General features: G+C 40.2%; 1 protein-coding gene across 2 annotated transcripts; it reads right to left on the reverse strand.

The window, feature by feature from the left end:
* Window positions 1-30,665: 30,665 nt before the first annotated feature.
* On the reverse strand, window positions 30,666-60,502 carry SNAP25 (synaptosome associated protein 25). 2 transcript variants are annotated; one of them, XM_027118189.1, is made up of 7 exons: window positions 60,363-60,502; window positions 58,384-58,425; window positions 50,745-50,793; window positions 43,734-43,851; window positions 39,629-39,754; window positions 36,955-37,099; window positions 30,666-31,933 (listed from the first exon to the last, which is right to left on the reverse strand). In XM_027118189.1, exons 1-7 carry the CDS (start codon window positions 60,432-60,434, stop codon window positions 31,865-31,867), a joined length of 621 nt encoding a protein of 206 aa, XP_026973990.1. In that variant the 5' UTR covers window positions 60,435-60,502; the 3' UTR covers window positions 30,666-31,864. The 2 variants fall into 2 exon arrangements, with proteins under 2 accessions (XP_026973990.1, XP_026973989.1); XM_027118188.1 differs by lacking the exon at window positions 43,734-43,851 and adding an exon at window positions 43,448-43,565 and having other exon boundaries at window positions 60,363-60,496.
* Between the last annotated feature and the right edge of the window lie 6,224 nt (window positions 60,503-66,726).

Below are 66,726 nucleotides of genomic sequence, written 5' to 3' on the forward strand. Positions count from 1 at the left end.
TAGGCTATCAGGAATGATGCAATGAATTTAGATTTGCTTAACTTGTGCCAAAATAGCTTCTTCCACAGAGAGGAGGAAAATTAATTGAACCTCCTCCAAATTCATTTGCATATATGTGGACAAGAATCATTTGTATCTCTTTCAGTTCTCTAAAACTTACAGATTTGTAGAAAACATTACTACAATGAAGGGTGTAAAGACCCCATAGAATCAGATAACTTGGAGGGGTATGCTAGACAATGCATAGTTTTCCATTGAAAACATCAGGAATTTTTTAGCTGTATTTCAGTCCTTCATAATTTTTCCCTACAAAAGAAAACCTGACTAACATTATGTTTGTATCTCTAAGGTTATATAAAACAAAAAAGGCGATAGTGTCCTTCTCCTGCATCTGTTTGCCAAAAACAATCAAAATAGGGCAACAAATGAACTTGAGTAGCAGATACTTGAAAGCTGGAGAAAACAAATGGAAGGAAAGTAAACTTTAAAATACCCTTTGCTCAATCATTGTCTTTATAGCACATTACTTTGTGTTTCACGTTGTGGAAAATTTTAAGAGAAACACTACATGGATGAGCTGTCCTTTAAGCTACACTGTTTTGATTTCACAACTTTTCAGCATTTTGGAATGTTAGGAAAAGCACCATGAATCTTTTAACCCTGAATCAAAAGCTTTGGAAAATAATATGAAAGTCTTATGACAATTTTTCATGGAAGAATTAGGAGACACCACACTGCATTCAATCCAGCAAGCCTTCCTAACAACTCTTCTTACATATCTCTCCCCCCACCCCAAAATTCCACTCCTAATGGCTGTTCCTCAGTCTCTTCTCTCTCACCTATGTTCCAAAGGCCTTTAGTTGTGCTAGCTTATCTCCCTATCATTTCTTGTTTTGCTTTTATAAAAGGTAATTTCATCTTCTCATCTTCTTCAAGTTTTCTCTCCTTCTACTATGCCTCTCAGCACAATGTCCTGGTAAACGAACCAAGCAAATACTATATCCTTTGAAGTGAATGAAGAGGGATACCACAAAAACTTGTAATTTGATATGTTCCTTCGTGCCACACTTTATTTTCAACTTAAAGATTAAATATCTTTGCTATATACCTTGAAATATAATAGCTGCTACATCATAATTTTAAGTAGGTATACCACACAAGATAATGATTTTTATAAAAATGATAACATTTATAAAAAAAGGATTCCTAAGCTTTTTCTGAATGTTAACTGGGTTCCTCCTGACACTCCCAAAATTCGGGCAGGCAAAAGGACTGTATTAGTTTTCTAGTGCTGCCATAACAGAGTACCCAAGAATGGATGGCATAAACAACAAAGATTTATTCTCTCACAATTCTGGAGGCTGGAAGTCCAAGATCAAGGTGTTGCCAGGGTTGGTTTCTTTTGAGGCCTCTCTCCTTGGCTTGCTACCTTCTCCCTGTGTCTTTACATGGTCTTCCCTCCATGTGTATCTGTATTCCAATCTCCTCTTCATTTAAGGACACCAGTCACATTGGATTAGGGCCTACAGTAATGACCTCATTTTAACTTAATTCCCTCTTTAAAGACCCCATTTTAAAACACAGTCACATTTTGAGGTACAGAAGGTTAAGATTTCAACATATGAATTTTGGAGGGCCATAATTCATCCCTCAACAAGGACTGTTCTTTCAATTTCAGTAGAAGAAGGATGTCAGGTGTTCAGGGACTAAGTGACCACTGAACAGTCTAAGGAACACAGCCAGCACATCCAATTGATAATCTGTACTATGGATTTCTTTAAGTCATTCTTAGAAGAAAGAGATGTTAGAATTACAGACCTTCTTAGAGTTTCAGAGTTGGCATTATAGAACAAGAAAGCAATGCTTTTTTTGTCTTTAATTTAAAGATATAAATGATGGACATATGCCAACCTTATAAATATCCTTCAAGGTATCTAGGTTAGCTATTTCCATAGCTGGTCTAAATATTCATGCAAAAGTATTATAGGTATTTTTTTGTGTGTTTTTTAACAACTGTATTGAGATATAATTTACACAGTGTAAAGTTCAGTAGTCTAAAGTGTACAATTATCATGAATATTTATGTGTGTAATTATGTGGGAAATTATTCTGCACTCTATGTAGATTAATGTTAATCTCTATGATAACTCTACAAGGTTGACATCACTGGCATTTATAGATGAGGACATGAAGCTTAGAAATGAAAATAACTTTCTCAGATTCTCCCAGGTAATAAGTAGGAAAGTTGGTCATTCAAACCCAGGTCTGTGGGGTCTAAAACCTAGGCCCTATACACCACACCACTCAGCTAGTCCTTCCCCATTTTACCATATGTAACACATTCTCATTGTATGGAAATCAAAGAGCACAGCTAAATAAAAAGAAAATAAAAATCATTTGTAATCCTTACCCAGAGTTTACCATCATAACCATTTTGACATGTACCCTTACAGTTGTTTTCCCATTCATATGTGTCAAGTACATATAACTTCATACACATAAACTCATTTGTATCTTTATTTTCTTCAGATAAAATTAAGTGTATCTCTGACCTTCATCCTACAAGGTTGTCAGGAGATCCTGGTAAGTATTGAGGCTCCTGATCTTTCTTGAGGTCAAAGAGAAAATTGGGAGATTTGTGTACTACTGGGAGAGTAGAGGGAGGCCTCTGATCTTCAGTCTAGCATGGCAGCCTTCATTATTGTCTATGGTTCAGCAGTTCAGGAGAACAGGAACTGTACTGATTCAGGGCCCAGAGGAGCACAGATAGCCTTGCTCCAATGGGAGGCTCAGTGCTAGTTTTAGCTTCCTTCTGAGATCTTGCTACCTAAGGGTACTGAGAAGCGTGGGGTCTGGGTCCTCCAGCTCACTGTGCACCCCGCTCTACTTTAAGGATTTTCCTTTATCTGCCTCTGCCTGTCACTCTGTCTCCTGCAATTCCTTCTCCCATTGTATAGTCCCTTTTTTTTTAACATCTTTATTGGAGTATAATTGCTTTGCAATGGTGTGTTAGTTTCTGCTGTATAACAAAGTGAAACAACTTTACGTATACATATATCCCCATATCCCCTCCCTCTTGCATCTCCCTCCCACCCTCCCTATCCCACCCCTCTAGGTGGTTAGAAAGCACCAAGCTGATCTCCCTGTGCTATGTGGCTGCTTCCCACTCACTATGTATTCTACATTTGGTAGTGTATATATGTCCACGCCTCTCTCACTTCATCCCAGCTTACCCTTCCCCCTCCCCATGTCCTCAAGTCCATTCTCTACGTCTGTGTCTTTATTCCTGTCCTGCCCCTAGGTTCTTCAGAAACTTTTTTTTTTTTTTTTTTTTTTAGATTCCATATATATGTGTTAGCATACGGTATTTGTTTTTCTCTTTCTGACTTACTTCACTCTGTATGACAGACTCAAGGTCCATCCACCTCAGTACAAATAACTCAATTTCATTTCTTTTTATGGCTGAGTAATATTCCATTGTATATATGTGCCACATCTTCTTTATCCATTCATCTGTCGATGGACACTTAGGTTGTTTCCATGTCCTGGCTTTTGTAAATAATGAACATTGTGGTACATGAATCTTTTTGAGTTATGGTTTTCTCAGGGTATATGCCCAGTAGTGGGATTGCTGGGTCATATGGTAGTTCTATTTTTAGTTTTTTAAGGAACCTCCATACTGTTCTCCATAGTGGCTGTATCAATTTACATTCCCACCAACAGTGCAAGAGGGTTCCCTTTTCTCCACACCCTCTCCACCTAAATAGACATTTCTCCAAAGAAGATACATAGATTGCCAACAAACACATGAAAGGATGCTCAACATCACTAATCATTAGAGAAATGCAAATCAAAACTACAATGAGGTATCACCTCACACCAGTCAGAATGGCCATCATCAAAAAATCTGTATAATCCCTTTTACTCAAGTTTAAAAAAACAAGAGCTAGGAAGGGAAATGTTTACAGTTCACAACTCCCTTTTGAAAAAAGAGAGAGTTAAAGGACTTGTCTATTGCAAAAAAAATTTTTAATGTATTTATTATGATTATGATTGACAAAATCATATTCTACCTGCTGTTTTTATCTAATTTGACAATCTTTATTGTTTTTAATTTGATTTTTTCTTATTATTGAGCTTAAAGATTTTTTGTGTATTTTGGATATAAGTTCCTTATCAGATATGTATTTTGCAATTATTTTCTTCCATTCTGTCTTTCGTTTTCTTAAATGTCTTTTATAGAACAGAAATTTTAAATTTTAATAAGATGCAACATATCAGTTTTTCCTTTCATATATTGTGCTTTTGGTATTGCGTCTAAACACGCAGTTTCTCAACCTATAGGGATTTTCCCCATTTTCTTCTAGACGTTTTATAGTTTTTCACCTTACCTTTAGGTCTATGATTCACTTTGAGTTAATTCTTGTAAAGTGTTAAGTCTATACCTAGTTTCCAATATCACTTATTGAAAATACTGTTCTTTCTCCATTGAATTGCCTTTGAGCCTTTGTCAAAGATCAGTTTGACTTTGTGTGCTAGATATTTGGCTATATTTTGTTGGTCTATTTCTGGGCTCTTAATTCTATTTCATTGATCTATGTGTCTATTTTTTTTACTGATACCATGCTGTTTTGATTATGGTAGCTATATAGTAAGGCTTGAAATTGGGCAGTTTAAGTCCTCCAACTCTGTTCTTCTTTTTCAATATTGTGTTAGTTATTCTAGGTCTTTTCCTTTTTGATATACATGTTAGAATCAGTTTGTTGATATCTACAAAATAGTTGCTGGGATTTTGATTGGGATTACAGTACATCTATAGATGAAGTTGGAAAGAATTAACATTTCTGGCCAGGATTGTCCACCAATGACCCATGGGAGATGGTTGATGAATGCCCAAGCTTTCCCATTGCTCAGGTGTGACACCTCTGTGCATGTTTCACAGAGCATCCCAGAGGTCCCCAGGAGGATCAAGCACCAGTTACCCACAGTGGCAACTTCTCATTAAGATAGCCTTTATTGAATATCTTCTCTTCCCTGTTCACTTTCCCATTCCCCTACCAGTTTTTCTTGTAATCACCTCCCAAGTAAACTACTTTTCCTCAAAACCTCTTCTTAGGGTTTGTTTCTGGGGGATACAAACTACAACAAACCTGTGATAACACCCATATACTAAAAGGCAGGCTCAAATAAGACAACTCCATTTCCTACATGCACCCAGTTTCCAAAGCAGTATCAGACCTAATCAATTTAGATAGAAATTGCACAGTCAGATAACTTAATGCCTACCCTGAGCATTCAAATTTATTCTGTAAGAGATAGAAAACAAGTGCCCCTCTCAAGTCTGCTCTCTCTCCAGAAGGAATAAAGGATAAAAACACATTTAATTTCAACAAGCATGCATGTGTGAGAAAATCTACCTCAAAATAGCTAAAATGGTAAAATATATGTAGCTATTTTAAAGCCAGAAGATTTGGATTCTCCTCAGGCAGCTTTTAGCTTCTAGGGTTTTATGGCTCACTAGCTTTAGGTTAGAAAATTAGAATTGCAAAGTGTGTTGTGGTTTTAGTCTCTGCCATTCTTTCATAGTTTTGTAATAGAAGGGTTTGGGGGAGGCGGGATATGGGGGGAGGGGGATAAAGTTAGGGAGGAAGGAATGAAATGTACCAGGAGAACTTGTCCAACTATCTGTCTTAATTTTTAACAGCCTTCAAAGCAAGTCATGCACGCTGAGCATTGCAGAAACACTAGACATTTGTTGGGGGAAAAAAAGTCTTCTGGGAATGCACTCCTTGCGGGGAGAAAATGGCTTCATAAAGGAATGATGCAAACACTATACATTGCCCTGCCAGCAACTTCTCTCTTTATTTGCAATTGCAGAATGAAATATCCCCTATACCGAAGCCTCAGTCAGCTGCAAAAACAATGTGTTGTAATATGATATTTATTTTTGCTGAAATGGAGCCACAGCATTGCCATTCCAGATTCTGCAGCCTTGCAAAAGCACCCAGAGAGGCTTCGCTGACCTTGGGGGAGTGCAGAAGGCTAATGAAACATCCTTACTTTTGCAATTTAATTTTTCTTCAAGAACCCAAGCCAGAGCTAGACGAGTTTCCATCTAGCTTTTGGAGGGAAAAACAAAAATGAATTAATTAAGATTATCAGACAGCCTTTACAAAATGTAATATCAGCCCTTTATTATGATATAATATCAGCCAACACTTGCTTCACTTTCCTTGCGAAGAATCGGATTGGAGCTGCTGATCATGGAAGAAGTACTCTGTTGTCTCAACCCACACATTCAAGCAATTTAAATCTAGTCTCCCAGAGACCTGACATCATAAAGGGAAATTACGTTCAGGTCTTCTAATCTATGAAAACATTGCCTCAACACTGTTCAACTCAGTCACTATCATGATTTTGCTCTTTCCCTGAATCACCAAACTTCACAGAAGAGAAATTATTGCTCCACTATTTCACCACCTAATATTTCCTTAATTCTAAGATCGGCTGCCATAGAACACTTGAACGATGCTGTTCTTTGGAAGGCCATCAAGGACTTCACCTTCACCTGATGGACTGCACCATTGGATACTGCTTACCTACCTCTCCTTTCATAGTGAAGCCTTGTGTCTTCTTGCCTTTGTTGACATGGTGCTTCTCTCTTCTTGCGCATCCTCCCAGCCCTCCCTTGTGGTCATTCTCCAAAGGCTCTTGCTTCCAAACTCCTACTCTTTATATTCGATAAGCATCCATTCTCATATTTTTAGTCATCACCTCCCTGATGGCTGGAGCTTAAGCAGCAATCTTGAATGATGAAATGCCCTTGAGGATGGAATTCCCTAGTAGAGGATGCTGAAGAGCACATTAGAAGAAGCTTGGCCCCCTGATGACTTTGTTGGATGCACCATATTTGTTTGGCCTTGCATACCTCCTGATTCTTCTACATGCTAGAATAAACTCTATGTGTTTAAGTCATTGTTAATTCGGATTTTCTGTTATATGCCACAGAATCTAATTCAGGTAGTAAAAATGGGTATAATAATGCCTTCTTGTAAAGTCAGTGTAAGGTTGACACGATATAATATAGGTCATATGCCTGGTTCTTGTGCTTAGTGAGGCAGAGCCCTACGCAGTCAAAACATTGTAGATATTATTATTATAAGCTCTATGCCTACACTCGCAACTTCATAATGACCATACCACAGAACGTCAAGTACATTCAAAACAAATCCCTTCCAAATCCAACTCCTCCTCCTGATTACTTTGTTCTTTGGTTTATGACATTACTAATCCTTAGTTGTAAATCAAAGTTTTGATTCTCTTCATTCTTTTCCTCCTAATGTAGAATTAATTGCTAATCTTATTTATCTAGTCCTTCAAATTTTCTCCAATTAATTTCCTCATTTTTCTATTTCCCCTACAAACACAGTAAAAAGTTGAAGCTTTTTTTATCACCTACCCAAACTATTGCAATCATCAACTCAGTTGTTTCCCCACTTCTTGCATTATCTTCCTTCTCCAAGTTATCCTGTGGAAACCCTGAGATGAATCTTCCAAAAGCACTGCTCTAATCTTGTTACTCCTCCAATAAAAAACCTGAGTGGCTTGTCATTGCTCACTGTGTTAGACAACACACTCCTCAGACTGGTGTTTGAGACCTCAACCTATCTTCTGCTCCTCTTCTCCATCTCCTTCCATGCTCATCAATCTAGACTCTTTGATTTTCCTTCTGCTTTCTTAATTCTGTCCTTTGGTTCACACTTCACTCATGCAGAATGTCCTCTTCCTATTACACTCTCTACATTTCAATATCTTAGCTAACTTTCAAAGCTTTATGGAAATGCAGTCAATCCTGGAAGTCCTCCTTCCAAAATAAATGTGATTTTCCCTTTACTCAAAGCACTTTGTATCTCTCTTTGGTGCTTGTGCTCTATTGCTTTATAGCAGTGATTCTCCAAATTTAGAGCATCATAATCACCTGGAAGAACTGTGAAAATAGATTTCTGGGCCTGACTCCCAGAGATCCTGATTCAGAGGGTCTGGGGTGGAGTCTGAGAATCTGCATTTCTAACAAAGTCTCAGGTGATACTACTGCTGCTGGTCTAGGGATCACACATTGAGAACTGCTTTCTCCTTATCTGTATCTCATTCTCTCTCTACATTGTAAACTTTTTGAAATCAGACAATATGGTTTATTCTAATCTAATATTTCCTGAGACTCCCAGAACATGGTAGATAGTAACTTTATTTAAATGGAATCGAATAGAACAAGAAGCGAAGTTTCTGCTTTCGAAGTTGGCATTGTTTGGAGTTACATTCAATTGTTGGTGTCCATCATCTAGAAAGAACACATCTAAGTGCTTTTGCTGAGAGCATAGCCAAATTCTTCCTGGTCTTTACTTTTTTCTTGGTCTGGGCAAGACCAAGCGTATGCTTGGAGGATTGTTAGGTATTAAAGGCAATGACATGACATGGGTTCAGGGGAAGCAGTAGTTGAAGGGCTCCCTGAAAGGAGTAGGATGACAGAAGTTCAATATTTGGGAAATTAAGTGTGAAGGTTGCCATGGTAAAGTAACAACAGATTTCAAATCTATAATTGTACTTGGAGAGAGGCATGTTAGAGACCCCCTCCATATACTTTTGTTCCCTCTTATACTTTTAATGTTTCAGGAGTCAGTCACTGTGAATTCAAGTTGTGCTTCTAATTGCCCTTATTATTATTCTCAGAATGTTCTTTAGAACCAACATGATTTTTAGGAAAGGAAATTAATTGCAGCTTTTCTTGGTTTGGAAATGTAGGTAACTGGGTATTTTGGCAAATTCATGTCCTGTTTTCCTCCTGTGTGTAGATAACAGACTGATAGTCTCCTTCTGCTGGTCTATCCAGTTATCCAGTTAAGGGCATTTTTTGCTGGCGGGTGAGAGAAAATTTTGCATATGGAAAGTGTTTTTGAAATGACAAGAAAATAAAGGACAAGTCAGCCAAAGAAACAAAAATTCCACAGCCATCCCCCAAAGGCTTTCGTCCTTAACTTTTAATATTTCATGTCATACTTCTCATGAAATAAGTCCTACAGAAAAAATGAAGGATGGATGGAGACCATTACAAGAAAGGATATATATCAAATAAGGATATTTTTTATTTTAAAGAGGCAATTCAGTTATACCCAGATGGAACATTAAAAAAGTCACAGCTATGCATCATCATTTTTCAGCAACTGAACAGATGGTACCTTTTCATTTGCACTGCGTGCCAACATAGTCAGTGCGTTCGGCTGTCTGCCCCACCCCCATCATGATTCCAAGTTTGCATGTAAGAGGACTTGTTGGTTAACTCAGAGACCGCTTGGGAGACTGCATTGCCTGGGGCTTTGACATTACTATTTTATAATATTTCCTTCTTCAAGGAAGCAGATGGGATAGTCAGACCATGACTTTTTTCTACTGTTCTTGAGCAAGGCACCCCAAGGCTTTCTGCCCTTTCCCAGAGACAGGCCACAGATCTACAGTGATGGAGAGAAGCAGTCAACATCGGCAGACCTTCTGTTAAAAGCTCTTGTTTACTTAAATGTCCTATTTCCTTGCTATTTTTGTTTCTAGAAATTAGGGAGATACTTATCCTTTCTTGTCCCAATAAGGTTAAAAATTACAACTGATGTCATTAAGGGTCCACAATTTATGTCCTAAGTAAAAAAAAAAAAATCCCCCCCAAAAAAACAGTGACAATACACCACCACCACCACCATCGTCCCACCTGACTGTTGGAATGGTTTGCCTGGGGATAGTGGTAGAAATTCTGCTTCCTCTAGAGAAATTACTACAGTCTTTTGGGGGGATGGGGGGCCCAAGAAAATCCCACATAGCGAAGGCACCAGGTAAATAATAACTGAGAAGGAACAAGGAGAATGAAATTATTTGCCAGGCTATCTCATGCTGTCCCTCAATTTCTGCTTCACTGTGATAAAATAAAACTGGCCAGAAAGCAGAGAATCCCGAATTTTAGCATACCCTTGGGTCCTAAGGCATTTCACAGTCTAGCATTTACTTATTCACTTTAATTCTTTGCTTCCTATGTGATAAGCACTTATCATTTTCAACATTTCAGGACTATGTTAACCACTGTTGTCTCCTGTTCGCAGCTGTTAATGTAGAGCTGCCAGTCCTTTGAAAAGCTCTGTCTTCCTATTCTTCAGCCCTTCCTGTGTCCCTGCCCTTGGCCCTGTGGCTTTACATACAGCTCCTTCCCTCCAGAGGCTGAGCTTGCTTCCCTGCCCTTTGATTCTGATTTATCCATGTGACCTGCCTTAGCCAATGGAATATTAGCAGTTGTGACTCAAGCAGAGGCTTGAGAAAGAGCTTCTTCCTTTCCATTGTGGTCTGTGTCTCTGCTGTCTCCATGAATGCGTGCCCAGGCTATCTTGCTGGAGAATGAGAGATGTATGGAGTAAAGTTAAGTTGTCCCATTTGTCCCAGATAAAGACAGTCTAGATCAACCAAGGGCCAGTGGACTCTAGTACCAATCCTTTATCTTTCAATCCATTGTCCAAGTCTGGTTTTACCTCCAGTGTAATTCTCGAGTTTGCCCACTTTTCTCCACCTCCACAGTCACTGCCTTAGTTTAAAGCATCTGCACCATATTTTACCTGAATTTTGTAATGGCCTCTTAGATAGGGCCTTGCTTTCCCTCACCCTTCCCCATGAGGCTGTTCCCACTCAGCAGCCAAGGGATCTTTTAAAAACACAAATCAGAGGGTGTTAGTCCCCTGGGTAAACCCTTTGATGGATTCTCCTTGCTCTTAGAACAAAATCCAATATGTTAACACAACTTTCAAGGTGTGCATACTGTGCTTCCTCATCTAAACTTATAAAACCCTCTTCCATCCTCTTACTAGACTCCTATTCTACTGATCTCCTCTTTTTTACCCTCAAATGAGCCAAGCCCCTTCCCGTTTTAGAGTCTTTGCCCATAATGCTCCCTCTGGAATGCCCTTTCCCCAACAATTCGAATCACCATGCCCTCCATCAGTTTCTGCTTAAACATACCTTCTCCTGCAGATCCTCACTGTCCTTTATCAAACAAGCCCCTCCTAAGTCACAATCAGACCATTGAGATGGTTTCTTTCATAACATTAATCACAATCTATAATTATTCTATTTATGTATTTGGTTCTTTGTTGGCTGTCTTCTTCTTAGAATGTATGTTTCTTGTAGACAAGAATTTGATTTTCTTATTTTCACTGATATTTCCAGCATCTCACCTATAATCAGTGCTCTGTGTATGTGTGTATGAGAGGTTAAAACTGGAGGACTCTCTCTCTCACACACACACATACAATATACATGTAATAATTATTTGTGTGTATATGTTAATGAGTATTTTATCTTTAACTTCACACAAATATGTAATGCATATGTGGAACACACATATGCAATGTATACATTTGGGTATAATGTACGTATCTATGTAATGAGTCCTTTGTTTTTAACCTCACACACACACACACACACACACACACAATTTACTCTTCAGAATCTTGAATTATATAAAAATATAAGTTGGACATCTTTTTATAGCAGCAGATATAAGCCCACCTCATTCCTCAGGTTGCATAGTATTCCTTTGTACCACGGATGTACCACAGTTTATTTAGCCAGTGTGAGCTAGTACTAAAATTGTTCCCATTTCAGTGATGAAGAAACAGAGGATGAGGGAAATCATTGGCTGAAGCAGCCCGTGTTAGACGTGGGGTCTGAATCCCAGTAGTGGAATGGGAAGTGCGGACCTTGGCCTAGCACTCCCAGGGCATGAACACAGTTGGAGGCAAGTTTGTTGGGGGTCAGTTCCTGTTGCTGTTGCACTTCTTTGTGGCTTTCTGTTGACAGTCCTCTCTCCAATCAATCCATCCCAAGTTGAATGAGAGATATATGCCAGTGGTTTCCAAATGTTAGTGCCCATAAAATCACAAGGAGGTCATGTTAAAACACAGATTGCTGGGCCCCACCCCAGAGATTCTCACTCAGCAGATCAGGGCTGTGGGCTGAAATTCTGCATTTCTAACAAGTTTTCAGGTGATGCTTATGCTACCAGTCCATGGACCACACTTTGGGTATGTGAAGTGCTCTGTAAACTCTAAAAGCCCACACAAACTCAGGTGAATGTGAACTTTGAGTCTTTATTAAGCCCCTACTGAGTGCCAACTATGGTGACAGGCATTATGGGGAAGAAAACCCTACCATGTGGGGCCTCACCACAAAGACTTAAGAATTTAGTTGGTGAAAACAAAACGTGTTGCAAAAACATAAAATTTCAGTGCAAGGAAGAGTGAGATAAGTGTCAAAGGAATAGTCTTAAATTAGAAACCAGTTCTGGGAAAAAGAAAAGACACTCTGTGCAGACCATCAAATTTTTGGCATCTACTTATTGAATATCAATTTCAAAACTTTCTTCCTTCATTTTAGTGAGTGCAGAATTAGCATTCTCCTGGAAGTCATTGACAGCTGTTTTGAACTTCTGCTTGCTGACCTGTCTCTTAGCTAAGACTGTCCTAAGATCCACATCGCCACAAAGGGAAGCTGTCTTAGGTAGAGCCTGAGATGAGGATTCTTGTGCAAGTGATTTATTTAGGGAGGGCATTTAGGAGGAAACTGTGACAGGGTGAGGAGAGTAGGACAAAGCCAGGCAGGAGTGGAATAAGGGTGTGGTCTCATCTGTAGCCTCAGCTTGACACCCTGAGGAGCTCTGGAGCATGAAGGGCACCAAGAGCTGTCCCACTTTGAGTCAGGGGGCCACCCTTAATACCCCAATGTCAGTCAGGCATTGGCAGTGGATTGCCCTGGGGTGGTGTGGTATCATCTCCTGGGTTGGGCACCTCCCATCAACACTTTCAGTAGGACCCTGCAGGCCCATGTGGCCCTCCACTGAGGTTCACTGGCCTCCTGACTTTTCCCAATTTCCACAGTCTTTGTAAATACATGCTTTTCTTGTCTTATTTCACAAGCATGTATTGCCCACATATTCCAGGCACTGGGTATTTGTGAGATCCTTTCAGGGCCTTAACTCCTCTGTTTCAAAGCTCACAGTGATGTTAACTGATAATGAAACCTGACCTGGTGGCTACAGGGAGAACCCTGGGCCTCTCTCTCTCCAGGGCCGAACATCTGTAATTTAGCCAGTGTGGGATTTAATGGCCTGCCTTTAGTCTAGCCCTCCCCTACCCTACTCCACACAGTTGTCTGGAGAATCCCCAGTAAAGAAAGTCTGACCACTCTCATGTAAAATCTTTAAGGGTACCCTGTCGCCCTCAGAGTCAAGTCTAACTTCCCTGTTCTGGTCTGTAAGACCCTTCATGCTGAGATGTCTGCCTTCCTCATCTCTCACTCATTCTTAAGCTCAAGGAATGCAGAAATATCCACTCACCAGGGTCTTTGCATGTCCCGGTATTAGGTTGTTGTAGTACAGGGAATAATGGTTACTCAAAGATGTTAAGTACTAATCCTTGGAAATTGTTAGTCTTAGTTTATAAGGAAAAGTGTCTTTGCAGATATGGCTGTTAAGGATATTGACATGGAAAGATTACCTAGATTATTCAGGTGGGCCTTAAATGAAATGACAAGTGTCTTCGTAAGACAGAGGCAGAGGGAAATTTGACACCGGGAAGACAGAGACAAAGATTGATAAGGCCCTAAGCCAAGGAATGCCAGCAGCCACCAAAAGCTGGAACATACTGTCCCCTAGAGCCTCCATAGGGAGTATGGCTCTGTCAACACCTTGACTTCAGACTTGTAACCTCCAGTACAGTGAGAGAATAAAATTCGGTTGTTTTAAGCCACCCAGTTGTGGTAATTTTTTAGAGAAGCCTGAGAAAACTATTACAACTGTAATATTACCTATTTATGGAATGACCTGCCCCCCCCACACCCACTCTCTCCCATAACACATAATCCATCAGAATGATTCCTATCTCGGCAGCTCACATGCCACCTCTCCAGGTAGGCTCTTAGACCTCTCCTCCAGGCCCCATTCTGAGTAGACACGTCTCCTCTATCTCCCACAGTTCCTTGAACAATCCCCTCTTATTGTTCTTGTCCTATTCTTTTGTATGACCATCCCTAGGTCAATCTCCCTGTTAAGTTCTGAATCCCCAGGGGCCTCATTAATTTTTGTATTCCCTGGGTTTGGTACAGTGCTGAGTGCAAAGTGGCATCTTGGTGAATGTATGTTTCTTGGCATGAAGAGGGGGTAGATGCTGCTGTTCAGTGGCCGAAGGGGAGATTCGGGGATCCGCAAGGCCTCACATCATTGGCCAGGGCCTGCTGTACGTGGGTGGGTGACAGCTCCCCTGGTGGAGTCAGCCACACGCAGGCTTCTCACCTGTGCACCTGCCCGTCAAGACCTCCAGCTCAGCCTGCTCGGATGCTCTCTGAGGCCTCTGGCCTGGGGTGCTCCCCTCAGCTTTGTGTCTGCAGAGCCTGTGTTTATTTTCTGCTTTGCTCTTTTTATATAATCCTCCTCTGTCCACTTACCTCTCCTGCCTCCCAAACAACTGTGACTCACAAGCACAAACGCTGCTCCCTTTTCCCATTATTTTTAGGCGTCTCACGATTTCCCTCATTATCACCTTTGGGCTAGAACAGGAGTTGGCCTGCAGTGTTTTCTGTCTCAGGGCCAAGCTGGGGAGAACAAAGCAAGTGACATTCAATAAACTGGGGGTCACATTAGTGTTCTAGCAATCTAGTTGTTTTGAGGAGGTAGCAGCTAAATGTGGAACTTGAAAATTAGGAACTGGGCTTCAGTCAAAGGGATAATGTTAGAGTTTTTTCAATTCTTCTTCTACAAATTAGCTGTCCAACTCAGACTTCCTGGACAGCATTTGCAGTCAGACTTAACAGTTTCTCCTAAAACTTGATCGTTTTCTATTAGCCTCCAAGGAAGGTAGATAGTTATTTTGTCCTTTTTGTTTTTTTAAACATTAGGTAAAAGGCTTCCGAGGAGAGGGTTTCGTTGTTGTATTTTCTCCCCTTTATGCTGTTTAGAAGCCATTGTAATGTTACAGTTATGGAACCTGGTCTTTGGGGGAAGGTTCAATAATTTATTCACAAGGGGGATGAATTTGTTATCTGTTGCTGCATAACAAACTGTCCCCAAATTTAGCAGCTTAAAACAACAAGCATTTATGACCTCACAAAGTTTCTGAAAATCAGGGTATATTCTGGCTCAGGGTCTCTCATGAAGTTGCAGTCAAAATGTTGGTTGGGACTGCAACAGAGCAGGACCTTATGGGCCTTCCTGGGACAGACCCTACCCTCATATATTCTGCTGTAGCTCCTCTCTGAAGTACCCAGGTAATAGTATCTCATGCATATTTCTTGAGTTTTTCAGATGCTAAAAACCACCACCAAATAGAAGAAATTAACTACTTGATGATCATGAGCACATAACCCCCAGACCTTCTGGCGCCTAAGGATTAACAATGTTAACTGCTCTGTTACCACACCATCAACCAATCAGAGAACTGTGCATGAGCAGATCACATACCCTGTGATGCCCCTCCCTCACCTGGCCTTTAAAAATGCTTTCCTGAAATCCTTTGGAGAGTTTGGGGTTTTGAGGGGCATGAGCCACCCATTTCTCCTTGCGTGGCCCTGCAATAAACCTTTCTCTGCTCCAAACTCCAACGTTTTGTTGTTTGGCCTCACGGTGCATCAGGCACATGAACTAGCAGTAGGTAACAGGACTACTGCAGTCTTCAGAAGGAGCTGGAGTACCTGCTTCAAGAAGGCTTTTTCAGGTGCCCATTGGCTGGAGGCCTCAGTTCCTTGTCATGTAGACCTCTCTATGTATAAGGTTGCTTGAATGCCCTTATGACATGGCAGCTGGCTTCTGCTTCCAGAGCAAGTGATCCAAGAGAAAGAAAGGAAGAAGCCACAGGTCTCTGATAATCTAGTCTCGGAAGTTACACGCTGTCACTTCTGCCTTATCCTATTCCTTAGAAGTGAGTCACTAAGTGTCCACTTAAGGGGAAGAGAATTAGGCTTCACCTATTGGAGGGAGCATCAAAGAATTTACATATATATTTTAAACCACCAGAGTGGCTTTCCTTCAAATAGCTCCAGAGAAGGCAAACAAATCCTTGTTACCCTGTGGATAAAATACCACCTGGTATTTGAATGTTCTGCTGAGAGGTTGCAAGAGACATGGAAGTCTTACCTAATAATCATTGGAATAGTGAAAAAATAATACTTATGAGAACGGGTGAGAGGGTATTCTGTTCTTTTAGGTATGGATAACTGGAAGAACTTGGGAAGAGTAGGGGACGCCATTGGCTTCAATTTAGTACTTTCTGTTTAATATATTCAATATTAACTAGTTATCTCATTGTGGTCTTCCATTTGGCAATTCAATACCAAGGGCCATGATGAATGAAACAAAATCCCTGCCTTCAAGGATGAGATACAGATGGAGTAATGCTATCCCAGCTAAGCTGTCCAGCCAAGCTCAGCCCAGATATAACCCTATCAGACCCACAGATGCATGAGTGAGCCCAGCAGAAACCAGCAGAAACACCCAGCTCAGAACTGCTGAACATGGAAGAAATGTGAGACATTAATATTTATCGTTGTATGCCACTGAGTTTGTGTGATTGTTTCTGACACAACAATAGTAACGGATACAAGTTTATAGTGTCATGAAAGAGACAAACATAAAGGCAAATTTTGCAATGCAATGTGATGCATGTTATACTTGAAGATTTAATAGGATGCTCTGAGAAGAGTGAGAAGGTAGTGTTTAAATCTACCTCAGAGTGGTCAAGGCAGTGGAAGACTTCAGCTGATGCCTGAATGAAGTTCTAAGGATGAGCAGGTGTTTGCTAGAGTGGGTTGGGAGACTGAGGTGGGGGTTGAGGAAGCACATCCTTTTCCGGTAACTGCAAGCCTCTTAGTAAGCTAAGGAGCAATAATAATAAATTGTTCCTAATTATTGGCAGCCACTGGATCATGAATAGCTTCATATGTCCTGCTAAAGAGTTTGTTCTTTATCTTAATGGTAACCAAACCACTGAAGGACTGGAGGTGCATAACATGAATGGATTGATGGCTTTTTAAGCTCGCTCTGGGGGTGGTGTGGACCCAGGCAATTCTTGGGGAGGCTAGTCTTGAATCTGTGTTCTTCCACATGTGGCCATAGGAAAGAAGGGGCAGAGGAGGAAGATATTAGGAGGTGGTGCAGACAAGGCTTGGCAACTGATTTAATGAGGGCGTGGTATCTGGCTTCAGTCCTGAGGCAGAAAAGTTTGGAAGCGGGGGCGGTATGCAATTCAGTATGGGTCATGATGAATTTGAAGTGGCTGTGGGTGAGCTGGAAGGAGGTGTTTAGTAGGCAGGCAGAAATGTGATTTGGGACATCAGAAAAGAAGCCTGGAGTTCTAGTTTTAGGCATCATCTGCATGGAGGCTGTAGCTGAAGCTAATATAGGCAAGGTTGGGTTTATGCAGAGTGAGAAGCAAACCAAACTCAGTACTTCAGGGAAACACTAACACCTAAAAGATAGGCAGAGGAAGAGAAACCAAAGGAGACTGAGAAAGAGAAGATTCAGAGGCAAGAGGTTTCTTATAAAACAAGGAAGGAGTTTTGAAGTTGGAGGTCAACAGTATCAAATATACCAGAGAGGTTGGGGCATAGAGGATTGGAAAGTTTTCTCTTTGTCTTGTGCTCAGAAATTATGATGAACTTCATGGTGACCTTACCAAGGGTTGAATCAAAGGTCATGAAGGGTGAGAGAGTAGTAAGAAAATGGAGAAAACAATGGCTGTTAACTATTCCTTGGTGGAAGATCCATCCATGGTCTCTAGACCTCAGCTCTGATTTCAGTCATGGAGGGGTAGATAGTCCTGTGCAGTCTTTGACTCATTTCAAGCACACAGTGTCTTGAAAACTTTAAGTTTTCCCTTCTGTCCAGGGCTTCTCCAATGCCATGAGCACCAGTGAGAGCTTGCTCAGCCCTGTACATGAAAGCTTGGAAGTATGGGGGAGTTAACACCTCTGTGGGGGAATCAACAATCCTCCACCCATGTGGATGTGAGCTAATGAATGAATGATTCTGTCTTGCATTATTCACAGTAGCCAAGATATGGAAACAACCCTAAGTGTCCATCAGCAGATGAATGGATAAAGTAAATGTATTGATAGTATTTACACACAATGGAATATTATTCAGCCATAAAAGGAGGAAATCCTGCCATTTGTGACAACATGAATAAACCTTGAAGATATTCTGTTAAGTGAAATAAGTCCAACAGAGGAAGACAAATACTATGTGACCTCATTTATGTGTGAAATCTGAAGAAAAGCTGAACTCATAGAAACAGGGAATAGAATGGTGGTTGCCAGGAGCTGTGGGTAGGGGTAATAAGGAGAAATTGGTCAAAGGGCACAAACTTCACAGTTATAAAATGAATATATTCTGGGGATCTAATATCCAGCATGGTGACTATAGTTAATAATACTGTATTATATATTTGAAAGTTGCTAAGAAAGTAAATCTAAAATGTTCTTAAACAAAAAAAATTATAATTATGTGAGGAATGGATGTGTTAATTAACCTTATTGTGGTAATCATTTTGCAATATAAACACATATCAAATATCACCTTGTACACTTTAAACTTACAAAAAATTTTGCATGTTAATTATATCTCAATAAAGCTGGAAAAAAAGAAAAGAAAAAAGAATGCTCTTGCCTTTCCTCTTTAGACTGGACAATTCTGAGAGGCATTCTGTAAAGTTTTCAGAGGTTCCCATGGAACTGAGCTCCATTGCCCAGAGCAGTGATTTTGACAACACATGCTTGTACTGGCTTTTCTTCCTTACCAGATCCCTCACTCCTGCACACTGGGATTACCTCCCAAATAAACTGTCTGAATCTGAATCCCTAACTCAGGTTCTGCTTTGGGAGAATCTAAATTAAAAAAGAAATCTTTTAGACTAAAGATTTAAGGTGAATATATAGATATCAATAGGTACTCACTCACTACACCCCTTTTCCTTAAAGCTTCTGTTGCTTAGGTGGCCATGTTTTGTGTCACATGACCTAACTCTCCAGCAATAGCTAACTGGAGCACGAGTGAGCATGTGACTGAGCTCAGCCTATCCAAACCAAATGTCAAAGAGTCAGCAACCTATGATGTTGCTTGTTGTGAAAATAAGGGAGGAGCTAATTGGATTCCCTGTTTTGGGAATCAGACTAAGAAAGATCTAGGGAATGAAGAAGTGATGAGAGCAGAAGCTGAAAGGTTGAGATGGATGAGTTGGACATGGTTGGTCCCCTGCAGCAGCATTATGAGAGAGCAAAAGCAGTGAGCTAACGAAAGAATATAAAGACAGACAGAAGGGGAGCTTCCACAGGGCTCATAACTATGCTCCTTCTGACAACTTCAAAACTGACAACTTCACTTTTTCTCTTGAAATACAAGGTAAAATCATTCTAGGAGAGAGGAAACGAAAAGGATGGTTCAGAAGGGGTTCCTTTATATTTGAAAGCCCCTTACAGCTGAAGGGAGAGCCAGATGAAGCTGGGGACTCTATTTTGTTGTTTTTATAACTCTTTTGAAACTTCTTGTTGAGGTATATAATATACATCCAAAAAGGTGCACACATGTCATATTCTAAAGCTCAGTGAATTTTTGCAAACTGAATACACCCATGTAACCAGCATTGATGTCAAGAAACAGGACATTATTAATGCCCCAGAAACTTCTCTGTGTCCTGGTTAAGTTACTAGCCCTTCACTCTAAGGGTAATAACTATCCTAACTTCTAACCCTATGGATTGATTTATTCTGTTTTTGAACTTTATATATGTGGAATCAAACAAAGTGTTCTTTATATTTGGCTTCTGTCCTTCTGCATTGAATTAATAAGGTCTATGCACCTTGCTTTAGCATGTAGTTGTAGTTTGCACATTCCCATTGCTGGAAGAATTCCATGTGTAAACAACCATAATAGATTTCTCCATTCTATTATTGATGGGCATTTGAGCAAATCCCACTTTGAGGCTATAATGAATACTTTCTGCTATGAACATTCTAGTACATGTCTTTGATGAACGAAAGTACATATCTGATGGGTAGATACCTAGGAATGGAATTGCTGAATCATAGTGTATGCATATATTTAGCTTTTGTAGATACAGTGATCCCTTTGTTTCCTCGGGGGATGGGTTCCAAGAACCCCTTCGGATACCAGAATCTGCGGATGGTCAAGTCCCTTACTGATAGATTTGTGGTCGGTTGAATCTGCAGATGCAGAATCCCAGATACGGAGGGCCAAATGTCCTGCCAAATAGTTTTCTAAAGTGGTTGTACCAATTTACACTGCCACCTGCTGGGCATTACAGTTCCAGCGGGACCATGTGTTTTTATTGGCACCAATCCAGGTATTTGTGTGATTTTTACCCTATGTTCCAAAGGACTTCATGCAGGTGGGATCAGGCAGTGGGCTGCATTTATCCAGAGTTTGGGGTTTATAGTCCAGGGCTGATGGGCAGAAAGTTACAGATGTTGGTACAAGAGTGGAGGAAGTTGTTGACCAGGTCTCTTGGTGACATTAGGAAGTTGGACTTAGAAAAAATGTAGGAGAAGCAGCTAGAAGTTTAGATGAGTTTGAAGGGCATGTACAGATATGTAAGAACACGAGAGAATGGAAGTGTAAAATTTTTGGTCAGAGATGAATTTTTTTCTCTGAACTTTGGAGCAATATTGGATGAAACTGAGGATGAGAGAAGCTTTGCAGTGCAGAAGCTTATAATCAAGGTCACCTTGATCACTGTGAGAATAAAGGTAGGGGGAGGGCTTCCCTGGTGGCGCAGTGGTTGAGAGTCCGCCTGCTGATGCAGGGGACGCGGGTTCGTGCCCCGGTCCGGGAAGATCCCACGTGCTGCGGAGCGGCTGGGCCCATGAGACATGGCCGCTGAGCCTGTGCGTCCAGAGCCTGTGCTCTGCAACGGGAGAGACCACAACAGTGAGAGGGCTCCCGCATACCGCAAAAAAAAAAAAAAAAAGAATAAATAAAGAGAGAAGGACCAAGGATTGCAGGTGAGGTTATTTCCGGAAGATGAAAGAGAAATAGTAACAAGGAACTGAGTCCATAACCAGCCCCTATCCTCCAATCCTTCGGGTAGTTTTTTTTTTGTTTGTTTGTTTTTGTTTTTTTTTTTTCCTAGTACGCGGGCCTCTCACCTCTGCGGCCTCTCCCGTTGCGGAGCACAGGCTTCGGACGCGCAGGCTCAGCGGCCATGGCTCACCGGCCCAGCCACTCCGCGGCATGCGGGATCCTCCCGCACCGGGGCATGAACCCGCGTCCCCTGCATCGGCAGGCGGACTCCCAACCACTGCACCACCAGGGAAGCCCCGGGTAGTATTTTTATCTAAAAGTTCTCTTTTATATTTCTTTCTTATTTCCTTTTACCTAGTTATGGCATTCTCTGCTCCCCCACCCCCATTCCCTCAATCTCTTCTGTGTTGTCATTTTGCCAGAATTGCTCAATACTATCTTCTTTGGTGTTCCTCTTCCTTATCTCCCTCCTAATGCTAAACTTTCTGGCCTTTTGCCTTTGGGTTTCCAGGACTCAAAAAACAAAAACAAAAAGCAAGCCTTCCCTGTTACTTTTCTGTTAACATCCAAAGCCTTTGATCCATCACTAATGTATAGAACTTTATTTTTTTTCCCATCTATTCTTCAGTTTGTCCCTTCTGTTGGTCCTCCAAATTATTCTAAAACAGAAGCTTTTAAAGGTTTCATCTTATGTTGTTTTTACATTTTCTTTTTTAGCAGTGGAATCTCTTTCAAACAAAATCTCATTTGAGACCCTATATATAAAGCAGGGAAATATGGAGCTGCTATTATGCTGTGAATGGCACCCTCTAGAGTTGAGCAGTATGCAAACTGCACAACTGTATGCAATGCACATCAGATGCTTCTTAAACATACCTTCCAACTCTCTTGTCCCTGTCTCTTATCCCAGCCACAGCAGTAGTGACCAGTTTCATGCAGATTTCAACCAGCCTCACACAAGCATGAACTGACAGTACCTGCCTCAGCCCCACCTCTCACTTCTGCCTGGAGGCCTTTGATCTTCTACGGCAGGACAACCTTGAAAAGAGCCCCTTGACATTCAGGTGCCTCACTCAGAAGTATCTGGGAGTTGATGCCCTGCCCTGTGGCTATCCTTAACTAAAGGCAGATGGAAGCTGATGGGTAAATCTCCCCAGCTTGCCCCAGGAAGATGGTCCTGATGTGCATTTCACAGGGCTTCTCAGCTGCCCCATGGGAATCAACACCCAGGTGCCTGTAGCTTGGCTAATTCCATATGGCTCCCCCTCCTTTGCTATTTTACTCTCTTATCCCTCTTTCCTGCTCCCTGAAATCACACTCCCAGATAAACTACTTAGACTTATGCATCTATCTCAGCTTTGTTTTCTGAGGAACCAACCTGGAATGCCTCCTAATTCAGTCCCTGGAGGTTGGGGACAGCACTTCCAAGGCACTCCCTTGTTTCTTCTTGGCTTCAAATCACTGCTCTGGAATAAGATTATGTTGAGATAGTTGGTCAGGATATCTCGACTGAAGAATTAATTGTTCATTGCTCTCAGAGCTGAGTGGGCTCTTAATATTTAAGGTACAGAAATGAAATTTTGGAAGCCAGGAATTCCAGTAGGCCATTGTCATGGTCAAATCAATAGGTATGGAAGGTAAAGTGGATTTTCAGTGGAGACATATAAAAGCTCTAGCCCCTTAGAGAATCTCTTTGTCCTAGTTGGGGGCTTTACCTTTAATAACAAATGAGGGTATGGGTTTAGCTCTCTAGAGCTTTCTATCCCCCCCAGCCTCTGAAAGTTTAAAAACACACACCGTTAGCATTTTCTCATCTCTCCTAAACTGGCGGTTGTGTCGGTTCCTTTAAAGAAGTTAAGATGGTGCCTGGGAAGACAGTAGTCTCCTCCCACACCCCCATTCCCCAGACAACCAGGATACACCTTGTGTGTACTTAAGCTGTCTCTGACACACATAATTTCTTTTTCATCCCTGAGTAATCAGTCTTTTTTATCCTTTTAGCAAAGAGAATGGCGTATTTTTGTGCAGAAAAGATTGGGAGGAAAGGAAAATTAAAGAAAGCACCTGCCCTCCTCCTGAGAAATTTCCATGTAAATTCCCACAAAATAGCAACAAATAAAAGATGGCAGGGAAAAAGCCACAGAAGTTTTTAGAATAAGGATATTTGTCAGGTACTGGTTGAGGATCCAGTTCTAGTGTGAACATTTTAAAATGTTTTCTTTCCAGTTCTGGTGTTTAGGGGTTAATGATGGTGCTGAAACCCTATTGCTTTGAATAGGAGGGATTAGTTTCGTTATTTTGGGATTAAGGTCAGTCTTATCGACTGGCTGCCACATCCTGTCAGCAGTGCCCAGTCCTACAATCACTCAGCTCGGGTTCTCAAATCCTCGCTTGGGCTGCTGCCTGCTGAGCCCTACAGTTTTTCTTTTGAATATGACTAAAGGGGAAGAATATTCGGGTGTGCTTACTCTAAGGCACACAGAGGATCTACCCTGATCTTTTGCTTCCTTGAGATGACAAGGACACAGAGGACAGAAGGAGAATTCCATAGGCCTCTCGGTTGGTGTGGTGGATTGATTGCCAAGATAGCCATATAGTTCACCTCTCTCTGCATCCCTGCCCTTTGCAATATGACTTTAAGCCTTTCCCAATAAGAAGTGTATTTCCCTATCTCTTGAATCTGAACTGATCATGTCACTTGCTTTGGCCAATAGAATGTAGTAGAAGCAATGAGCCTAGACCTCAAGAGGTTTTGCCTACTTCCACTCTTTTTCTTGGACTTTTTCTGATTTTGCCCTGAGAGCAAATCTTGGTTGACTTGTTGGAGAATGAGAGGCCACAGAGCGAAAAAGGGAGGTTCCTCAGCAGACAGTTAGCCAACTTGCCCAGCTGACTGTAGTTACGTGAGGAGCCCAGCCTAGACCAGAACTGCCAGCCAAGCCCAGCCTCAAATGCCAAAATGCAGAATTGTGAGCCAAATGAATATTTATTAAGTCACCATGTTTGGGGGCAGCTTGTTTTGTAGCAATAGCTAACTGTTACAGAGGTTCACAGCCTCCACCATATTCTTTGGATCCTTTGCCTGGTTTCCCTTATTATCATTGATAGTATTGGCAACAGTGATAACAATAGGTAATATTAAGACAGAACTGTAGAGTGTATGACTCATTTGGGTCTCACAATAACATCTAGGGGATGCCTTTTATTTTGTCTCTTTTTAAAATTTTTAAAGTTTTTGTCTGTGCCATGTGGATTGTGGGATCTTAGCTCCCCAGCCAGGGATCGAACTTGTGCCCCCTGCATTGGCAGCACGGAGTCTTAACCACTGGACTGCCAGGGAAGTCCCTGGGATGCCTTTTATTTTGGATGTGAACAATGGCAAAAACAGTGCTAACACTCTTGACTTTTATTACCTTTGGGTAAAGGTCAAAGAGACTGATAGAACTTTAATGGTGAAAAATTTAGCAGACCAACTGCTACAATTCAGAATGGAGATAACTGAAGCGTTTGTTAGTAGGTTTAACAAAGTATGAAGCATTTTTGATGTGAAAATTAATTTATTTAAACTTAAGGTGAAGTCCAGGGAGTACACTGTGTGTGCACATATGCAATGAGTGAATTCTCTAACCAAAAGTGGCAAGGGAGGCCTGTTTTCAATCCTGGTGGTGCTATGTTCTCTTTCACTTTATTTGTCATCTTGTGGCACATAAGATTTACAAGGCATTTTAATGAACATGATCCCACTTGATAGTCTCAACCATCCTGTAAAATAAGTAGGGCAAGCATCATTATATCTGTTTTGCTTAGACATATATAGACTAAGGCCCAGGCTAGTCTTAAGACTCCTGATTGAATTCTCTTTCCATAGCACATCCAAGCTACCCTTCAGTTTATAACTTTGTGAGAGGGAGCACATTGTCTTTTACTATAAGTTTTCATCCCTCCAACCCTTGTTTGGGGAAGGTGGGTGCTACATGAGGGGCAGAAGCCAGATTTCACAAATGCAGAGCCATGAGTTCAGACAATAATTGGTACTGCTTTGCATGCAGCTCCTTGCTCACCACTGAGGAACGCCAGTTTCTAGACACATGCAGTAGGAATTAAGGGGCATTTTACTGAAGAAGGATGGATCCAAAGAACAGTGGCAAGTAAAGAATGCTGGCAAGTGGGTGGCAGGCAGTGCATTTCTCTATGGCAGTGTTTTGGAGGAGATGATCAGAAGCTGGCATGAATCTCATAAAAACGTGTTGTCTTAGGTAGGGCTTCCCCAGAAGGGGACCCTGAGGCAAGGATTTGGGGGCACGTAGTTTATTTGAAAAGAGATTTCAGGAAATACAAGTAGGAAGGTGGCAAAGAGGCAGAGAAGAGAAGACAGCCAATAAAGAAAGTGACAATTACCAGGCAAGATGTCATGTGAGGAAGTTGAGATTGGTTCTACTGATGATCTCTGGGAGACAATATATTGAGAACACATGCCTCAGAGCCATCCCAACCTGGGGCGAAGAAGCTGGGGAAACCACTCACCCAGCCCTATCCATCCTTGGTTGAGGACTGCTTCCAGGGGCATTAAAACTTCAGCACTTCTGGAGAGGGTGTGGAGAAAAAAGAACCCTCCTACAATGTTGGTGAGAATGTAAACTGGTACAGCCACTACGGAGGTTCCTTAAAAAAGTAAAGGTAGAGCTACCATATGATCCAGCAATTCTACTCCTGGGCATATATCTGGAGAAAACCATAATTCAAAAAGATAGGGCTTCCCTGGTGGCACAGTGATTGAGAGTCCCCCTGCCAATGCAGGGGACACGGGTTCGTGCCCTGGTCCGGGATGATCCCACATGCCGTGGAGCGGCTGGGCCCGTGAGCCATGGCCGCTGAGCCTGCACGTCCGGAGCCTGTGCTCCGCAACGGGAGAGGCCACAACAGTGAGAGGCCCGTGTACCTCAAAAAATAAAAAATAAAAGAAAATTAAAAAAGATATATGCACCCCAATGTTCATTGCAGCACTATTTACAATAGCCAGGACATGGAAGCAACCTAAATGTCCATCGACAGATGAATGGATAAAGAAGATGTGGTACACGTAAACAATGGAATATTACTCAGTCATAAAAAATAACTAAATAATACCATTTGCTGCAACATAAATGGACCTAGAGATTGTCACACTGAGTGAAGCAAGTCAGACAGAGAAAGACAAATATCATATGATATCGCTTATATGTGGAATCTAAAAAAATGGTATAAATGAACTTATTTACAAAACAGAAATAGAGTCACAGATGTAGAAAACAAACTTATGGTTACCAAGAGGGAAAGCGGGGGAGGGATAAATTGAGAGATTGGGACTGACATTTACACACTACCATATATAAAATAGATAACAAATAAGAGACTACTGTATAGCACAGGGAACTCTACTCAATACTTTGTAATGACCTATATAGGAAAATAATCTAAAAAAGTGTGGATATATGTATAACTGATTCACTATGCTGTACAGCAGAAACTAACACAATATTGGAAATCAACTTTACTCCAATAAAAATTAATTAAAAAGAAAAAAAAAGCTTCGCACTTCTGGCGTTCCCTGCCCCAAGGCAGAGAATTGCTGGTTCTTCACTGTAAATCACCTTTTGGGAGAAGAGGTAAGTGCTCAGAGGATGTGGGCAGGGCACTAGCAACATCTGCTAGAAGGACTGTGGGTCAATTTCTCCAGTTTGCTTGTGGAAAGAGAATCGTGAACTCAAGGCAGCAATTCCCAAAAACAGGATGGTCTTGAAGCTGTGCTATGGTGAGAGGCTGGAGGAGCTAAGGACTATGTGGTGGGTGGGAACATTAGCTGGTGGCGCCCTGCCTGGGAGTGAGGCTCTAGAACAGCCTGGGAGGTTTTGGCAACTCGTTCTGGAAATAACTGAGAGTACTAGAGTTAAATGACTTGTTCATGGTTTAGTTTTTCTTAATTTCCTTGTTTCCCCTACATTCTAGGAGATGTATTTGAGTTTCCAAAAGCTAGTTGGAGAGCCTGAGGTATATGACTAATGTACTTGAAGGTAAATTAGTAAGTTGATGATTGGATGATGGCCACTTAGAGCAAGAATTCCCAAATCTTGGATCATGAAGTCAACACTTTTTTACTCTTCTAATAACATTTGACTTAATACTCATCCCTTGCACACTGTTTGTTTCATCCTTTGAGCCTTCTTGCTCACAGGGCCAAGGATTTCACAAGTTTCTTCTGGACAATGTAGGAAATACTTAAAACCAGTATTGATTGAGCTATAGAGGAGGTACGCCAGTACTACGAAATGAAAAGATACAGGTAGTTTGTACGTTCCTTTTATCACTCCCAGCCTCTGCTTCCCAAATGGGTTCGCTCTGGACATATCACCTTAGTTACTCCCAACATTGAACTTCACCTTTTTCTTCCTGGATCACTCTATTTTAAAATAACACCTTCTCTCCTACCTCCTACACTCTTTACCCTCCTCACTGCTTTATATTTTTCTGGGGCAGTTACCATCTGATACACTTCATATTTTAGTTGCTGGTTTATCTGGATAGATAAAACCCCCAGCTTGAGTGTAAGTTCAGTGAATCGAGGGAATTGTCCCTGCCCCTCCCACTCCCAATACTCAGAACAGGACCTGGCATAGAGGCTCAATAATCATTTCATGAGGGGCTTCCCTGGTGGCGCAGTGGTTGAGAGTCTGCCTGCTAATGCAGGGGACACGGGTCCGAGCCCTGGTCTGGGAGGATCCCACATGCCGCGGAGCAACTAGGCCCGTGAGCCACGACTGCTGAGCCTGCGCGTCTGGAGCCTGTGCTCCGCAACAAGGGAGGCCGTGATAGTGAGAGGCCCGCGCACCGCAATGAAGAGTGGCCCCCGCTTGCCACAACTAGAGAAAGCCCTCGCACAGAAACAAAGACCCAACACAGCAAAAATAAAAATAAGTAAATTAATAAACTCCTACCCCCAACATCTTCTAAAAAAAAAAAAACATTTCATGAATGAATGAATGAAAAATGGGTTTACCAAGACCTTCTACTAAGAAGCCCAGCACATTTGTCTTTACTGTTCTTTGTGAAGCCAAATGTCTCTCGGAGTTTCCTGACCAGCTGAATTGAGAGAAGCACAATCCTGGATTTATCTTCCAGGCCTCTCTACAGCTTTGGAGACACACACATCTGGCTTGAATCATGCCTCTGTCACTTATTAGCTTAAACAAGAGAAATCTGGTTCAAATAATCTATTCATTTCTTCTTCTGCAAAATGGGGCTAATAATGTCAAGTTTTCAGAGTTTTTAAGAGTGTTTAATGAGTCAACATTAATGAGGCACTTCACACAGCACCTGGAATGTACTAGCTGACCACAAGTATGATTTTTCTTCCCTTTCTCTCAATTTCCAGTGCCGTTATCAATGTGTGGACAAATCAGTGACACAAAGATTGGGACAAGGTGGTCAAAGCAGATGCTGGGGGAGGATGTGGAAAAAAGAAAACCGGAACTAGAAATGGAGAGGCAGACAAGAGGAAAGGACTCTGTCACTAGGACACAGGACCACCTTCACCTTCTGGTGTTCTGTTGAAGGCTCACGGATGAGAGGGATAGAAGACTTAGGCTTCGCAGTATTCCACCCTGCTCCAGTAATTATATTTCTACTGTACTTCCTGAGTTGGTGCGTTACACAGATCTGATTCATCCCTGGGGAATATGTCTTCCTTTAGCCAAATGAAGCTGACTGCATTAAAGCTGAGGGTAGACAAGCTCAATTATCAAAGGAAATATGTTTCAGAATGAATTATGTGATGGACCTTAAAGCAGGATACCCATGTCTTACTTTTCATGTATCCAGTGTGGGATTTTAATTACTCACACAATGTGGAACCACACTCACTCACCTCACTGAGAACAGATGGAGTTTGGAAAAGAATTTTCTAACTCGGCCCATACATCGACCCCTTAGCAGCTTCGACATACACGGTATATTTATTCGTCTTCTCCATCTTTGAGCATCCTCTCTATTACCTTAATTTTAAGGAATAAATGTGTTGCTAGAGTTGGTCCTTAGAATAACTTCTCTGAGCACCTGGGTATCTCTAGAACCTGTTCTGAGGTTTGGGAACAGGGTAAAGAACTGCAAACATTCCCTGAGAATGATGAGCTTGTCGTCACTGTTTTTACTTCTTAGCTGCTCTCACCAAACCTCCAGAGTTACTGGTGAAATGATATGGCAGCCAACCAGAGCAATCAGGATACATTTGCCTGCATTGCCGTTATGGGGTAGGAGACAGAGACAGAGGAGGTGGCAGAGGTGAGAGAGATAACGGTGGTGTTGGTGAAGGTGGTGGAGGAGATGGAGGTGGGGGCAACTGTGGTGGTGGCAGTGGTGATGAATGAGATGGTTGTGGCTGGGAAGGTAGCAGTGATAAAGGTGGAGGTGCTAGTTAAGACGGTTAGAGAGGTGGCAGAGGTAGTGGAAAGGTCAAGGTGGTGGTAGTCGAAGCAGTGGTCACGGTGGAGGTAGAAGGGTATAAGTTATGGTGGAGGTGATGGTGGGAGAAGTGTTGGTGGCAGAGGAAATGATGGTGGTGAAGGTGGTAATATCAAGAGCAATGAAAACTTATGTTTGCCCAAAAACTTGAGCACGAACGTTCATAGCAGCATAACTCATCATAGCCCCAAAGTGAAAGCCATGCAAATGGCCATCAGTGGATGAATGGATAAACAAAATGTGTTTTCCATACAATGGATATTATTTGGCCATAAAAAGGAATGAAGCTCTGTTAGATGCTACAATATGGATGAACGTTGAAACCATGATGCTAAATAAAAGAAGCCAGTCACAAGGCTTCCATTATATTGTATAATTCCATTTACAGGAAATGTTCAGAATAGGCAAGTCTATAGACAGAACTTAAATGAGTGGTTGTCTATGGCTGAGGGAAGTAGAATGGGAGTGATTACTAATAGGTATGGGCTTTCTTTTGGGGATGATAAAAATAGTCTAAAATTAGATGGCACAACTCTGTGAATATACTAAAAACTATTGGATTATACATTTTAAATGGGTGAATTTTATGACACATCAATAAAGCTGTTAAATAAAGTGGGGGCAGCAGTGGTGGTGGTTGTGGAGGTCTAAATTTGGTGGGGATACTGGAGAGAGGAAGGAAGATGAGAGTTGATTGACACCTGATATACCTCAGTCAATGTACAGCCAAGTCTGAGTACCACAGATATTTTTCCCATGGAATTTTTTTCTATGCCTTCTGGCTGAACTACATTTCCCCACAGACAACACTGAACCTACACACAAGCATTTCTGAAACAGATTATAAAAATCAAGCCAAGTTTTGGCTGTCATTGGATCGTGTCTAGAAGGGACACCTTTGCTTTTTCCATGCAGTGTCCTCAGCACACAGAACTGGCTTCTTAGGAGCAATGGGATAGTAGCCAGATTTCTTCTTCTCATGTGAGTGCAAACTCAGACGGGGGTCCATGAAGAAATTAAAACAGACATCTGGAGTCTATAATTTTTAATAATTTTAAACTAGCTACAAAATGTCAATCACATCACAAACTGACAGAGAAGACAAGGGGGAATTTAATATTACATGCTGTAATGATATTTATCTCACAGTTTATCTATATTTCATTCATTTATATTATTTTTTAAAGGTTTCTTTATCAGCTACTAAACATCTCAGCAATTTGGTGTGCATAGCTCTAGATTAAGCAACAGAGAATTGTACTGATAACAAACCACAGGGGAAATGGTGATTAATAAGAATCAGCCTTATAAAATTTACATCTCCACACTGTTTCACAGCAAGGTTGCTTTCTTCAAAACAGAGCCTTCAAAAGCAGCAAACAAACCCTATATTACATCCATTTGACATAGTTTCAGCCAAACATATATTTTGCTGGAAATGGTTCAATGGTGAGCGTGTTTAACCCATCTTTTTAAAAACAATTTTTTTTTAAAAAAAGGATGATTATGATTAATAAGTCTAAATATTGACAAAAAGAAAGTGACACTATTGCAGTTTTGCTGGTATAACTTAATCTTGACAGTATCTCAATACTGAACATGCTTTGTTGTTGTTTTGCTGTTGTTGCTGTTGTTTTATGTATGTGTTTTCTCATCAGTATGCTACTGTCATGGAAATATTTTGTTTAAGTAGGAATCTAAAAATCTATTTAGTTCTCATGCATAAATGCATAAATCACATCACTTTGAGTGCAATGCCTGTTATGTAATTCCACATTGTCTAATCATGAAATCATAAAGACAGATGACAGCCGTGAGGAACCAAAGACAGCAAATTTTGAGAGTTTCAGAGCCTGACACCCAAAGAAAGGACAGTGGCAGTAGCTCTGTGGAATGTCACAGTTTTACAAGAACAATACTGTGTATTGAAAGAATCAACAGCACATTGAGCATTCCTAAATTGTTGTCATTCAGCAAACGCCACTGAGGAGAGAAAAGGAAAAAATGAAACCCAAGACATCTTACGTAGGGAGTTAGAGCCACCAAATGACCACTATATACAGCCTTTGGAAAGAAAGAGACCCAGAAAGAACAAAAGACACGTAGTATTGTTGGGCTGATGGATGACACAAGACAACATTCACAATGGGGGTGGATTGATGTGTGCATGTGTGCAGACCTACTAGGTAATACCATGAAAAAAGCATGAAGGTGCCATCTTGCCCGACAGCATTTGGAAGAGGAAGAGGACACAGGTGGGCACATTTAACCACTCCCCAGCATCTTTGTTGCACGTTGGTTGGCCTCATCAATTCTGGTTTTGTTGGAATCAGCCTGGAGAAAGGGGAAAGAAAACAGAATTCAGTTTACCCATTCACATTCCATTCATCCTTCTGGGTCTAGTTCAAATTCCTCCTGTTGGGTGAAGGCATCTTGAGACTTCCCTGATCAGAATGAACCATGCCTCCTTTTGTGTTCCCAGAACCATTGCTTATGGCTGGACTTAGACATGATCCCAGAAGCTTGATCTTAGTTCTCATGACTCTTTTCCCTACTATGGAGAGCAGAGTTATATCATTTATCTTTCTCTTCTGGAATGACACCCAGTGATTTCTATGGCAGGCATTCACATCCGTTGGATTGAGTTGAATTCCTGCCATTTGTACAGTTATTAGCAGTGTCACTTTGGGAAAATTACTTAACATTTCAGGGCCTCAGCTTTCTCATTTATAAGCTGGGGATAATAAAGAACACTGCTAATGAGCACAGTTCCACTCATTCAACTTTGACAACATCAACTATGAGGTATATCCTGTTATTAGCTCCTTTTACCAAGTGAGGAAACTAAGCAGAGGGGATTTAGGCAATTTGTCTAATGTCACAGAACTAATAAATGAGGAAACCAGAGTCAGAAGGCCAGCACCCTGGAGTCAGCGTCCACACTGGTAGTCACTATGTTAGTCATTTTACTACTTAAGTTTGCTATGAGGATGAAATGAGTTTATACACATAGTATGTTTAGAATAATGTTTTGCAAAAATTAAGGGCTCAACATATCTTATCTTGTAATTATTGTTATTGGGTGAAAACGTGGTTTGCTTTTAAGGATGTTTAATAATTGTTTAGCCCCATTTCTGAAGACTTACTCTTATGAGTTATAACTGGCTTGTTTTAGCAGGGGATCATTTACTATCATTTTGTGCCTTGACTGACCCCTTCACTGCTTGAGCTACCTTTTGCTCTGCATGCATCATGAAACCCAGGTCTGCTACCTGGATATACCTTTAAACTCCAGAAAATAAACTATTCCTGACACCACTGAGAAATGTATGAGTCAGCAAGTAGAAGGGAAGACAAAAATTCTTTTTAGGCTGTTGTTTTCCTCTATTATGATTGGTAATGTTGTCTGTCCCTCTCCAGCCTGGGAAGAGGGGAAGGAAGCTGAGAGGCAGTGTAGGGAAACTGGACTGTTTTTATATCAACCAGTATTTACTCAACAGTTACTGATTTTGCATCCATGACTGTGCTTGGTGCTTTCCAATCTCCACCAAGTTGTGTCTTCTTTATTCAGTTTAATTGTGAATTCTCAGCACACTAGAGTTATCAATATTCAAATAGAAATTTGCCAAGTTAAAATAAAAAATAATTCTAGATTATCCATAACTCTAAATTATCTGGCAATGGCTCCCTACCATCTGTTTGGATAATTAAGTGTTGACTTCAAAACAGATAAGATAGAACACTAATTTTCCTTGATTGCCTTGATCTATAGATTCATATTTTTGACCTTAGGTTCCTAATTGGGGAAATGGGTATTCTCTCCAATTTTACTTGGCTCTTAAGTATTCCCTCTTCAGCTACAGAAATAATGACTCTTTGGTACAAAGGAAAATTAGAGGCTCAGATCAGTGTGAAATGCTCCTGAAGACTGGATTATTCTATTTTTCCAGACTTAACTTTGAGAACTGTTCAAATGAGAAAAATCATCCATTTAAAAATGGATAGCATTTCTGGAGGCAAACATTCTAGGATTTCTTACATTAAGAATGCACTGATGAGTCTTCACATGATGGTACAAGAGGATATTTTGAAGTAGAGCATGAGGTTACTCTTTGGATATCCTCAAAGGATCTGGGAGGAGCTGGAACAGACCTATCTTTAACAGCCATCTGTGATGTCCACCTGAATTATTTCTGAAGCATATCAAAATTCCAGCCCATACAGTACAAAAGTGCCATATCTTTATTATATTATATAACAGTAGTGCTTTTAGAAAAAACTCCTGAGATAATCTTATTTTAGATGTCTTCCTGGTATTTGGAGAATATGTCTGTGTTTATTCTATTTATATGCTTTTTAGGACTTTATTTATGCAATATATCCCATTCCAACTTTCATATTTCTATGTAAAGAATCCTAAACTTGCTAATATACTCAAGATATGGTACATGATTTGCCCTTGTGAGAAACCCAGGATGACTAAGAAAAAAGCCAGTAAGAGAGGTAGAAGGAGCTATTTAGTTCACCCTTCTGAACACTCTGGAAATCTCAACTTCAGACCATGACAGGCAGATTTTAGGCCACAGCTCAGACTTCCAGAAGTGGATACTCACTATCCCACATGGCAGCCTGTTCTGACCCCAGATTTGCACTGTTCTCTTATCATCTTTCAGGTGAGGAACCAGGTCATGAAGCTGGTGAGCAGGAAAACCTTGCTGGTACTCAAGATCTTAGTTTTCAAATTCCATGTTTCCTTGTTGATGAGAGGATGTGAGCAATGCTAAAGCTTCAACTTCACTGTATTTCAATGTGTGCGTAGCATCTTCCACTGACAACTTTAAGTCCAAGTTTGAACATCACTAAGTTGTTTCCTTAGCAACAGTTCCCATAAAGATCTGATATAAACTTGCCCTGTTTTAATAGTTTTCTAAGAGAATCGTAGCTTTTTAACCTTAGAAGATTGTCTATATATAAATATCCTAAATCAGAAAACAAGGTTTTCAAATAGACAAAGTAATTTCTTGACAGTCCATAAGGATGTATTGAAAATTGGGTTGTTTTGGACTCCCAAAACTTCACTGCTATCTGAAGTGATGAGAAAGGATCATGACTGATGAAGTTGGGTGAAGATTGCTGTTGGAGTCACGAGAGAATATGGGAGAAACATCAGAAGATTCTCTTTTGTTCTACAGTGTGATTTAATCTTAGATATGCAGGAGACCTCTGCATACCATTTCCTGTTATCAGAAGTAAGAACTTGCACAAGAAGATAGAAGTCTACTAATAATTTTGTAGCTCATGTAACATGTATCATTTGGAGCAATGCTGAGTTGAAATGGGCTTTATCTCAATCATATCCACATTGTTATTTTGAGGGGAAAAAAAGGCTAGTTACTCAATGGCAACTAGACCCCTACCTTACTTCTTAAGCAATTCAGCATTCAAGGATGATATAAACTGTAATGACTATTTCCTATCCACTTGTCTGACTTTTGATTAAACCTTATAGCTGCACATGTCTTTGCTCTTATAGCAAACTTGGCCCAGAATGAAAGGTATTCTCCTAAAGAAGAGAACTAGAAATACAAAGTGGCAGAATTAAGATGTCACTTGCCTTTCCAGGAAAACAGCTTGCTTAAAGCCCAGCTCTATCAATAAAGATTTGACCCCTCTCTTTTAGTAGAACTTCTCCTTCTAGGACTCTAAGTGAGTTAGAGATACATTATCTCCCTACATCTGAGTCAATTGGGTCCTTTGATAGAAAATGACTACTCTTCATTTTTTAAAAATCATTTTCCTGTTGGAAGGTAGTTCAGCAATTATTTCTTAGTTCATTTTTCTGGGCCGTAATGGTTAGGTCCATTTCTGTTGGTTCTAGTGCTTTATGAAACCCCCAATATTGTTCTGAAAATCTATTGATTTGCTTTAAAAGCTTTAAAAGCTTTAGCGTATCAAAGGCTCTTAACAATAATAAGTATGTCATGACTTGTAAAGTAGGCAGAGCTCAAGTATTTTGTCAACTAACATTGACATCTGTGTAGCTCAATATTGATTAGCCAAAGTGTTATGCAATCAAATATTTTTAATATAAAGTGCACAGAACACAATAGGGCAAAGCGTTCCCTTTATGTCTACTCATTGCTTTCTCAAGTCAGTGGAGAATGCTTAGGTACTAAGAAACTGAGTATTTAGCCTTATGATTCAAGAGATCTCAAAAACCATCCTTCTTCCCCCTACCAAAGTGGAATGAGTTGTTGAAAAGAAACTCAGGGTTTCAGCCTCAAAACTTCAATATCTTCCAAGGAATAAACTCACACAATATAAGATTAGCCACGTAGAATCGATTATAGATGCACAATTACCATTAAACCCAATAATGTGTCTATTTCTCCCTGTTGGCATTTGGACACCTTTAAGAGATTACGAGCAATATTTAGGAGTCTACTGATTGGGGAGGGAGTGGAATACAAAGACATAGAGACTGAATCAGATTTGCATAGTGTAGAATACCAGGTTTGGGTGCCCCAAATCTTTATATAAGAGCTTTCCAGTGTTTCTTTCTGTTTCCTCCTAATCTCAAGCCCAAACCTACCCTTTTCCATTCTACTGTCTCCACTCTTCCTTATGCCTCTTGTTGACACTAGGTGGCTCAGTCTTAGCATGACATCTGGTGTCCTTATGTGAACGCAGCTTCATCAGATTATGTTCCCTACTTTGAGATCTGGACATGTGCACTGTTGAACTGGAAATGGAATCTGGGACTTTTTGAACTGTCATTAAAGCTCTGGCACTTATAAAATCAAAGCTCATATTCATCATCTGGCTAACCTAAAATAACTATTCTTTTACTCATTTCCTGATTCTGTTCCTACATCATCTCCACCTGACAAGCTCCTAACCATCCTTTAGGACTCAATTCAAATTCAACCGTTTTTTTGGATATTTTCCCATCCCCTGACCCTTGAAATCTTTCCTCATCTAACATGATTTAGCATTTGATGTGTGGCTTTCTTGGCAAATTATATTTTCATCTGAAGCTCACTGCCTTCTGTAGGCTGTGAGTTTCTTGGCAGTTGGGATGATGTCTTTCTCATCTTAATATGTCCTTTGATTCCTAGCACAATGCCTGAAGCAAAGGTTCCTCTGAGGAATATCTGCTAGATTAAATTCTACCCTGTTACTTACTTATCTGTTGCTGGATTTTTGTCTTAGAAAATTAAGGGAAAATGTCTATCTACCAACGTCTGAATCCAAAGTCACGGTTTGAGGGTCTTGTTATGCCCTTTGCACTTCCTCGGTGGTTATTTCAGAGGAAGTGATAAGCAATGGAAACTTGCTGAATGCCACATGCTCACCTTCTCCATGATCCTGTCGATCTGGCGGTTCTGTGTATCGATCTCATTGCCCATATCCAGGGCCATGTGACGGAGGTTTCCAATGATGCCGCTCACCTGCTCCAGGTTTTCATCCATTTCATTTTCTCGGGCATCATTTGTTACCCTGGGCATCAAAGAACAGTTTTTAGAAGATAGGAAAAAAACTCAAATACCAAGGACTCAAAGTTTAGGGAAAATCTGTAGACCTCTAGGTATCAATCCTATTCTTTTAAAATTTCTATTCTATACAAGAACACATGTTCACTGTTGTACATTGGAAAATGATGTTTTAAAGTGCATTATTGAACACTTACATTTCTATTTTTAAAGAAAGCATATTAAATAGATTAATTTATCTTCTTCTCTTGCTTCCACCAACACATCATTTCCTCCCTTCATATGTTTATCCCAATTTTCATTTTTTTAAGGGTAAAATCAGCTGGGAGGATTAGTTGGGAGGGTTCCAGGTCAGAGAATGGAACTAGTTAGAAACTGTATTTTTCTTTCTGAAGTGTCAGTCAAAATCTCCAAGACTCAAATTTAGAATGAAACAAAAGCTACTGTACTAAGTCAGAGAATTTCTCCACTCATCTTCTTCCCAATTTGGGACCAACATCAATGGGAAGAGTAATGAGAATTACCGTCTTCCCCTTAATCCTGTTTGCTCCCAAGAATTCCAAAGGGAGTTACTTGTTCAAGATGATTTTTACTTGCTCAGATTTCAATGCTATGGGGGTTTTGGTGGCATTGTGAATGGTTGATTTCAAGGAAGAAAACTGTGATAAAAGATTATTGTTTCAGTTTGAATGGGGAGGAAGGAGTTGGCTCTCAAAGTGCCTTATCCAAAGTGCCTTCCCATGTTTTTCATAGCTCAGCTTGAAAGTTAAGAAGGCAATAACTCTTTATTGTAAACAGTAGGTACTTATTCCAGAATGTCTGGCTAACTAATATCTTTCTACAACAGATGGTGATGAGCTAAAATATGTTCAGAGGGGTTAAAATCCATCCCCCATGGTAAATCCCAATGCAGACTGCCCCCCTAAGGTTTTAAAAGCAGTCCAGGCCAGATAAAATTAAAGAGGAACTTCCTAGATTTCTTCTGTAGAAAAGAAGCTTATTTAAATGATCTTCAGCAGCTAAGGCATACTTCTGGTTCCAGGGTTCCCAGCCCTATTTGCACATTAGAATCACCTGAGGAGCTTTAAGAACTACTGATACCTGGATCTCATTTCTAGAAATTCTGATTCAATTGGTGTGGATTAAGTCCAGGCACTGATACTTTTTAAAAATTGCTCAGGTTATTCTAATGTGCAGCCAGGATTGAGGACCCCTGGTCTGGTTTCCCTTGGAGCAAATAGAAACATGAATAGAATTGTCATCTGTTATTTCTAGGTAGATATCTAGATCTTTATACACAAATGGCAGTGACATTTGAATCTGGTTTGTTGGCAGTCTCAGCTACAAAGGCCTGGGTATAGATGGCTGTACAAACAGCAACCCTAGTCATTGCTAAGTCCTAGTGTAGTAACCTGTAAAAAGTTATAGTTTTTTTTCCTTTTCTTTTTAACAACAGAGATATTTGTTCTTATTACTATTTTCTGATCTCTTGAGACTTTAGTTCCGAGTTGGCAGGTCTGTGTGACTTGAGATTTTTTAATAGATGTTTAAGTTAGCTTTTGCTTCCAGATCTCAAAAGAAACGATTAATAAGAATTCAGGTCTGCTCATTATTCTCTACTTGTACCCCCAGATCTGTTCTCTGGCCTTCTTTGCTCTCTGCCCAGAGAGGCTGACCTCTCTACAACCTTATCACCCAGGTTCTCTTACTCTGCCCTCCAGTAGGCTTTGTCCAATGGCCAGTGAGAGACTGGAGGACAAGAGACTGAGGAGTTGGGGCATTTATTTCCCTTTCTAGTTTCCTGTTGGGTTTGACAGTGGCTGCATCTCAACCCACAGCCCCTGCCCATAGCCATAACTACAGTTGGGTTCTGGTGACAGCTCTCTCCTATCCTTTCAGGATTCTTCCTGCTATTCCTAGTTCATAAGTGCTTCGCCATTCCTTATTATTGACCCTGCCCACATCTCTGTAAATAATCTTTCATAAGTTCTGTTCCAATTAAACTCACAGAATGAGACACCTGTTTACTGCCACACTGATGCTGGATGTGGTCATGTGACTTGCTTTGTCCAATGTAATGTGGACAAAGGCTTGATAAGTGCTTGCTCATCAGAGCCTGCCCCTTGGGTTGCTGCCACCACCATGCAAGAAACCTCAGCTCTCCTGCTGGAGAGGCCACATAGAAAACAATGGATGCTCCCTACTCACAGCCCCAGCCAACCACCAGACAAGCAAGGAGGGCCATCTTGGATCATCCCTCACCCGGGTGCATGTAATGAGTGAGTCCAGGAGAGGCTTTTGGAAGACCTACTCAGCCAACATAGAGGTTCAGAAGTAGAAAAATGATTTTTTTTTTTCTTGGCCTCTACACGCAGCCTGTGGGATCTTAGTTCCCCGACCAGGGATTGAAAGCAAGGAGTCCTAACCACTGGACCACCAGGGAACTCCTTAGTTGTTGTTTTAGAACCATTCAGTTTGGGGTGGTTTGTCACTCAAAAGTAGATAACTTACATAGCGCCGGCTGCACAAGACTCACCTGCGGATGAAGCCACCACTGATGGCCATCTGCTCCCGTTCGTCCACCACACGAGCAGGCTGGCTGGCCACAACTCCATCCTGATTATTGCCCCAGGCTTTTTTGTAAGCATCGCTTGATTTAAGCCTATGCAAAAAAGAGGGTGAGTGACAAGCAAAGGGGGCAGAGCATCAAGCTCACAACAACGGTTACCTCTTCAAGCTAAGAACTGAACCAAGCGAATGAGTTTTAATTCGAGGCATTAGAGAATACCGATATATCATAATCTGGACCCATAGAGTTGGCCACCACCATGCCTCAGCTACTCAGGATTTCATTTCCAATCAAGTCAATTGCAATTGTCGAGATGGCAACCTTTGCCCGCGGGTTGTTCTTGTTTTGGTTTGTTTTTGTAGTTTAGTTGGATTTAAGACAAGGATTAAGGTAGTTAGAGGACATTCAGTTCTATTTCAATGACACGGTTATATTTTGAGACACAAAACACACAGAAAAAACATACTGGCAGACAGACACAAAACAAGACTGCCAAGTAGAGTGTGTACATCACACCACAGGAACACACTGTCATCAAGAAAAACATACTGGACCAAGTTTTTACACACCATCATGCAAAGATTCCCTGCTTAATTGTTTTCCCCCAACGCATGTGTGGAAACAAGCATTCCCACTCTGCATGGAGAACATAAAGGATTGGTGGTTGGCCAAGCGTGATGGTCTGTGAGTTGCCTCTAGAATGATTTGAATTAGATAATATATCGGTACTTCCAAACAGTTACCATACATCCAGAATCGATGTACAAACCTTTGTCCACAGAGACAAAAAGTAAAAGAAGCGTAGTGAAATGAATGCAGGAAAATAGAAGAGAGAACAAGCCATCTAGCACCAAAAAGGGAAATCCCTCTACATCTTCTTCATGCACCAGCTACAGGCATGAGTAGAAAGTGAAGCATTCTCATTTAAGCCAAACTACTCCAGAAGTTGACCATTCTCAAAAAAGGCACCAGCAGGACAGTAATAGCCTTCATGAGGATTTGAAACGCAGTTCAATAGCTTCTTTGTTGGGCTGAGGGGCAGGATGGGAGTGGTTACAGACTCCTACTTCAAACTGTCCTGGGATGTGGTGGGGGAGAGTGGTCTGGAACTGGTGTGGTCTCCGTAGGCCATATTTCACTGAGCTGCCTTGGAGAAAAACTTAAAATCCAGGCATACCTGTTGTGCCCAATAGAAACATGTGCAGCGTGTTTTGGTAGGTGTGTTGTAATTGAGCAATCAAAGATGTTTTTAGGTTCTTTGCATAGTAGAAACCACATGCTTTTTAGTCCAAGAACAGAACTTCCTTTGGTCCCATTTTTACATTTTCTATTATAAGACACCGGAATTTAACCTTTTTTTTTCTTTTAGTGTAGGACCATAGCCATTTATTAAAACTGGCTCTAATACTAATATTTGAAGATTAGGGACCAAGAAACCTTGGAGACAAATTGGAAAATTGTACAAATGGAATTTCAGCAACTCCCACAATCTAGTGTATAATACCACAGCCTTAGAGCAGTCAGAATTCACTGCTCTAAAGAGCCAGGGGCCCACTTAGTGGGATAGGATCCAAAAACTAATTTAATGGAGTTTAGAGTCTGGTTTTGTTGTTGTTGTTTTTTTTCAAATCCCCATCTCCTCCATCCTCACATTAACAGAAGTTATATGGACCTTGTGATGCTTTCTGCTATGTAAAATGTCTGGTATACCATCTTTGGCAGAGTCAAGGGGGTGGGAAAGTTTGCGTTTCTGAACGAAGGCGAATCACTGCACCCACAATGCTGCACATAGACTCACATAACTGCCGGACATCTATCATAGTCCTTCGAAACATGCCGAGACAGGGCGAAGCCCTCAGAGAGTCCAGGGCACCACCAGCCACTGCGTTGTGACACATGGTTTTTAAAGCATTATTTACACACAATACGGAACACTTCAGTCAAGCTTTGAAGCTCAGTTAGGGTCTCTTGTGCAATAAGGAATTACTGCCAACTGGTATGTGGAATTCATAGGGGTCGTCATTTCATCTGAACGTTAGAATCCATCCCAGGGAGGGAAGGGGGCCTGCCTCCACCTTTTCTCCACATACAGTTGATGGATGGGGAAAATGTACCTGTGAAATTCATCACAAAGCAGGTAGACATCTCACCTGGGGGCAAGTGGCCACTGAAAAGGATATACAGTTAAATCTTGACTAACTGGAATGCGTAGCAATGTCATTTTGGTGAATTATTGGACTTTCTTCATTAGCAGTGGGCCATGGCGGTACATTTTATTTCAAGGGTGATGGCTGAATATCTGTTAGATTCTTGAGCTACTTTCCTGCCTCAGAGTCTTAGGGCAGTGAACATGATCAAATCATTCCTTGGTTATGGTTTCTCTTGATGTGTCTGATGGCCTTTCCTCTGCAGCTCAGCTCTTACTGTTTGGTCCTATTGGATGTAGAAGTTATATAGAACGGAGACTGAGTGAAAGAATGCCAACTGCCTAGACTGACCTTAAAGAGAAACACTTTAAAATCCTTGATGGGATTTGTTCTCTCCTTGTTCATTTGTCTTTTTGTTAAAAGCGGAAAGGAGCAAAAGTATAAATATACTCAAGGGTTCCAGTTAGCTAGATTCCAGTTAATCAGACTTTACTGTAGATCATTCTTTAAAAAAAGAAAAAATAAAAGTTTAAATTTATTTGTAAATTGAGCCCCTCCCCCTCCTAAACAGGAAGTGGGATATTTTAAATCAGCCTCAAAGTTGAAAGGATGTGAATGGTCATATAATCAGCTAGAAATGACATCAATTTCTATTCTAAAAGCTAGGATCAGGAGAGCTTTTAGGAAAAAGGCTTCTGTTCAAAGGGAAGTGGGAGGGGTGAAGGGGATCGGGTAACGGGTTTAATTTTCCAAATGCATGTTGGACAATCCGCTCATGCATTTTTTTTTCACTGCTAGTCAAAGGAGACTACCTTCCAGAACCCTTATTTTCAGGTTCCTTCTGTTGCAAACCTTTATAACCACATGTCACATTTCTGCTACATTCCAAAAAAGCATTGCAGAACCTTAATAGTTGAATGTTTTGTGATGTTGTGCATGCAAAATCTACACATTTCAACATTTCGGCCAGTGTACAGGGAGGTCTTCCAAGAGGAAGAATTGGAGAGGGATGGGTCCAATTTGGCTAAGGCTTGAGCACTTCTTGTTGAAGGACTCATTGCCTCTGAGTTGGGTGCAGCTGTGGCATCTACGGGTTAACCACTGACACGATTTGGCAACTGGTGGGCAGTTGAAAGGGTGAGTTGCTGTCATACTCTCTAACTTATGAAATGCTTGTTTGGGCCAAATTAACTCTTATTTTTGCTTCTGAAAAATCAGACCTTGATACGTGTTTCTCATCTTCCCAACTTACCCACAGTCTTTTCTAAATCTGCAATTTTGGCTTTTGGGATTTAGAGAACATAAAATCCCTCTTTTATGGGATTTTATGTTCTCTAAAGCACCTCTTTCTTGAGATTAGTCTCTGTCTCGAGGTACACGTTCTGGAAAATGTTGAAACGTTCATCAATAAAAGTTGCTGACAGTGAAGCTTTCACTGTAGTATGCCTGATTTTTAATGCATCAACAGTAACTCCCACTAATATCATCTATGCTATGAGATGAATGCATTGGAGACGGTATTGATCTGTTCTGCATGCCACATACTCATCCTGCCTTTGCACCCAGCAGGAATGAGCTTGTCAAGGCTTGGAGATGGGCCTTGGGAAACCAAAGCTTCAGGCAGGCAGGCAGCACCTACTTGTTACAGGGACACACACAAAGCCCGCAGAATTTTCCTAGATCCGTCAAATTCTTTTCTGCTTCTTTCATGTCCTTATTGATTTGGTCCATCCCTTCCTCAATGCGTTCCAGTTGTTCTGATTAAACACAAGTATTTTATCCCCACAGAATGAAGCAGATGAAAAAGGACAAAGAAAAAAAAGACAAAACTTCAGACATTCACTTTGACATTAAAAAAGAAAAAAAAAAAAAAAGAAAGAAAGAAAACTGGACGCCACAGATTAGAGCTGGTACCCAGTACCTACTTGTTACAAGGACATATGAAAAGGCCACAGCATTTCCCTAAATCTTTTAAATTTTTCTCAGCCTCCTTCATGTCTTGGTTGATATGGTTCATGCCTTCTTCGACACGATCGAGTTGTTCTGGTTAGGACAAAGGGATGACAGTGTGGAATGAATTTTTGGGGGGTTTCCAACAGAACATGAGAAATGTCTATGTGAAACGGAATTTGAAAAAGAAGGAGAGCTATTACAATGCATTGTCCGAGAGGATGCATTGCTGGAGTCGGCTGTTGCTCCCCTATGCAGCCAGGGGTGGAAGGAAATGAACAAAAATGATGCTCAAATAGTTTATAGTGCAGATACGATGGGATGGGGTAGGTAGGCCTGTTAGATTCTGAGGATCCAGGAAAACAACACAGCATATTCACTTACTCAGACACCAGTGAAACCCAAGAGAAAGAAAACAGCATGTTAGTTTATGTTTTAGGCATTCAGATGTAATGCTACTAGAGAAAGTGTCTGCTTCAACTTTAACAGGTCTCAGTCTTCTGGTTTTTAAGCATCCTCAACCAGCTGAGGGTAGAAAATAATCCACCTTCTTCTTTGGGAAAAATAACAACTACAGTGATAACTATCACTGGATACCATACAGTTTTTCCCCCTAGCAGTGTTTCTCTAGTCAAAGGCAGGCCATGGACAGCTCTTGGTTTTGAATACTCAATTAACACAAGTTCTAAGAAAAGCAACATCAGCACAGCAATGTTATAGGTAGTGGAACATTTAAATTCCTTTTATCCTATGACTTCCTTGTAATGAAAGCTTTGGAAGGCATTTCACTTCTCTGCCCCTGATTTCCCATTCTCCACAATGGGAAATGCTAGACCCCAACCCCAGGCAGAGCATGGGAAAAATGAATGCCTGGGTCTCTGGAGGAAGGTGATGGATTGGAACATAAAACAGTACCAAGTCATCACTGCCAGGAAAGCTGACCTTAGTATACCTAAGACATAGATCAATACCCATAAAAATGAATCATACTTCTAGGTCACCAGGGTAACATACACCAACTTGATTAATTTTTCAAAAGTTGTGTCATCAAATTGAGTAAACTATAAGTTCCATGAAGGGATTTTTAAAACAGCTTTTAAGACCATTAAGACAGCAATGGGATGTCTTGGCTGTCTATTTACAAAACCTAATTACATTTCTATTCCTCCTTTCATCTATATTTTCATGCATGCATGCCTACGCCTCTGGGAAGGAAGGCATGATTATAATAAAACTGGTAAATACATTTCCAGTCTAAGGGCATACATAATCACTTAAAAACAATTTCACATTAAATTGTCATTCCAGTCGAAATTGTCATTCCAGAAAACTAAGCTAGGTTCACTAGTGGCCCAAACTGGAGAGACTATCCATTTGGAAAATAAGAGCCTATTATGTTCTCTTTTGTGGGGCTGAGGAATAGAATTCAACTTATTAAGAATCTGCTATCTCTGCTCTGCTTTTCAAATGACAAGGGAAAACAAAATGTTTATCCAGCATAGGCTAGCCGGAGGAAATAAGGGTGCAGTGCTGGCAAACTTTTGCTGAATAAATATAGGTACAGTAATAGCTTAAGAAAAATCTCTAAAGGGGCTAAAAAACAAATGGATGACAATTCTTTACAATCCAGAGAATTCTGTACTTTTCTGAAGACTTCATTCCAGTTTCCTTTAAGGAATGCAATAAATTAGTCTGTAGATCAAATTAACTATCAAATGAGGGGATTGGTTGGGGGGAAAGGAGCCCAATATCCTCAAAACAAGAACTATGTTAAGTACAGACAGAATAGGGACGCCAAATTCCAATCGAGGAATTGCTAATGGCTTCCTGGAGAGCTGGGTTGAGATGAGATTGAAGCATCTGGGTTCAGAGGGAAAACTTGCTGGACTCAACTAATGACAGCTGACATATGCACAGGTTATGGCATGGGGACACACATTCAGGTGTTTGCCTTTCCTAAGGAATTTCTCTTGAGTTAATATTTTCAGCTAAGATAACTTTCTGACATTTCAAGATCCCCACCCACTGTGTCTCCAGGGATTAGAAAATAACATAAATAAAAGTGAACTCGCCCACAAGTGTTGAATTTCTGAACCAGAGAATTCAAATTAAAAGATAAAAACAAACAGGCAGGTCCAAATCCCTATTTCTGAGAGCGGGGTTCAGCCATGTTTTGCCAGTTTGTTCAGCAAAGATCATAGCAAATAGGAATTCTGGAGTTCTTTCAGAAAAGTTGATTCAGAAAACTATTTTATTGCTCCAATATTGGTTGAATGTTTGGTTATACACAATTATCAGTCAAATCCTTAATTAAAAAAATATTGTGGGACTTCCCTGGGGTTCCAGTGGTTAAGACTCCACCGCTTCCACTGCAGGGGACACAGGTTCGATCCCTGGTCAGGGAACTAAGATCCAGCATGCCTCATGGCATGGCCATAAATAAAAAAATAAACAAAAATTTAAAAAATAAAAATATTTAAAAAGAAATTTAAAAATATTGTGGAACCATTTTGTCACAGATATTCTGACAATAATATTTCTTTTTTTTGGTTCCCTCTTTGAATGTGAATGCTATAAAGGCAGGGATTTTTGCCTGTTTTGTTCAGTGCTATGGCACATAGCAGGAGCTCACAATAATGGCAATTTTAAGAGTGTTACTGAGTTACGTTTGTGGATATGTTTGGTGTATTGGGACTTCACAGCACTTAAATGATTTCTGTGAAGATTTTCCTCAGGAAATGCTTGAAAGCAATCAATATCCTCATTCCATTCTGGCGTAGACAGCAGCATCTGAGAGGCTGATGCAATGCAGTGTCTAGGGTTGACTGCTCCTTTCCTCCCTAAACTTACTTTCTGGCTGTTTTCTGTTTACTCTTGGAGACTGGGAGGGGAATAAGATTTGGGATTGGGGAGGTATTCCAGTACATCACACTATATGTTGGGGCAAGAGATTGTTCTTTCTTTTGCTATGATATTTGGATGACTGGTTATTTGCAATGGATCCACCAATGGCAGGATGCTCAGGGATCTAAGTTTAGACATCTTTTCTATCAATATTATGTAAGTAAAGCAGCATGGGACCATTAGAATCCTCAATCTAGTAAAAAAAGAAACAGTAGAAGAATAGCAAGAGGTCAATGCTATTGATTGATCCAATGTGTAAGCCTTCATGAGTGTAACCAATTACAAGATGCTGCCTACATGATTTTCATTTTCCTTAGAATTGATGACCATATGGAAATTCATTTAAATAAATTTAAATAGCCACGTGACTAGGGGCTACCATATTGGGCAATGCAGCTTTAGTCATTCATAAGAGATATTGGTGAGTGGACTTTAGCAAGAGGGATGTTTTCACAAATTTTACCCTGTAGTGCCATGAACCCTTTAAGAAAGTTGGCAGGCTCTGTGGATGAGGGTTTACTTTTCCTTTACTCTGCCAGGCAGTGGTCAAAGATTTCACTGTTTAGTTTGTAGCCGTTCCCATGGGATTGTCCCAAGAGCAGCATTTTCAGCATCAAAACAAACATATAACCCAGCAAAGACCAACAAAGGGAACAAGAGATATGGAAGTGAAAGGTTAAATCATCCCACATTAGGGCTAGGGGTTTTTCATGGGGATTTCTCTTGGAGACAAGAAAAGTCCAAGGACGTAGGACATTTCAGGGCCATCTGTCATGCTCAGTGCTCCTTGGTGTCTCCTGACACCTGGGTGTAAAACAAGAATCCCATAAGGAATTTCCTAGCACAACCATTTAGCAGGACAACCTGGATTGGCTCTTTAGGCGGATGGCTGTTTCTTGAGACTCCTGTGCAGTTGCAGTCAACACTTTTGGTGTTCAGGCAAAGACAAAATTAGTAGAGCATAACTGGAGAGAAATTTTAAAGCAGTTACTGATCTAAACAACTAAACACAGCATATGCAGTGTCAAAATGCATTTACAATGGCAGTAAAGATAGTTGTTGACTCATCAGTCATTTCAAAAGTTCTAATCTCTTCTTACAGTATAAATGGAACATGTAGCATTGAAGACCAGGCAGAAGCTACCCACTTTTGAGGGTTTACAGTTGCATGCTTCTCATCAGTATCAATTATTCACCACGCATCTGGTAAAACCCAGGTTATCCTAGGAAATATGTTCAACCAAGAAGTTAGCATTTATTGCTATGTGGCCACAATTGAAATGTCTTAGCTGAGAACATTAACTATCTTGTGGGGGCAATCTGCAATTTTACTTCGTTTCTCAGAGAATAATGTAAAGATGTTCCTGAGAATCATTTGTGTTTAAGAATAATATATTTTTGTATTATATTGGAGATTTTGGCAAATTTTGCCTGTAGATTTTCTTCATCAAAGTACAATGAAATTTGAACTCAATATCTTATTCACTTTCTTTTTGACTTCAGATTTGTATATATTATTTTTTCATGTCAATGCTTTATAATTAGGGGAGAAAATGGTATTATCCTGAACCTTTCTCAAACTTTTTCTCTTACTGCAATGCTCCTTTTCTACTCCCTTCACACGCAAATTATTAACTAAAAGAGTTAATAAGATAGAACTCCTTATTACCTGAGTATATATGTATCAATTTAGCTCTGGAAATGTGGTACCACTCTTCTGTATGGGCACCTGCTGCCTAATTAAATAAATTTTTTTAAAAAGCAATGATTTGCTGTGTCCTGAGTTTCAAAGTCTGGGACATTGTTATACACATCAAGCCAGCAAGTCTTATGATTTATAGCAAATTCATCTGGAGAGTTCTGAAGACTGCCACAGCTATTGTAATTCCTTCAAAATACAACTCCACTAGGCTCCATTATTTTTGTATTAATTTTGACAATTTATATTTTAAAAATGGGGGGAGAAGTGTTGGGATTGATGTTCAATTGTTTTTTTAAAAAAATTTTCTTCTGATTTAAAAAAATTAGTTGGTGTATATTTATTGGAAAAGTTCAATACAAATAAATAATATAGAAACAAAAGTCTTTATATAGCAGCCATGAGGGTGTACCCCTCAGATCTCCCTTCAAGAGGGACCCTGTAGTTAGCTGACACCTCCAGCTGTTGCACCTATGGGATCTACCACATTTACATGGAAGCCATGCCCTCCCTGGGATGCTTCTAGCCAACAGCTGAGCACAATTTACTAGAGCGGATGCATCCCTGCCCGTCACACGGCTGCTCCATTGGGTTGTCTTTGCTCCTGGGCTGCCTATCAGTCTGGCTGAGACTTTCTCAGAGCAGCACTACAGAATGAGACTCTTCTTACCCAATCCTCCTTCTGCCCCCTCTCCTCTCACAAGTGTCAAGCCCGCATCACAGTCCAAAGGCTCTCCCTGCCTACTCCTGCTTCCTCTCCCCTTCACCCATCACAGACATTTCCTTAAGAAGTCTCACACACTTCTAATTGATTCTTAGCAGTTGCTTCCCAGAGGACCCCAAATAATACACCTTCCTTCAGTCCCTCCCTGCCCCTGCTGTAACTCTTCAGAAGTCAGTAAAAATTGATCTCATATATTGTAAAGGTTGCAGAACATTTTATGCAGAATTTCTTTCCTGGCCATATCATAATTGATTTGGTCAGTCTCCCCACTGACAGACATTTAGTTTCCAGTTTTACACCATTACAGGTAAGGCGTGTATATTTTTCTTCATGGAGTTGTCAGTGAATATCTGCAGCATATAATTCTATGAGTGGAATATCTTGGTCAAAGATGGGTGAACATCAAAATTTGGAGATATTATCAAATTACTCTTAAACTTTGTACCGATCAACAGTGCCCATCTGTAGACTGAGAGTTTCTGTTTTCCCAACGTATTCACAGCATTGATTGTTATCAATTAAAAGAAGTTGTGCCAATCTGCTAAAGAGTGGCATCTCATTACTGTTGTTGGGTGAAGCATGGTTTCATTTGTCTACTTGGAAACTGATGATTTACGTATTACATCCATTGTTTCTTGTACGTTGTTGTCCTTTTCTTTGATAAAATGCAAGGTCTCTCTGTATTTTAGGGAAATGCCTTATGTCTTTTATCCATAAGGCAGTTTCCCGCCCCCTCCCCCCCTCCCCAGTTTGAGGTTTATTCTTGGAGTTTGTTTATGGTGTTCCATGTTGTAAAAATTTTATATTTTTATCTTTGACAAAAAATTTCTCGTGATTGCTAAGAGTTTTCTAATGTCTTTGTAAAATATACATAAAGAGAAAAAATTCTGCTAAATCTGATTATTATGATAAGAATTCAGAATGGAATCAGGTAACTAACTTGTGGCTAGAATTAAATAAATCATTGCTGTATGATTCTATGTATAAATCAAAGAAAAAAAGTTTGGTATTACCCTTCTAGGTTCCACTGTAGACTAAATATGCTATACTAAAATGTTGGCACTCTGATGTTCACTGCTTCTAGTATTTCTGTAATAATTAAAAGAAAAAGTTCAAATATTTTAAGTGGTTCAATTTTCCACTTTACAATGATTTCCCTCAGTTTATGTCCTGTTAAAAACAGCTTCCAGTTATTCAAGGAATTCTCATAATGACTTGGAAATCAATATTGCCAGATGCTGAATTAGGATGGTCAAAAGAAATGGACAATATGGTATACTATACTCTCATTCTATTTAGGAATTATCACATCAAATTTATGGGAAAGATTGGGGATGAGGAGGAGAATTCTCAAACTCTCCAAAATCCTATCATTAAAAATTCAAACAAATGACTTCTGCCTTCAAAATTGTATTACCCCAACACATATAACAGGGCATGTAGTACCATTTATTCAACCATGAAGATCTCAACATTTCCATACATTTACCAACCTTTTCAACAGAAAAAGGAGAAAAAAAGCAAGATAAAAACTGTAGAACTCTTACACACATATATGTGCATAACACACATCAATGACCACCTGTAGATGCACAAATCATTTTTTAATGGACTTTATTCAGGTGAGGAATTGTTCTTACTGAAAAAATCTGAACTTACCTCCTTGTTCATCCAACATAACCAAAGTCCTGATACCAGCATCTTTACTCTACATTCCAATAATGGTAGCAAAGTGGAAAAAGAGTTAGAGAGAGAAAAGAGAGAAAGAGAAATCAGTAAGGGGACAATTAGCCCTAGATATGGAAAATGAAGAAGGATCAAAGGAAAAAGAGGGAGGAAATATGGCGGAGAGTATTAGGGGCTGGGGAGGAACTCAGAGAGGTGGGTCACCTGTGGACTTGCTTCATCAGTGATTCTCAGATAGAAGAGGGGGATGTAGCTCAGTCTCCATGGGGTGGGGCTCGGGATGGGGCTTGGCATGGACTTGAAATACACATACTTAATATTATAGTGTGATTTTATATCTGGAAAATAAAAATGCCTATAGTTTTTGTAACACCAACCACAGAAAGCAAATCTTTCAAAATCTTCAGGACTAAATCTTCTCTGGCACGATAGATCAGAAAGTTTCCCTAGGTGAACTGGGGAGGGGTGCTCTACTGAAAAGATGTGTAAGAATCTTGGGAGTGGTGGTGAGATTTTTAGGTTTATCAAAAAAGATGACAGCTTCACAAAGGTTGAGAAACATAGCTCAAAAGGAAATTCAATCTTCCATTTCTTTCTCTATGGAGAGAAGTTCTGCAAGATTTAGAAAAGGGAATGACAGATGAGAAATAAGGGCTTTTTCTAATGAAATCTGAAATTCTGCACAATAATATGGTGTGAGAAAATAATTCATCCACAAGTTTTACTACAGTTTTTTTGTTCACCCCTTATGCTCTAAATAAACCAAACAGCCCTGAACTATTTAGTGGAGGGGAGTGGGAGTTGGTGGGTGGGAAAAAAGGAGCAGAGATATTTGCATTGTTCATAATCATCATTTCCAGGAACTAGTTATGTAAAGACCTTCCGTTTTATAGGGTGATTATTAATAGATATTAAATGGCAGTGCTTACAGTTTGGATTAATTGTTTTTTCAAGAAAAGCTCATGGTGGTACCTAGAATAAATTCTAAAATATGTCTCTCATGGCCCCATTTATTTTCGACTGACTTACATTAACCTAAGAGAGAGATGTTAGTGGAGGTCAACAAAAGTGTTTTGTTTTGTTTTTTTAACAGTATTTCAACAATTTAATTCCAATAGTGCTTTCAAAAAATAAAATAAAACACTGAAAATTATTTCTGTGAGCTTTTATAAGCTCACCATTTCAGAGAACATGTGCAGTTAACTCTCCCAGACAGAAAAGCCTATTTTGCTTGTTTTAAAAAAATTGAATGAAAGATTCTTTAAGTTGTATAGTGCTTTATAATTTTCAAAACTTTCACATACATGATTTCATGTAATCATATAAGAACCCCTTTTTTACCCCTACACCTCTATGGCCCCTTCCCCCTTCCCTCTCCCCACTGGTAACAACTAGTTTGTCTCTATATCTGTAAGTCTGCTTCTTTTCTGTTTTAGTCACTAGTTTGTTGTGTTTTTTAGATTCCACAGATAAGATATCATACAGTATTTGTCTTTGTCTGTCTGACTTATTTCATTTGACATAATACCCTCCAAGTCCATCCATGTTGCTGCAAATGGCGAAATTTCATTCTTTTTTATGGGCTGAATAGTATTCCATTGTATATATATACCACAGCTTCTTTATCCATTCATCTCTTGATGGACACTTAGGTCATTTCCATACCTTGGCAATTGTAAATAATGCTGCTATGAACACTGGGGTGCATGTATCTTTTCAAATTAGCGGTTGAACACATTTTGATAAGTTTTAGTTGCAAAGTCAGGATGTAGTTTGGAGAGTGATGGCTCAGGATGACTTCAGGAGTCATTGACAGCACAGATTCTGGAGCTAGACTCTGCCTTGGAATCCTGGTGATTTTCTTTTCTGGCTGCAGGACCTCAGGCAAATGTCTTAATTGCTCTGTGCCTCAGTTCTCTCATTTGTAATACAGCAATCATAATAGTTCATACTTCATTGAGTTCTTATGCGAATTCAGTAAATTAATAGGCGGCACGTGTTAGAACGGTGCCTGGCCTATAGTTAGCCTTACACCAGGGTTAATAAAATAAATACCTTCACAAAATGCATCTAGCGCAGGATATCTGGGCAAACTAAAAATATCATCATTACAGACTACCACCAGAAGTTTCTAGACTACTGCTCAAACTTTAATGTGTATATGAATTCCCTGCATAGAAAACATCTTGTTAAAATATAGATCCTGATTCAGTAGGACTGGGGTAGAGACTGAGATTTTTCATTTTGAACAAGATCGGCGATGCTGGCTGGTGCAGGGTCATACATGGAGCAGCAAGATTCTAGACCCCACAAGACATTTCAAAATCTTGTTCTTCAATGTGTTATAAATGGACATTTGTCTACACTAGACTGTATTTTAACAATTTCTATGCCCCTTTTATGCAAATTTTAGCCATTGTTTATGAGAGGAAATTGTAAAATGCAGATGGCTCATTCAGGCATATGGATGTGACAATGCAAGTTCCAGTGAGGATGGAGTCATCTCAGAGAGCATCTTCTTCTCTAAGGACCCAACTCAAGGCTATGCACGAGATTTCTGTTCTGTTCTATTTGGGATGGAGGGTGAGAAACAGGTGAGTGACTTCAGTTTGGTCAGTTCAGCTCTCATCTGTTGACCCTTTCTGCTCTACCCATTTATGTTATATAATAAATAAAATAAAGTATAATTTCCTCTGCAAGTATAATTTCCTCTTTGTTCAATTTGGTGCTAAATGTTTCAGTGCTGGAATGATTCACAGAACCACCAAGAGTTTGCCCCAATTTGAGAGAACAGAAGCAGTGAGCACAGGTCAGAGAGTCAGGAATGCTGGATTATGTTCTTAGCTCAGCCAGTTAATAGTCTTGAGATTGGGGAAGAGTCACTTGACCTTTCAGGATGCTTTCCCATATTTAAGATAAGGATAGAGATGCTAAATAAGATTGGGTAGTTGCTAGGTTGGTTCATTCACTCACTCGTTCATTAGTTTGTTCATTCATTCATTCATTCACTAAATGGTTATTGTGCTTCCACTCTGCCCCAGGCACTAAGGTAAGGGCCAGACAAATGCCTGGCTTCTAAACTGTGCTTCACAGAATGATAAACAGTTTGGTCAAGCGAACAGAGCTGGCATCTGGGAGTCAGTAATTCTGAATTCTAGACTTATCTTTACAGTTCTATTGCTCTAGAGTCATCTGTTCTGTGTCTCAGCTTTTCCAGCTGTCAGATGGGGATAGAAACAGCTCCCTCACTTCCCAAGATTTATAAAGACAAAATAAGCTACAGAACCTAAAAGCTTCTACAGGTTCAACTCCACTGGAGGCCATGATTCAAAAACTGAGATAAAGGATTTCATTTGTGTGGAATCTGTCAGTTTAGGATGAGCTGCTATGTTTGTTTTCTTAGATCCTTTTGCTTTTTGTGGAATTCTCAAAAAATTTTTAAATATTGTGGGAATTGCTGGTGTAAGGGAAATGTTGTAAGAATTCACACTCTGGAATCAGGTAGACCTGAGTTTGAATTTCATCTCTGTCTTTTGTGGCTGTATGTCTCAAGCAAGTTTCTTAACCACTGTGGACTTCAATTTCCTCCTTGGTAAAATGGAGAGCAAAGCAGTAGAAAAAGTGACTGCAGGGATTAAATTAGATAATAAACTCTGAGCACAGTCGCTGGCATATAGTAGGTTCTCAATAAATAGTAGAACTTATATTTGGCTCCGCTTTTTGCTGACAACTTTTATCACAACAACTGGGTGGTCCTTTGGAGGAACTAGGAGGGCAAGAGAGAAGGACAGGGATGGGACGATATCTTGGGGGAGGCAGAATATTACTTTCTCTGGTTCCTTAATGAGTATTATGTTTTAATAGCTAGGAGGGAGAGGAGGTTGTTCTATTTTTGTCTTAGCTCAATTCCTGGTTCCTGTTCAAGATCCCTGGGAAACTTGTCTAACTGTGAACAGGGGGAGTTGGAGATGCCAGTGATTTTTAAAAATATATTTATTTATTTACTTATTTTGCTGCACTGGGTCTTAGTTGCGGTGCATGGGATCTGCGTCGCAGCACGCGGGCTTGGGCTCTTCGTTGTGGCACATGGGCTTCTCTCTAGTTGCAGCACTCAGGCTCTCTAGTTGTGGTGTGTGGGCTCCAGAGTGCGTAGGCACGGTAGCTTCGGCACGTGGGCTTAGTTGCCCCATGGCATGAGGCATCTTAGTTCCCCAACCAGCGATTGAACCCACATCCCCTTCATTGGAAGGCAGATTCTTAACCACTGGACCACCAGGGAAGTCCCCGATTTTTTTTTTTTTCATTTCTTTCATTTTACTTTTTATTTCTCTATTCTTATTTTTTTCTTGCTGATGATCTAAGACCATGTTTATAGAACATTTTAAAGTCCTTTGTCATCCTGCAATGCTTTTCCCAAAGTCCAATACACCTGAGCTAAAACTAGGCCAGTCCAGACACTCTCTTAACCGCGAGAGTTCCAAAAGATCCCTACAACTGCCTACCTGAAAACAACTGCTCAGCCTGAATTTTCCACCTTTAGTACAAAGTCTGGCATAACAAAGACATAGCTTTAGAATGCTTATTTTCTTCTTGTGGCCAACGTGTTTCAAAAGATAAGTTGGAATGAAAAGAAAAGATGCTGAAACACCCATAAATGTTGGGGAGCCCTCAGTAACCACCACTGCGTGAAAGCTCTGTGTGGGGCTTTGGATCAGCCTGCCCTAGGGCAGTGTGGCTTTTCCGGGCTTTGTTCTATAGCCCAAGGCATTAACATGTAGAGCTCATTTCCTGCAGTTAGTATTAGCAGAGTTAACTTTTTTGTCTGGAATCAAATAGTATTCATGACTCTCCCTCTAGAATTCATTGTCCCCTCCTCTGTGCTCCTGAGGCAGGTGTGGCCTTGAATTTGGAGAGCTATTTTCATATCTGTTTTTCTACATGATATCAATTTTGATCTTCCACCTCCAGCATCAGGCATTCCATAAATATTTGCTGAAATGCATCCATCAAAAGAGCCAGTTCCCAGCCCCAGGCTGGGAACCAAGTGCTATGTGATTTCTAATCTTTTTATGTGTGTATGGTATTCAGCTTTTCTGAACTTTCTTTACTGATCTCTGTGTAACTTTACATTGTCCTTGATACACTGATGATGGCTTCTATTGAAAACCAAGCTTCCATGCCTTCCACTCTGTTACACCGTAAAGTCCATGAGGGATGGCACAAAGTCCTATACATTCCACTGAAAGTGGGATTGTTTGCCTCAGGGAAACTTCACAAGTTGAGTAACCTTTCCTGTCTTTGAGACTGAATTTCAATAAGCATTCAGCTCAATTCAAATTATATGGCACTGATAGACTTTGGGATCATGGGCAAGATCCTAGTATTTCAATGCTCAGATTTTCCAAATGATTTCTGCCCTTGATGAATATTTAATGCTGATTCTCTTTAAAGAGAATTTCCTTCCTGATTGAAAGCAGAATAACATCTGACTGGCCAATGCCCTAGATATAAGGGATGTTTGACCATCAATATAAGATAACCCAGGAGGATGTAAGAGCAATCAATCTAGTCTAATAATGCCTTGCTCATAATTTCCTAAGGATGGAAAGTCTAATAGCCTCCTCTCATTTGTTAGAGGTAGGAGACAGCATCCATCTGTTTCACCCCCTGTTCTAAGATGCAACTTCATGCTTGATCGAGAAACACTTTAGGAAAAACAAAAATGTAATATTTGAGAATCCTACTTCAATTAATAGAGCTTTTGAGATTTTTTTTTTCCAGAATAAATTAGAGCAGACACTCCTTTTCCAAGACTGGCCAACGTTGCCTGCAATTTAAGAAGACACAGAAAAAGAAGTCTCTGCAGCCCAAAGACTCTGATGGGGGAGGGGCCAGTTGGGAAAAGTGTGTTGCATGCATTCCTCCATCACTTTCTGTGCTCTGGGCAGTTTCAACATTGCACAGGTGGGCAAACTGGTGATAGATTTTGCAGTTTAGAAACTCCCTTCACATGTGCACACACACAAATGAAAATGAAATATGAGCTTGGAGGCCATGGTTGAAGGTCATAAACACGAATCAAGATAATGATGTCAGCTGACTTCTGGGCTCCCTGCCTTCCTGTCACGGTGAGAGCTCATGCGTGGATGTTACTCAGATCTGTTCCTTTTACTTGTTCTCATGACAAGATGAGGGGCAACATGTGGATTCTGAAAGCCTCACCGACACTAGTAGATTTAGAGTATCTGCCTCCTTTTTGGTCCTCAAGTACTGCGTGAGTCCCAGGACAGCACAAAGAAAGCATTTCTCTTCATTAAGAGAGTGAAGGTTGCTTTCCTGTGCTGCTGAGGGCCCCTTGCTGGCCCACCTCCTGTGGGGGCCAATTTGTGCTATGCTGCAGGCTCAAACTCTCATTTTTCATGATAATAGATCTCCTTCAGTGGACCCCCTTCCCTTCCCAGGGGTCCTCTGAGCTCTTGGTTGCCACCTTCTCCTCCCCCTCCTGTGGCAATTCACAGTTAGCTATATACCATTCTTAGCTGAGAAGCTGAAGCTGCAGAAGTAAGGGAAAATGTTGGCTTCCATAGTGTAAGAGGCGGCTGCCCTTCCTTTTAGCCTTATAAAATTGACACTTTTCTCCTTTCATGTCATTGCAAAAGCAATTTACAGTAGCATGAGGCAAGTAGGCTCATTTGATCATTCTGCTAGAAAACCCCCAAGATCTCTAAAGATGATAACCACACATGAATTTATACACTGATAAGCATTTTCAAAGCATAGATAAAACAGCATCTCACTGAATAAAAATGATTAGACTTGTTTTATTCAGTTAAGATAAATATAGCTCATCCCATTTTTTTTCCACTTCATCTCTCCCAACGGACAAGTTCAATTAATCCATTTATTCTTCCTGGTTGACTGCCGCTCTCCCAAATTGGAATAAATGAGGTTTATTGCAAATGCCCTTTTGATTCCATTATTGCTGTCTGCCCTATTTCACCCATTTAAAAATAGTCACGGATTCATTAACCATGCCTTGAAAATGGATGTTAAATCCAGAGTCAGGAATATAAAAGAGCTTCTATATTTACATGACTAGACTTGATATTTCCCTTTATTAAAGGATTTTCCTATTATTTCATGAATTTTAGTGCCTGACTATAAATGTAACAATTTCTGAAAATTATGCCTCTCTGGGTACATATTTTTTAAAGTGATATATGTAGCTAGATTTAAAACAGAAGGCCAAGATTAGATGTAATTTAGAGGCATCAAAATCAGTACAAATGAGGATTTTATGTAGATAATTCTTTCGTATATTAAAAAATCGTTCTGATTTGTTTTTGTGATTTCTTGGGAACATTTACATACTTGGAAATACCACCCTCTTCTGCTTCCGAGACTAGGAAGATAGGCTGGGCTGGAGGGAGAGTGAATACTTTGATGGCTACCTGGCAACTTAAATATAGCATCTCTCTCATTATATGGCTTTCTGGTAGCTACATTCACACTGGAATAAATGGGACAGTGGTCTAGGGAAAGGCAAAGGGTCTAGGCAAAGGATATGTCAGCCAAAGGGATTAGTTCATCTTAAAATATAGTCACTGCTTACCTCTTCAACCAGTTGTAGCATACGACGGGTGCTTTCCAGCGACTAAGATAAAAAACACAAATATTATGAGTGCAGGATCCAGAGTTCTTGGAATATCAGAAAAACTTTCTTCACTTGGGAAACATAAAGGGTTGTTATCACATGTTCTTTGAAGTTTGTAACTGAACCACAATTTCAATCTCTTTCCTATCAGGCTTTCTACATAATAAGATTCCCTAAAGCAATTACATTAAAGCTGATTGTCATAAAATCAAAACCAGACGAAGTTGATTTTGATATCAAAGACAAAGTAAGCTCGAAAAGGTAATTTTGCATGTGCAGGAGGCATGAAAAGTTATCTCGAATACTCAGAGGACTAATTTGGCCTCCCTGGACCAGGAATATTGAATTTTAAAGGCAAATATCATTTGTCATGAATTGAGATGAATCTAACATCGATTTTCTTATAAAGCTCCTAGAAACACAATTGGAAGTTCTTATCAGTACAAATTAAGTTGTTGCCCTAGGGTGGAAAAAAAATCAAGCGTGTTTGAAACAACTAGTCTATAGGAGAAAGCTATAATAATTATCTTCATCCTTAGATAAGAAAAAATGAATTCAGCACTGGCCCCTTGGACACAGTGTGGTCACTTTTTTCTAAGTTCCTTTTAAATTACTAGAATCCAGCAACCAGTGTGATTTCTCAAAAGCTGTGCTTTTCAATGGCAAACTTATTTTGGACAAGAGTTTGCAGGAACATGAAGCATGTTCACTTTCCTGGAAGCACTGTCAGCAGGCTGCTTTTTGAAATAGAATGGCTGTAAGCAGAGGTATGCTGGTAATGTTAACAATGGGCTCTCCAGAAAAAAGATGTGTGTGTGTGTGTGTGTGTGTGTGTGTGTGTGTGTGTGTGTGTGTGTATTATTTTAATGATATAAAGGATGACTACCATAAAATTTATAAATAATAATAAAATACACAACACCTTATTGCAAATTCTGTATAGCCAATCGATTTTCACAGAAAACTTTTGTTGATTTTTGCTGAACTCTTGTGTCCACAGCTAAGCACGCATAAAACAAGGGCAGCTCTGGCATGAACGCTGGTTGATATTTTCATTTACGTGAGTGAATAAAAGGCAAGTGAAAGAATGAAGACATGTTTGGGAACTTTATTCATTTGTCAATGATGCAAGTGGCTTCTCTGCTGAAGAGAATCATAGTTTTCAAATACTGGAAGATTTTCTCAATTCTTTTTTGTGTTGCTTATAGTGTAATGGCTGCGGAGGTTCATACTTTTAAGTTTAATCTGCATTATTAATACTTTTCCACTTTCTTAAGTCTAGAGGGTCAACAAAACAATAGGTCAAGCCCTGATTTGTAGTGTTTGCAGATTCCGTCGTGTAAATACTTTTTCCCTCTCTGATTTCTAACTACACCATGGTATCACTGAAGGTGAACTTGGGAAGGTTCACGGTAACACGCCACTAGACGGTATCCTCACACTACAGATACAACACATGCCAAGAACTTTGAAAGCATAGATAGTAGTAAAATCATTAGGACGTGACGAGATCTGAGTATTTATTACCTTTGATTTTAATATGATCTATTCAATTGTCAGTTTATATAATTCAATTTTAATACCACCTTGCAAAGTTCTGGACAATGTAACAACCAGCTCTCAGAATTGAGCCAACTCTGGCACAACGCTGGCTGTAACACACCCAAAGACGGTACTTTTCTTAGAGGATCTTGACTTCTCTAGATTTCTAGGCATTGGAAGCTTGGGCTCAGTCACTGATCTGCATGCAAGTTTTATAACCAACCCATTCCTGTGTGCAGAGCCCTTAGATATATAGGAAATCAAAGTCATACTCCTCCTGTTTTTGTTTTTTTTTTCTGAGACATGAGAAGAAGCCCTTTTCCCACCTCAACCTGAATAAGACAAACTACGCAGCTCTCCATCTTTTGCTCCCTTCCCAGGTCTCCATCCCTCACCTCATCAGCCAGCTGGTCAGCCCTTCGCTGCATCTCCTCCAGCTCATTGCGCATGTCCGCGTCTTCAGCCATGGTAGGGGTGGGGGTTGGCGGGGTGCCTGGGCTGGGGCGTCAGTGATGGGTTTGGCCACGGAACCTGGAAAGTAGCAGATTTGAAAATGTGAGAGCTTATATGTGTACAGGCAGGTGTGCTCAGCTAGGGGAAGGTCTCAACGGTCCATACTCTGTCTCCATGACTCATCTTCTGAGCTGTAAGCTGTACCCAGACAGGAGTCCGCAGAATGATGCTCTTTCTCCAAAAGCCACCATGAATACCTATTCGCCTACGTTACAATGGAGATGGATACCTGTCTGCCTATGAAATAATTTTTAAGACACACACCACTCAAGTTTGAAATGTCAGTAGGGAAGGATGTGGTTCCGTGTTAGAATACCTTTAACCTCCCACTTATTTATTTCTATTTTACTTTTTAACAGCTTTATTGAGGTATATTTGGCACACAATAAATCCCATATCTTTGAAGTATACAATGAGAAGTTTTGACAGATGCATCCTCCCAGGAAACCATGACCACAATTAAGAAAATAAACATATCCATCACCCCCAGAAGTTTCCTCATGCCTTTTATAATCCTACCCACACACCCATCCATCCCATCTCACTGTAGCCCCGTGCCAAGACAACTGCTTATCTGCTTTCTGTCACTATAAATTAGTTTGCATTTCCTAGAATTTTATATGAATGGAAAGATACAGTATGGATTATTTTTTTCTGGCTTCTTTCACTTAGCGTAATCATTTTGAGATTCACTCATGTTGTAGCATGTACTAATAGTGCATTCCTTCTTGCTGGTGAGTAGTATTCCATTGTATTTAGGGGCATTTAAAAGCAAAAGACAGAAAATCTTTCATCTCTTTCAGTTGTTATCAGAGGTTGCCAAGAGGGCTTATGTGGGTGTGCACAGGAATTTTTCTAAAGAAGGATGGGCCCTTGGTCCTGAAACGTGACCTGTGCATTTTTCTGGCTGCTCTCTTGAAATCCCGTTTAGTGCAACTTACAGTTAACCAGACTAGGCTCCCTCCAGAGCCTTTCTTTCCCTACCCACCTCCTCCATTCTGGCCACCAGAATATGTACTCATGATATGATGTAGAGTTTTAAATGCTTTGCGTTTTACTTAAACACAAGTCTCCATTTTAGAAATTAGGGATCTAGGAAACAGAATTTGGAAGAAATTTATACCAAGTCATTCCTAAACTTTGAGATGAGCAGAAACAAAATTCCTATATTCCTCTGAGTGACTGGGATCTGCCCTCCAGGATAAAATGGTGGACCAGAAATGCTGAGTAGATTGTGGGTCGTAGCTTTGATATCAGAAAGACGTAGTTGTACTGCTGGTTCTGGCACTCAGTTGCTGGGTGACTCTGGACAAGTTTATCGCTGTCTCTGAGCCCCAGCTTTCTCAACAGCGTAAATAATACCAGACTCATTGGCTTGTTGACGGGCATATATTATAGAAAGTTCTGATCAACCTTGTTTGAAATGATGTGGGAGCTTAATATTCAGAAAGCTTGCTCATTCAGGATAAGCCTGTACCCTTTGCTAAGAGCGAAACAAATCCAGTGTTCGTTAATTAGCTTTCATTTACTGATGGCTGGGCAAGAGGCATGTTGCTGCAGTGCTGGTCACCCACGGAAGCCTGAAAACAGGGAAAACAACCGAGTGCCTGAATCTCCAGTCTCCAAGCAGCACCTCTCAAAGGATTTCCAGGTGGAGACAAACAAGAGCGCTTTCTCACCCTGTTCTCCATCTTCATATTTTGCTGCTGGGTTCCTTGGCAGAACTTCTTCCTTCAGTCTAAGCCAGCAAGTGACCTTTCCTTTTAATAGGCCAGTTTGTTAGAAGATAGAGGTCTTTGTGCTTTCAGACCTGTAGTGCTGTTGCTGTTTCCCACTCCTCTACGTCTGTTTGCAGATGGATGTGCCCCCAGAAATTCTTAAAGCATTTCCTGTCCACAGGGCACTGTATATTTGCTATAGACAGATACAGGGTGTGGTGTGTTTTCCTGTCTGTAGTTGTTTGTAGAATTTCCTTTGCCTGGAGTTTCCTGTGATAGGGTTTGTGTTTCCTGGACCATATTTTAAAACAAGAAATGATGCACGGGGCTTCCCTGGTGGCGCAGTGGTTGAGAGTCTGCCTGCCGATGCAGGGGACACGGGTTCGTGCCCCGGTCCAGGAAGATCCCACATGCTGCGGAGCGGCTGGGCCCGTGAGCCATGGCTGCTGAGCCTGCGTGTCCGGAGCCTGTGCTCCGCAACGGAGATGCCACAGCAGTGAGAGGCCCGCGTACCGCAAAAAAAAAAAAAAAAAAAGATGCACGGAGTACAATATAAAAGTGAATTTGCCTTTGATGGACAGAGTTTTAGGACTACAAGTCAGATTTAATCCATGTGATTAATCTGGGATGACCGTACAGCCTTCATAAAGATGCCTAATTTTCATGACCAGCTGACCAAGGTTCCTAGACTCAGCATCAGCACCGGGCCATTTGCATCAGAGACGGAGACGTCTGAGGATCTGTCGCTGTCGAGGTATGCGGTACAAAGTGGGTTGTCTACAGTTATCCCTTGATGGCAGGTGTAATTTGTAAAGCTCTCATTCTCATTCTGCATCCAAGTCTATTTGAGACCCACATTGGACACACAGCAGACGGGCTCTGGAGAAAACCCTTTCTCCCACATCAAGGGGCTTACTTATTTACATGAATTAGCCTAAGACTGCTTTCTCATGTAGAACCTGGACTCAAATATGGGGTTAGGGCTCAGGAACAGAAGGTGAGTGTGCGTATTTAGGTGTGTGCCTTTGATATACGAGGTTGACAGAGACATGGATGGCTATTATGCTGGGGACATTGGCTGTTAGTCCAAGTGCCATAGGGCAGGAATGTCATGGAAAAAGTGTAAGCAGAGTACGCCCTGAGCTAACATCTATTTCTCTTCCTGTTTCACACTTTAATTAAAAGAACAAACCTATATACATCAATACCCATCGGCTGAATTATCATAGAAAGCTGAAACCTACATCTTCGTGTCTCCCCACACCGCTAATCATTTGAACAAGGCTTCTGTAGGACAGATCCCTCTCTTCTTGTAGACCCTGCCTGCTTTCTGGTGGAGATATGCTTTCAAATTCAACAGAAGTTTATTAAAGACTCACTATGTTCAAAAAGCCCAAAGAAGAACACAGGGACTTTATAAACCAAGTCTGACAACTCTCCTTAATTATTAATAAAATCACACTAACACTTAATGAGGGCTACTCTTCGTAGGGCGCTGTTTTCAATGTTTTCACATAATAACTAATGTAAACCTTAAATGACATGTGGTATGCATCCTGTTAGTATCCCTACTTGGTAGATCAGGAAACAGGCTTAGAGGTAACTCTCTGCTGACACACAGATAAGTTTCAGATCATGAGTTTGGGTCATTTTCAAAAACATATTTTCAAAGCATATTTATTCTCAAAGCAAGTTGTGTGGATATTTTGTCTTTTAATTAAAAACTGGAAGTGATTTTATTTTTAGTTTCATTTATATACCGGAAAATAATGTAGTGGTCTGACAAGTACATCTCTTTTTTAATTGAAGTATAGTTGATTTCCAATGTTTCAAGTGTACAGCAAAGTGATTCAGAACATATATATACATATATTCTTTTTCAGATTCTTTTCCATTATAGGTTATTACAAGATATTGAATATAATTCCCTGTGCTATACAGTGGGTCCTTGTTGTTTATCTACTTTATATTTAGTAACATGTATCTGTTAATCACAAATTCCTAATTTATCCCTCCACCCCCCTTCCACCTTTGGTAACCATTAATTTTGTTCTATGTCTGTGAGTCTATTTCTGTTTTGTAAATAAATTTATTTGTATCATTTTTTAAGATCCCACATATAAGTGATATCATAGGATATTTGTCTTTCTCTGCCTGACATTTCACTTAGTATAATAATCTCTAGGTCCATTCATGTTGCTGCAAATGGCATTATTTCATTCTTTTTTATGGCTGAGTAATATTCCACTGTGTGTGTGTGTGTGTGTGTGTGTGTGTGTGTGTGTGTGTGTGTGTGTGTGTATACACACCACATCTTTATCCATTCATCTGATGATGGACATTTAGGCTGCTTTCATGTCTTGGCTATTATAAATAGTGCTGCTATGAATATTGGGGTGCAGGTATCTTTTTGAATTAGAGTTTCTATCTTTTCTGGATATATGCCCAGGAGTGGGATTGCTGGATCATATGGTAACTCTGTTTTTATTTTTTAAGGAACCTGACAAGTACATCTCAAGTATATCCCAACTTTTGATATTATTTATCATCCCTACTTATGTTGTTAATTTCCAATTCTTTTTTTCCCTTGCATTTATTCTTACTTTATTTCTCTTTTCTTCCTAAGATGTGTTATCATATTGTTCCTTTTCTATCTTCTTGAATTGATAAAAGATTCATTTTACATTTTTTTCTTATTTTTGGTACAGTATACTACTTACTGCTATAAATTGTCCTCTGTGTGTTACTATGGCCCTATCCTACATGTTTAGGCATATAGAATGGTCTTTGTTATTTATTTCTAAGTAGTTTTAGATTTCAGTTTTAATTTCTTCTATAACTCAGGAGTTATTTGAAAATATGATTTTAAAATTTAAATAAGAAGGTTTTTTTTTTGGTAATTTCTAATTTTATTTTCATTATGGTCAGTGAAGGGGACCCACATGATTTCTGCTTTTTGAAATCTGGTGAGATTTCCTTTGCACCCTAACGTATGACCAATTTCTGAGAATGTTTAATTTGTGTTTGAAAAGAAATTCTATTCCATATTTGACTCTGTCTAGCTACCTACCTACATCAAATTGAGCTGAAAAGGAAGGTGTGTTATTCAAACTCTCTGAAATCCTTACTCAACCTGATCTATTGACTTCTGTGTATTCAAATTCTCCATAGGAACTATAGTTTTATCAATTGCATCTTATATTTCAGCCCATTTTTTGTTTTTCTATTTTACAGCTAGGTTGTCATACTAATAGACCCCCAATGGCTACACATTCATGGTGGATTGTAACTTTTATCAATATTAAAGAATAGTATTGTACCTGTATACCCCATTTCATTACCTTATTTACATTACACAATTCTGGTCAAACTCAAGGGATTGGAGTATATGTCTTAGCCTATCCCTTTCATCTTCACAAAACAAACCCAACAGCAACAACAACAACAACAAACCAGTATCACACATCTAAACTGTGGGAGGTCTCATTTGGCTCATGACTCAGAATCTAACAGAGAGGGAAGCCACCTGTTTTCTCTGGGCTTTCGTCCTCACCTGTAGAAGGAGCCATCTCTTGGATGTGTTCGGAGGAAGGTCTCTTTCCCCAACTGTGATGGTACGAGAATGTGATCAAGGATGGGCCTAGTGCTATTACTTTCACTGGTGAAATTTCTCCTTGAGGTTAATGCAACTGTAAGACTCAAAGTGCTCATTCTTTTTTTTTTTTAAATTTTTATTAGAGTATAACTGATTTAAAATGTTGTGTTAGTTTCTGCTGTACAGCAAAGTGAATCAGTTATACATATACACATATCCACTCTTAAGATTCTTTTCCCTTATAGGTCATTACAGAGTACTGAGAAGAGTTCCCTGTGCTATACAGTCGGTTCTTATTAGTTATCTATTTTATATATGGTAGTATGTATACGTCAATCCCAATCTCTCAATTTATCCCTCCCCACCCCCTTTTCCCCCTGGTAAGCATAACTTTTTCTACATCTGTGACTCTATTTCTGTTTTGTAAATAAGTTCATTTGTACCACTTTTTTAAGACCCAGGCTTCTTAAAGATTGCTCAGAATTACTCATTGATCAAAATCGATTAGGCAGATGGTTCCCAACCCTGGCTGCACAGTGGAATCAATCACAAAGTGTTCATTCTAAGGGAAGGGTGAGCACAGTTACTGCTGCTGAGACAAGCCCCTAAGTTTCCTCAAGCACATCAGAAGCATTATTTATTGTGAATTATCCGAATTAGGCCTAGGTTTGAAGCAGCCTTTCTCGATTAAAATAAATCAGCTGCACTTATCCAACATTCTGTGTCACATAACTCTTGTCAAAATATTAGGTGTGGACTTCCCTGGTGACACAGTGGTTAAGAATCCACCTACCAATACAGGGGACACAGGTTCGATCCCTGGTCTGGGAAGATCCCACATACCGTGGAGCAAATAAGCCTGTGCACCACAACTACTGAGGCTGCGTGCCTAGAGCCCATGCTCTGCAACAAGAGAAGCCACCACAATGAAAA

Source organism: Aethalodelphis obliquidens, unplaced genomic scaffold, assembly GCF_003676395.1.
Source record: "Aethalodelphis obliquidens isolate GAN/ISIS:26980383/991018 unplaced genomic scaffold, ASM367639v1 scaffold18, whole genome shotgun sequence".
Taxonomy (NCBI): Eukaryota; Metazoa; Chordata; class Mammalia; order Artiodactyla; family Delphinidae; genus Aethalodelphis; species Aethalodelphis obliquidens.

What these genes read in the sequence shown, in the direction of transcription:
- SNAP25 (XM_027118189.1), bottom strand. Translation starts at nt 60,434, where the DNA reads ATGGCTGAAGACGCGGACATGCGCAATGAGCTGGAGGAGATGCAGCGA. An exon ending in TATGTTGGATGAACAAGGAG is followed by an intron (nt 43,852 to 50,744) that starts GTAAGTTCAGAT and finishes TGTCCTAACCAG; the next exon opens with AACAACTCGATCGTGTCGAA. An exon ending in AGTGGTGGCTTCATCCGCAG is followed by an intron (nt 37,100 to 39,628) that starts GTGAGTCTTGTG and finishes TTTGATGCCCAG; the next exon opens with GGTAACAAATGATGCCCGAG.